Source organism: Dendrobates tinctorius, unplaced genomic scaffold (genome assembly GCF_039654945.1).
Source record: "Dendrobates tinctorius isolate UK_male_01 unplaced genomic scaffold, ASM3965494v1 ptg000019l, whole genome shotgun sequence".
In the NCBI taxonomy this organism is placed as follows: Eukaryota; Metazoa; Chordata; class Amphibia; order Anura; family Dendrobatidae; genus Dendrobates; species Dendrobates tinctorius.
Genome location: NW_027361687.1, coordinates 21741482 through 21813570, shown reverse-complemented (window position 1 = coordinate 21813570; position 72089 = coordinate 21741482).

Below are 72089 nucleotides of genomic sequence, written 5' to 3'. Positions count from 1 at the left end.
ATGACATCATCTAATGATTATGACATCATCAAATGATTATGACATCAACAAAATGATTATGACATCATCCAATGATTATGACATCAAATGATTATGACATCATCTAATGATTATGACATCATCAAATGATTATGACATCAACAAAATGATTATGACATCATCTAATGATTATGACATCATCAAATGATTATGACATCAACAAAATGATTATGACATCATCTAATGATTATGACATCATCAAATGATTATGACATCAACAAAATGATTATGACATCATCCAATGATTATGACATCATCCAATGATTATGACATCATCAAATCATTATGACATCAACAAAATGATTATGACATCAACAAAATGATTATGACATCATCAAATGATTATGACATCAACAAAATGATTATGACATCATCAAATGATTATGACATCAACAAAATGATTATGACATCTTCAAATGATTATGACATCATCCAATGATTATGACATCAAATGATTATGACATCATCAAATGATTATGACATCAACAAAATGATTATGACATCATCCAATGATTATGACATCAAATGATTATGACATCATCAAATGATTATGACATCAACAAAATGATTATGGCATCATCAAATGATTATGACATCAACAAAATGATTATGACATCATCCAATGATTATGACATCAACAAAATGATTATGACATCATCAAATGATTATGACATCAACAAAATGATTATAACATCATCTAATGATTATGACATCATCTAATGATTATGACATCAACAAAATGATTATGACATCATCCAATGATTATGACATCATCAAATGATTATGACATCAACAAAATGATTATGACATCATCCAATGATTATGACATCAAATGATTATGACATCATCAAATGATTATGACATCAACAAAATGATTATGACATCATCTAATGATTATGACATTATCAAATGATTATGACATCATCTAATGATTATGACATCATCCAATGATTATGACATCAACAAAATGATTATGACATCAACAAAATGATTATGACATCATCAAATGATTATGACATCAACAAAATGATTATGACATCATCAAATGATTATGACATCAACAAAATGATTATGACATCATCAAATGATTATGACATCAACAAAATGATTATGCCATCATCAAATGATTATGACATCATCCAATGATTATGACATCAAATGATTATTGCATCATCAAATGATTATGACATCATCCAATGATTATGACATCATCAAATCATTATGACATCAACAAAATGATTATGACATCATCAAATGATTATGACATCAACAAAATGTTTATTACATCATCCAATGATTATGACATCATATGATTTTGACATCATCAAATGATTATGACATCAACAAAATGATTATGACATCATCAAATGATTATGACATCAACAAAATGATTATGACATCATCAAATGATTATGAAATCAACAAAATGATTATGACATCAAATGATTATTGCATCATCAAATGATTATGACATCAACAAAATGATTATGACATCATCCAATGATTATGACATCATCCAATGATTATGACATCATCAAATCATTTTGACATCAACAAAATGATTATGACATCAACAAAATGATTATGACATCAATAAAATGATTATGACATCATCCAATGATTATAACATCATCAAATCATTACGACATCAACAAAATGATTATGACATCATCAAATGATTATGACATCAACAAAATGATTATTACATCATCCAATTATTATGACAGCAAATGATTATGACATCATCAAATGATTATGACATCAACAAAATGATTATGACATCATGCAATGATTATGACATCATCCAATGTTTATGACATCATCAAATCATTATGACATCAACAAAATGATTATGACATCATCAAATGATTATGACATAAACAAAATGATTATTACATCATCCAATGATTATGACATCAAATGATTTTGACATCATCAAATGATTATGACATCAACAAAATGATTATGACATCATCCAATGATTATGACATCATCCAATGATTATGACATCAACAAAATGATTATGACATCGACAAAATGATTATGACATCATCAAATGATTATGACATCAACAAAATGATTATGACATCATCAAATGATTATGACATCAATAAAATGATTATGACATCATCAAATGATTATGACATCAACAAAATGATTATGACATCATCAAATGATTATGACATCAAATGATTTTGACAACATCAAATGATTATGACATCAACAAAATGATTATGACATCATCCAATGATTATGACATCATCCAATGATTATGACATCAACAAAATGATTATGACATCAACAAAATGAGTATGACATCATCAAATGATTATGACATCAACAAAATGATTATGACATCATCAAATGATTATGACATCAACAAAATGATTATGACATCATCAAATGATTAAGACATCAACAAAATGATTATGACATCATCCAATGATTATGACATCATATGATTTTGACATCATCAAATGATTATGACATCAACAAAATGATTATGACATCATCCAATGATTATGACATCATCCAATGATTATGACATCATCAAATCATTATGACATCAACAAAATGATTATGACATCAACAAAATGATTATGACATCATCAAATGATTATGACATCAACAAAATGATTATGACATCATCCAATGATTATGACATCATCCAATGATTATGACATCAACAAAATGATTATGACATCATCCAATGATTGTGACATCAAATGATTATGACATCATCAAATGATTATGACATCATCAAATGATTATGACATCAACAAAATGATTATGACATCATCAAATGATTATGACATCAACAAAATGATTATTACATCATCCAATGATTATGACATCAAATGATTTTGACATCATCAAATGATTATGACATCAACAAAATGATTATGACATCATCCAATGATTATGACATCATCCAATGATTATGACATCATCAAATCATTATGAAATCAACAAAATGATTATGACATCATCAAATGATTATGACATCAACAAAATGATTATTACATCATCCAATGATTATGACATCAAATGATTTTGACATCATCAAATGATTATGACATCAACAAAATGATTATGACATCATCCAATGATTATGACATCAACAAAATGATTATGACATCAACAAAATGATTATGACATCATCAAATGATTATGACATCAACAAAATGATTATGAAATCATCAAATGATTATGACATCAACAAAATGATTATGACATCATCAAATGATTATGACATCAACAAAATGATTATGACATCATCAAATGATTATGACATCATCCAATGATTATGACATCAAATGATTATTGCATCATCAAATGATTATGACATCAACAAAATGATTATGACATCATCCAATGATTATGACATCATCCAATGATTATGACATCATCAAATCATTATGACATCAACAAAATGATTATGACATCATCAAATGATTATGGCATCAACAAAATGATTATTACATCATCCAATGATTATAACATCAAATGATTTTGACATCATCAAATGATTATGACATCAACAAAATGATTATGACATCATCCAATGATTATGACATCATCCAATGATTATTACTTCATCAAATCATTATGACATCAACAAAATGATTATGACATCATCAAATGATTATGACATCAACAAAATGATTATTACATCATCCAATGATTATGACATCAAATGATTTTGACATCATCAAATGATTATGACATCAACAAAATGATTATGACATCATCCAATGATTATGACATCATCCAATGATTATGACATCAACAAAATGATTATGACAACATCTAATGATTATGACATCATCAAATGATTATGACATCAACAAAATGATTATGACATCATCCAATGATTATGACATCATCAAATGATTATGACATCAACAAAATGATTATGACATCATCCAATGATTATGACATCAACAAAATGATTATGGCATCATCAAATGATTATGACATCAACAAAATGATTATCACATCATCAAATGATTATGATATCAACAAAATGATTATGACATCATCCAATGATTATGACATCAAATGATTATGACATCATCAAATGATTATGACATCAACAAAATGATTATGACATCATCAAATGATAATGACATCAACAAAATGATTATGACATCATCCAATGATTATGACATCAAATGATTATGACATCAACAAAATGATTATGACATCATCCAATGATTATGACATCATCAAATCATTGTGACACCAACAAAATGATTATGACATCAGCAAAATGATTATGACATCATCAAATGATTATGACATCAACAAAATGATTATGACATCATCCAATGATTATGACATCAAATAATTTTGACATCATCAAATGATTATGACATCAACAAAATGATTATGACATCATCCAATGATTATGACATCAACAAAATGATTGTGACATCAACAAAATGATTATGACATCATCCAATGATTATGACATCATCCAATGATTATGACATCAAATGATTTTGACATCATCAAATGAATATGACATCAACAAAATGATTATGACATCATCCAATGATTATGACATCAACAAAATGATTATGACATCAACAAAATGATTATGACATCATCAAATGATTATGACATCAACAAAATGATTATGAAATCATCAAATGATTATGACATCAACAAAATGATTATGACATCATCAAATGATTATGACATCAACAAAATGATTATGACATCATCAAATGATTATGACATCATCCAATGATTATGACATCAAATGATTATTGCATCATCAAATGATTATGACATCAACAAAATGATTTTGACATCATCAAATGATTATGACATCAACAAAATGATTATGACATCATCCAATGATTATGACATCAACAAAATGATTATGACATCAACAAAATGATTATGACATCATCAAATGATTATGACATCAACAAAATGATTATGAAATCATCAAATGATTATGACATCAACAAAATGATTATGACATCATCAAATGATTATGACATCAACAAAATGATTATGACATCATCAAATGATTATGACATCATCCAATGATTATGACATCAAATGATTATTGCATCATCAAATGATTATGACATCAACAAAATGATTATGACATCATCCAATGATTATGACATCATCCAATGATTATGACATCATCAAATCATTATGACATCAACAAAATGATTATGACATCATCAAATGATTATGGCATCAACAAAATGATTATTACATCATCCAATGATTATAACATCAAATGATTTTGACATCATCAAATGATTATGACATCAACAAAATGATTATGACATCATCCAATGATTATGACATCATCCAATGATTATTACTTCATCAAATCATTATGACATCAACAAAATGATTATGACATCATCAAATGATTATGACATCAACAAAATGATTATTACATCATCCAATGATTATGACATCAAATGATTTTGACATCATCAAATGATTATGACATCAACAAAATGATTATGACATCATCCAATGATTATGACATCATCCAATGATTATGACATCAACAAAATGATTATGACAACATCTAATGATTATGACATCATCAAATGATTATGACATCAACAAAATGATTATGACATCATCCAATGATTATGACATCATCAAATGATTATGACATCAACAAAATGATTATGACATCATCCAATGATTATGACATCAACAAAATGATTATGGCATCATCAAATGATTATGACATCAACAAAATGATTATGACATCATCAAATGATTATGATATCAACAAAATGATTATGACATCATCCAATGATTATGACATCAAATGATTATGACATCATCAAATGATTATGACATCAACAAAATGATTATGACATCATCAAATGATAATGACATCAACAAAATGATTATGACATCATCCAATGATTATGACATCAAATGATTATGACATCAACAAAATGATTATGACATCATCCAATGATTATGACATCATCAAATCATTGTGACACCAACAAAATGATTATGACATCAGCAAAATGATTATGACATCATCAAATGATTATGACATCAACAAAATGATTATGACATCATCCAATGATTATGACATCAAATAATTTTGACATCATCAAATGATTATGACATCAACAAAATGATTATGACATCATCCAATGATTATGACATCAACAAAATGATTGTGACATCAACAAAATGATTATGACATCATCCAATGATTATGACATCATCCAATGATTATGACATCATCAAATCATTATGACATCAACAAAATGATTATGACATCAACAAAATAATTATGACATCATCAAATGATTATGACATCAACAAATTGATTATGACATCATCAAATGATTATGACATCAACAAAATGATTATGACATCATCAAATGATTATGACATCAACAAAATGATTATTACATCATCCAATGATTATGACATCAAATGATTTTGACATCATCAAATGATTATGACATCAACAAAATGATTATGACATCATCAAATGATTATGACATCAACAAAATGATTATGACATCATCAAATGATTATGACATCAACAAAATGATTATGACATCATGAAATGATTATGACATCAAAAAAATGATTATTACATCATCCAATGATTATGACATCAAATGATTTTGACATCATCAAATGATTATGACATCAACAAAATGATTATGACATCATCCAATGATTATGACATCATGCAATGATTATGACATCAAATGATTATGACATCATCAAATGATTATGACATCAACAAAATGATGATGACATCATCCAATGATTATGACATCATCCAATGATTATGACATCATCAAATCATTATGACATAAACAAAATGATTATGACATCATCTAATGATTATGACATCATCAAATGATTATGACATCAACTAAATGATTATGACATCATCCCATGATTATGACATCAAATGATTATGACATCATCAAATGAATATGAAATCAACAAAATGATTATGACATCATCAAATGATTATGACATCAACAAAATGATTATGACATCATCTAATGATTATGACATCATCAAATGATTATGACATCAACAAAATGATTATGACATCATCTAATGATTATGACATCATCAAATGATTATGACATCAACAAAATGATTATGACATCATCCAATGATTATGACATCAAATGATTATGACATCATCTAATGATTATGACATCATCAAATGATTATGACATCAACAAAATGATTATGACATCATCTAATGATTATGACATCATCAAATGATTATGACATCAACAAAATGATTATGACATCATCTAATGATTATGACATCATCAAATGATTATGACATCAACAAAATGATTATGACATCATCCAATGATTATGACATCATCCAATGATTATGACATCATCAAATCATTATGACATCAACAAAATGATTATGACATCAACAAAATGATTATGACATCATCAAATGATTATGACATCAACAAAATGATTATGACATCATCAAATGATTATGACATCAACAAAATGATTATGACATCTTCAAATGATTATGACATCATCCAATGATTATGACATCAAATGATTATGACATCATCAAATGATTATGACATCAACAAAATGATTATGACATCATCCAATGATTATGACATCAAATGATTATGACATCATCAAATGATTATGACATCAACAAAATGATTATGGCATCATCAAATGATTATGACATCAACAAAATGATTATGACATCATCCAATGATTATGACATCAACAAAATGATTATGACATCATCAAATGATTATGACATCAACAAAATGATTATAACATCATCTAATGATTATGACATCATCTAATGATTATGACATCAACAAAATGATTATGACATCATCCAATGATTATGACATCATCAAATGATTATGACATCAACAAAATGATTATGACATCATCCAATGATTATGACATCAAATGATTATGACATCATCAAATGATTATGACATCAACAAAATGATTATGACATCATCTAATGATTATGACATTATCAAATGATTATGACATCATCTAATGATTATGACATCATCCAATGATTATGACATCAACAAAATGATTATGACATCAACAAAATGATTATGACATCATCAAATGATTATGACATCAACAAAATGATTATGACATCATCAAATGATTATGACATCAACAAAATGATTATGACATCATCAAATGATTATGACATCAACAAAATGATTATGCCATCATCAAATGATTATGACATCATCCAATGATTATGACATCAAATGATTATTGCATCATCAAATGATTATGACATCATCCAATGATTATGACATCATCAAATCATTATGACATCAACAAAATGATTATGACATCATCAAATGATTATGACATCAACAAAATGTTTATTACATCATCCAATGATTATGACATCATATGATTTTGACATCATCAAATGATTATGACATCAACAAAATGATTATGACATCATCAAATGATTATGACATCAACAAAATGATTATGACATCATCAAATGATTATGAAATCAACAAAATGATTATGACATCAAATGATTATTGCATCATCAAATGATTATGACATCAACAAAATGATTATGACATCATCCAATGATTATGACATCATCCAATGATTATGACATCATCAAATCATTTTGACATCAACAAAATGATTATGACATCAACAAAATGATTATGACATCAATAAAATGATTATGACATCATCCAATGATTATAACATCATCAAATCATTACGACATCAACAAAATGATTATGACATCATCAAATGATTATGACATCAACAAAATGATTATTACATCATCCAATTATTATGACAGCAAATGATTATGACATCATCAAATGATTATGACATCAACAAAATGATTATGACATCATGCAATGATTATGACATCATCCAATGTTTATGACATCATCAAATCATTATGACATCAACAAAATGATTATGACATCATCAAATGATTATGACATAAACAAAATGATTATTACATCATCCAATGATTATGACATCAAATGATTTTGACATCATCAAATGATTATGACATCAACAAAATGATTATGACATCATCCAATGATTATGACATCATCCAATGATTATGACATCAACAAAATGATTATGACATCGACAAAATGATTATGACATCATCAAATGATTATGACATCAACAAAATGATTATGACATCATCAAATGATTATGACATCAATAAAATGATTATGACATCATCAAATGATTATGACATCAACAAAATGATTATGACATCATCAAATGATTATGACATCAAATGATTTTGACAACATCAAATGATTATGACATCAACAAAATGATTATGACATCATCCAATGATTATGACATCATCCAATGATTATGACATCAACAAAATGATTATGACATCAACAAAATGAGTATGACATCATCAAATGATTATGACATCAACAAAATGATTATGACATCATCAAATGATTATGACATCAACAAAATGATTATGACATCATCAAATGATTAAGACATCAACAAAATGATTATGACATCATCCAATGATTATGACATCATATGATTTTGACATCATCAAATGATTATGACATCAACAAAATGATTATGACATCATCCAATGATTATGACATCATCCAATGATTATGACATCATCAAATCATTATGACATCAACAAAATGATTATGACATCAACAAAATGATTATGACATCATCAAATGATTATGACATCAACAAAATGATTATGACATCATCCAATGATTATGACATCATCCAATGATTATGACATCAACAAAATGATTATGACATCATCCAATGATTGTGACATCAAATGATTATGACATCATCAAATGATTATGACATCATCAAATGATTATGACATCAACAAAATGATTATGACATCATCAAATGATTATGACATCAACAAAATGATTATTACATCATCCAATGATTATGACATCAAATGATTTTGACATCATCAAATGATTATGACATCAACAAAATGATTATGACATCATCCAATGATTATGACATCATCCAATGATTATGACATCATCAAATCATTATGAAATCAACAAAATGATTATGACATCATCAAATGATTATGACATCAACAAAATGATTATTACATCATCCAATGATTATGACATCAAATGATTTTGACATCATCAAATGATTATGACATCAACAAAATGATTATGACATCATCCAATGATTATGACATCAACAAAATGATTATGACATCAACAAAATGATTATGACATCATCAAATGATTATGACATCAACAAAATGATTATGAAATCATCAAATGATTATGACATCAACAAAATGATTATGACATCATCAAATGATTATGACATCAACAAAATGATTATGACATCATCAAATGATTATGACATCATCCAATGATTATGACATCAAATGATTATTGCATCATCAAATGATTATGACATCAACAAAATGATTATGACATCATCCAATGATTATGACATCATCCAATGATTATGACATCATCAAATCATTATGACATCAACAAAATGATTATGACATCATCAAATGATTATGGCATCAACAAAATGATTATTACATCATCCAATGATTATAACATCAAATGATTTTGACATCATCAAATGATTATGACATCAACAAAATGATTATGACATCATCCAATGATTATGACATCATCCAATGATTATTACTTCATCAAATCATTATGACATCAACAAAATGATTATGACATCATCAAATGATTATGACATCAACAAAATGATTATTACATCATCCAATGATTATGACATCAAATGATTTTGACATCATCAAATGATTATGACATCAACAAAATGATTATGACATCATCCAATGATTATGACATCATCCAATGATTATGACATCAACAAAATGATTATGACAACATCTAATGATTATGACATCATCAAATGATTATGACATCAACAAAATGATTATGACATCATCCAATGATTATGACATCATCAAATGATTATGACATCAACAAAATGATTATGACATCATCCAATGATTATGACATCAACAAAATGATTATGGCATCATCAAATGATTATGACATCAACAAAATGATTATGACATCATCAAATGATTATGATATCAACAAAATGATTATGACATCATCCAATGATTATGACATCAAATGATTATGACATCATCAAATGATTATGACATCAACAAAATGATTATGACATCATCAAATGATAATGACATCAACAAAATGATTATGACATCATCCAATGATTATGACATCAAATGATTATGACATCAACAAAATGATTATGACATCATCCAATGATTATGACATCATCAAATCATTGTGACACCAACAAAATGATTATGACATCAGCAAAATGATTATGACATCATCAAATGATTATGACATCAACAAAATGATTATGACATCATCCAATGATTATGACATCAAATAATTTTGACATCATCAAATGATTATGACATCAACAAAATGATTATGACATCATCCAATGATTATGACATCAACAAAATGATTGTGACATCAACAAAATGATTATGACATCATCCAATGATTATGACATCATCCAATGATTATGACATCATCAAATCATTATGACATCAACAAAATGATTATGACATCAACAAAATAATTATGACATCATCAAATGATTATGACATCAACAAATTGATTATGACATCATCAAATGATTATGACATCAACAAAATGATTATGACATCATCAAATGATTATGACATCAACAAAATGATTATTACATCATCCAATGATTATGACATCAAATGATTTTGACATCATCAAATGATTATGACATCAACAAAATGATTATGACATCATCCAATGATTATGACATCATCCAATGATTATGACATCATAAGATTATGACATCATCAAATGATTATGACATCAACAAAATGATGATGACATCATCCAATGATTATGACATCATCCAATGATTATGACATCATCAAATCATTATGACATCAACAAAATGATTATGACATCATCCAATGATTATGACATCATCCAATGATTATGACATCATATGATTATGACATCATCAAATGATTATGACATCAACAAAATGATGATGACATCATCCAATGATTATGACATCATCAAATCATTATGACATAAACAAAATGATTATGACATCATCTAATGATTATGACATCATCAAATGATTATGACATCAACAAAATGATTATGACATCATCCCATGATTATGACATCAAATGATTATGACATCATCAAATGATTATGAAATCAACAAAATGATTATGACATCATCAAATGATTATGACATCAACAAAATGATTATGACATCATCTAATGATTATGACATCATCAAATGATTATGACATCAACAAAATGATTATGACATCATCTAATGATTATGACATCATCAAATGATTATGACATCAACAAAATGATTATGACATCATCCAATGATTATGACATCAAATGATTATGACATCATCAAATGATTATGACATCATCTAATGATTATGACATCATCAAATGATTATGACATCAACAAAATGATTATGACATCATCTAATGATTATGACATCATCAAATGATTATGACATCAACAAAATGATTATGACATCATCTAATGATTATGACATCATCAAATGATTATGACATCAACAAAATGATTATGACATCATCCAATGATTATGACATCATCCAATGATTATGACATCATCAAATGATTATGACATCAACAAAATGATTATGACATCAACAAAATGATTATGACATCATCCAATGATTATGACGTCATCCAATGATTATGACTTCATCAAATCATTATGACATCAACAAAATGATTATGACATCATCTAATGATTATGACATCATCAAATGATTATGACATCAACAAAATGATTATGACAACATCTAATGATTATGACATCATCAAATGATTATGACATCAACAAAATGATTATGACATCATCCAATGATTAAGACATCATCAAATGATTATGACATCAACAAAATGATTATGACATCATCCAATGATTATGACATCAACAAAATGATTATGGCATAATCAAATGATTATGACATCAATAAAATGATTATGGCATCATCAAATGATTATGACATCAACAAAATGATTATGACATCATCCAATGATTATGACATCAAATGATTATGACATCATCAAATGATTATGACATCAACAAAATGATTATGACATCATCCAATGATTATGACATCAAATGATTATGACATCATCAAATGATTATGACATCAACAAAATGATTATGACATCATCCAATGATTATGACATTATCCAATGATTATGATATCATCAAATGATTATGACATCAACAAAATGATTATGACATCATCAAATGATTATGACATCAACAAAATGATTATTACATCATCCAATGATTATGACATCAAATGATTTTGACATCATCAAATGATTATGACATCATCCAATGATTATGACATCATCCAATGATTATGACATCAACAAAATGATTATGACATGAACAAAATGATTATGACATCAACAAAATGATTATGACATCAAATGATTATGACATCATCTAATGATTATGACATCATCAAATGATTATGACATCAACAAAATGATTATGACATCATCCAATGATTATGACATCATCAAATCATTATGACAGCAACAAAATGATTATGACATCATCTAATGATTATGACATCATCCAATGATTATGACATCATCAAATCATTATGACATCAACAAAATGATTATGACATCATCTAATGATTATGACATCATCCAATGATTATGACATCATCAAATGATTATGACATCAACAAAATGATTATGACATCAACAAAATGATTATGACATCATCAAATCATTATGACATCATCAAATGATTATGACATCAACAAAATGATTATTACATCATCCAATGATTATGACATCAAATGATTATGACATCATCAAATGATTATGACATCAACAAAATGATTATGACATCATCCAATTATTATGACATCATCCAATGATTATGACATCAACAAAATGATTGTGACATCAACAAAATGATTATGACATCATCCAATGATTATGACATCATCCAATGATTATGACATCATCAAATCATTATGACATCAACAAAATGATTATGACATCAACAAAATAATTATGACATCATCAAATGATTATGACATCAACAAAATGATTATGACATCATCCAATGATTATGACATCAAATGATTTTGACATCATCAAATGATTATGACATCAACAAAATGATTATGACATCATCCAATGATTATGACATCATCCAATGATTATGACATCATCAAATCATTATGACATCAACAAAATGATTATGACATCATCAAATGATTATGACATCAACAAAATGATTATTACATCATCCAATGATTATGACATCAAATGATTTTGACATCATCAAATGATTATGACATCAACAAAATGATTATGACATCATCTAATGATTATGACATCATCAAATGATTATGACATCAACAAAATGATTATGACATCATCTAATGATTATGACATCATCAAATGATTATGACATCAACAAAATGATTATGACATCATCTAATGATTATGACATCATCAAATGATTATGACATCAACAAAATGATTATGACATCATCCAATGATTATGACATCATCCAATGATTATGACATCATCAAATGATTATGACATCAACAAAATGATTATGACATCAACAAAATGATTATGACATCATCCAATGATTATGACGTCATCCAATGATTATGACTTCATCAAATCATTATGACATCAACAAAATGATTATGACATCATCTAATGATTATGACATCATCAAATGATTATGACATCAACAAAATGATTATGACAACATCTAATGATTATGACATCATCAAATGATTATGACATCAACAAAATGATTATGACTTCATCCAATGATTAAGACATCATCAAATGATTATGACATCAACAAAATGATTATGACATCATCCAATGATTATGACATCAACAAAATGATTATGGCATAATCAAATGATTATGACATCAATAAAATGATTATGGCATCATCAAATGATTATGACATCAACAAAATGATTATGACATCATCCAATGATTATGACATCAAATGATTATGACATCATCAAATGATTATGACATCAACAAAATGATTATGACATCATCCAATGATTATGACATCAAATGATTATGACATCATCAAATGATTATGACATCAACAAAATGATTATGACATCATCCAATGATTATGACATTATCCAATGATTATGATATCATCAAATGATTATGACATCAACAAAATGATTATGACATCATCAAATGATTATGACATCAAGAAAATGATTATTACATCATCCAATGATTATGACATCAAATGATTTTGACATCATCAAATGATTATGACATCATCCAATGATTATGACATCATCCAATGATTATGACATCAACAAAATGATTATGACATGAACAAAATGATTATGACATCAACAAAATGATTATGACATCAAATGATTATGACATCATCTAATGATTATGACATCATCAAATGATTATGACATCAACAAAATGATTATGACATCATCCAATGATTATGACATCATCAAATGATTATGACAGCAACAAAATGATTATGACATCATCTAATGATTATGACATCATCCAATGATTATGACATCATCAAATCATTATGACATCAACAAAATGATTATGACATCATCTAATGATTATGACATCATCCAATGATTATGACATAATCAAATGATTATGACATCAACAAAATGATTATGACATCAACAAAATGATTATGACATCATCAAATCATTATGACATCATCAAATGATTATGACATCAACAAAATGATTATTACATCATCCAATGATTATGACATCAAATGATTATGACATCATCAAATGATTATGACATCAACAAAATGATTATGACATCATCCAATTATTATGACATCATCCAATGATTATGACATCAACAAAATGATTGTGACATCAACAAAATGATTATGACATCATCCAATGATTATGACATCATCCAATGATTATGACATCATCAAATCATTATGACATCAACAAAATGATTATGACATCAACAAAATAATTATGACATCATCAAATGATTATGACATCAACAAAATGATTATGACATCATCCAATGATTATGACATCAAATGATTTTGACATCATCAAATGATTATGACATCAACAAAATGATTATGACATCATCCAATGATTATGACATCATCCAATGATTATGACATCATCAAATCATTATGACATCAACAAAATTATTATGACATCATCAAATGATTATGACATCAACAAAATGATTATTACATCATCCAATGATTATGACATCAAATGATTTTGACATCATCAAATGATTATGACATCAACAAAATGATTATGACATCATCCAATGATTATGACATCATCCAATGATTATGACATCATCAAATCATTTTGACATCAACAAAATGATTATGACATCAACAAAATGATTATGACATCAATAAAATGATTATGACATCATCCAATGATTATAACATCATCAAATCATTATGACATCAACAAAATGATTATGACATCATCAAATGATTATGACATCAACAAAATGATTATTACATCATCCAATTATTATGACAGCAAATGATTATGACATCATCAAATGATTATGACATCAACAAAATGATTATGACATCATGCAATGATTATGACATCATCCAATGTTTATGACATCATCAAATCATTATGACATCAACAAAATGATTATGACATCATCAAATGATTATGACATAAACAAAATGATTATTACATCATCCAATGATTATGACATCAAATGATTTTGACATCATCAAATGATTATGACATCAACAAAATGATTATGACATCATCCAATGATTATGACATCATCCAATGATTATGACATCAACAAAATGATTATGACATCGACAAAATGATTATGACATCATCAAATGATTATGACATCAACAAAATGATTATGACATCATCAAATGATTATGACATCAATAAAATGATTATGACATCATCAAATGATTATGACATCAACAAAATGATTATGACATCATCAAATGATTATGACATCAAATGATTTTGACAACATCAAATGATTATGACATCAACAAAATGATTATGACATCATCCAATGATTATGACATCATCCAATGATTATGACATCAACAAAATGATTATGACATCAACAAAATGAGTATGACATCATCAAATGATTATGACATCAACAAAATGATTATGACATCATCAAATGATTATGACATCAACAAAATGATTATGACATCATCAAATGATTAAGACATCAACAAAATGATTATGACATCATCCAATGATTATGACATCATATGATTTTGACATCATCAAATGATTATGACATCAACAAAATGATTATGACATCATCCAATGATTATGACATCATCCAATGATTATGACATCATCAAATCATTATGACATCAACAAAATGATTATGACATCAACAAAATGATTATGACATCATCAAATGATTATGACATCAACAAAATGATTGTGACATCATCCAATGATTATAATATCATCAAATCATTATGACATCAACAAAATGATTATGACATCATCAAATGATTATGACATCAACAAAATGATTATTACATCATCCAATGATTATGACATCAAATGATTTTGACATCATCAAATGATTATGACATCAACAAAATGATTATGACATCATCCAATGATTATGACATCATCCAATGATTATGACATCATCAAATCATTATGAAATCAACAAAATGATTATGACATCATCAAATGATTATGACATCAACAAAATGATTATTACATCATCCAATGATTATGACATCAAATGATTTTGACATCATCAAATGATTATGACATCAACAAAATGATTATGACATCATCCAATGATTATGACATCAACAAAATGATTATGACATCAACAAAATGATTATGACATCATCAAATGATTATGACATCAACAAAATGATTATGAAATCATCAAATGATTATGACATCAACAAAATGATTATGACATCATCAAATGATTATGACATCAACAAAATGATTATGACATCATCAAATGATTATGACATCATCCAATGATTATGACATCAAATGATTATTGCATCATCAAATGATTATGACATCAACAAAATGATTATGACATCATCCAATGATTATGACATCATCCAATGATTATGACATCATCAAATCATTATGACATCAACAAAATGATTATGACATCATCAAATGATTATGGCATCAACAAAATGATTATTACATCATCCAATGATTATAACATCAAATGATTTTGACATCATCAAATGATTATGACATCAACAAAATGATTATGACATCATCCAATGATTATGACATCATCCAATGATTATTACTTCATCAAATCATTATGACATCAACAAAATGATTATGACATCATCAAATGATTATGACATCAACAAAATGATTATTACATCATCCAATGATTATGACATCAAATGATTTTGACATCATCAAATGATTATGACATCAACAAAATGATTATGACATCATCCAATGATTATGACATCATCCAATGATTATGACATCAACAAAATGATTATGACAACATCTAATGATTATGACATCATCAAATGATTATGACATCAACAAAATGATTATGACATCATCCAATGATTATGACATCATCAAATGATTATGACATCAACAAAATGATTATGACATCATCCAATGATTATGACATCAACAAAATGATTATGGCATCATCAAATGATTATGACATCAACAAAATGATTATGACATCATCAAATGATTATGATATCAACAAAATGATTATGACATCATCCAATGATTATGACATCAAATGATTATGACATCATCAAATGATTATGACATCAACAAAATGATTATGACATCATCAAATGATAATGACATCAACAAAATGATTATGACATCATCCAATGATTATGACATCAAATGATTATGACATCATCCAATGATTATGACATCATCCAATGATTATGACATCATCAAATCATTGTGACACCAACAAAATGATTATGACATCAGCAAAATGATTATGACATCATCAAATGATTATGACATCAACAAAATGATTATGACATCATCCAATGATTATGACATCAAATAATTTTGACATCATCAAATGATTATGACATCAACAAAATGATTATGACATCATCCAATGATTATGACATCAACAAAATGATTGTGACATCAACAAAATGATTATGACATCATCCAATGATTATGACATCATCCAATGATTATGACATCATCAAATCATTATGACATCAACAAAATGATTATGACATCAACAAAATAATTATGACATCATCAAATGATTATGACATCAACAAATTGATTATGACATCATCAAATGATTATGACATCAACAAAATGATTATGACATCATCAAATGATTATGACATCAACAAAATGATTATTACATCATCCAATGATTATGACATCAAATGATTTTGACATCATCAAATGATTATGACATCAACAAAATGATTATGACATCATCCAATGATTATGACATCATCCAATGATTATGACATCATATGATTATGACATCATCAAATGATTATGACATCAACAAAATGATGATGACATCATCCAATGATTATGACATCATCCAATGATTATGACATCATCAAATCATTATGACATCAACAAAATGATTATGACATCATCCAATGATTATGACATCATCCAATGATTATGACATCATATGATTATGACATCATCAAATGATTATGACATCAACAAAATGATGATGACATCATCCAATGATTATGACATCATCCAATGATTATGACATCATCAAATCATTATGACATAAACAAAATGATTATGACATCATCTAATGATTATGACATCATCAAATGATTATGACATCAACAAAATGATTATGACATCATCCCATGATTATGACATCAAATGATTATGACATCATCAAATGATTATGAAATCAACAAAATGATTATGACATCATCAAATGATTATGACATCAACAAAATGATTATGACATCATCTAATGATTATGACATCATCAAATGATTATGACATCAACAAAATGATTATGACATCATCTAATGATTATGACATCATCAAATGATTATGACATCAACAAAATGATTATGACATCATCCAATGATTATGACATCAAATGATTATGACATCATCAAATGATTATGACATCAACAAAATGATTATGACATCATCTAATGATTATGACATCATCAAATGATTATGACATCAACAAAATGATTATGACATCATCTAATGATTATGACATCATCAAATGATTATGACATCAACAAAATGATTATGACATCATCCAATGATTATGACATCATCCAATGATTATGACGTCATCCAATGATTATGACTTCATCAAATCATTATGACATCAACAAAATGATTATGACATCATCTAATGATTATGACATCATCAAATGATTATGACATCAACAAAATGATTATGACAACATCTAATGATTATGACATCATCAAATGATTATGACATCAACAAAATGATTATGACATCATCCAATGATTAAGACATCATCAAATGATTATGACATCAACAAAATGATTATGACATCATCCAATGATTATGACATCAACAAAATGATTATGGCATAATCAAATGATTATGACATCAATAAAATGATTATGGCATCATCAAATGATTATGACATCAACAAAATGATTATGACATCATCCAATGATTATGACATCAAATGATTATGACATCATCAAATGATTATGACATCAACAAAATGATTATGACATCATCCAATGATTATGACATCAAATGATTATGACATCATCAAATGATTATGACATCAACAAAATGATTATGACATCATCCAATGATTATGACATTATCCAATGATTATGATATCATCAAATGATTATGACATCAACAAAATGATTATGACATCATCAAATGATTATGACATCAACAAAATGATTATTACATCATCCAATGATTATGACATCAAATGATTTTGACATCATCAAATGATTATGACATCATCCAATGATTATGACATCATCCAATGATTATGACATCAACAAAATGATTATGACATGAACAAAATGATTATGACATCAACAAAATGATTATGACATCAAATGATTATGACATCATCTAATGATTATGACATCATCAAATGATTATGACATCAACAAAATGATTATGACATCATCCAATGATTATGACATCATCAAATCATTATGACAGCAACAAAATGATTATGACATCATCTAATGATTATGACATCATCCAATGATTATGACATCATCAAATCATTATGACATCAACAAAATGATTATGACATCATCTAATGATTATGACATCATCCAATGATTATGACATCATCAAATGATTATGACATCAACAAAATGATTATGACATCAACAAAATGATTATGACATCATCAAATCATTATGACATCATCAAATGATTATGACATCAACAAAATGATTATTACATCATCCAATGATTATGACATCAAATGATTATGACATCATCAAATGATTATGACATCAACAAAATGATTATGACATCATCCAATTATTATGACATCATCCAATGATTATGACATCAACAAAATGATTGTGACATCAACAAAATGATTATGACATCATCCAATGATTATGACATCATCCAATGATTATGACATCATCAAATCATTATGACATCAACAAAATGATTATGACATCAACAAAATAATTATGACATCATCAAATGATTATGACATCAACAAAATGATTATGACATCATCCAATGATTATGACATCAAATGATTTTGACATCATCAAATGATTATGACATCAACAAAATGATTATGACATCATCCAATGATTATGACATCATCCAATGATTATGACATCATCAAATCATTATGACATCAACAAAATGATTATGACATCATCAAATGATTATGACATCAACAAAATGATTATTACATCATCCAATGATTATGACATCAAATGATTTTGACATCATCAAATGATTATGACATCAACAAAATGATTATGACATCATCCAATGATTATGACATCAAATGATTATGACATCATCAAATGATTATGACATCAACAAAATGATTATGACATCATCTAATGATTATGACATCATCAAATGATTATGACATCAACAAAATGATTATGACATCATCTAATGATTATGACATCATCAAATGATTATGACATCAACAAAATGATTATGACATCATCTAATGATTATGACATCATCAAATGATTATGACATCAACAAAATGATTATGACATCATCCAATGATTATGACATCATCCAATGATTATGACATCATCAAATGATTATGACATCAACAAAATGATTATGACATCAACAAAATGATTATGACATCATCCAATGATTATGACGTCATCCAATGATTATGACTTCATCAAATCATTATGACATCAACAAAATGATTATGACATCATCTAATGATTATGACATCATCAAATGATTATGACATCAACAAAATGATTATGACAACATCTAATGATTATGACATCATCAAATGATTATGACATCAACAAAATGATTATGACATCATCCAATGATTAAGACATCATCAAATGATTATGACATCAACAAAATGATTATGACATCATCCAATGATTATGACATCAACAAAATGATTATGGCATAATCAAATGATTATGACATCAATAAAATGATTATGGCATCATCAAATGATTATGACATCAACAAAATGATCATGACATCATCCAATGATTATGACATCAAATGATTATGACATCATCAAATGATTATGACATCAACAAAATGATTATGACATCATCCAATGATTATGACATCAAATGATTATGACATCATCAAATGATTATGACATCAACAAAATGATTATGACATCATCCAATGATTATGACATTATCCAATGATTATGATATCATCAAATGATTATGACATCAACAAAATGATTATGACATCATCAAATGATTATGACATCAACAAAATGATTATTACATCATCCAATGATTATGACATCAAATGATTTTGACATCATCAAATGATTATGACATCATCCAATGATTATGACATCAACAAAATGATTATGACATGAACAAAATGATTATGACATCAACAAAATGATTATGACATCAAATGATTATGACATCATCTAATGATTATGACATCATCAAATGATTATGACATCAACAAAATGATTATGACATCATCCAATGATTATGACATCATCAAATGATTATGACAGCAACAAAATGATTATGACATCATCCAATGATTATGACATCATCAAATCATTATGACATCAACAAAATGATTATGACATCATCTAATGATTATGACATCATCCAATGATTATGACATCATCAAATGATTATGACATCAACAAAATGATTATGACATCAACAAAATGATTATGACATCATCAAATCATTATGACATCATCAAATGATTATGACATCAACAAAATGATTATTACATCATCCAATGATTATGACATCAAATGATTATGACATCATCAAATGATTATGACATCAACAAAATGATTATGACATCATCCAATTATTATGACATCATCCAATGATTATGACATCAACAAAATGATTGTGACATCAACAAAATGATTATGACATCATCCAATGATTATGACATCATCCAATGATTATGACATCATCAAATCATTATGACATCAACAAAATGATTATGACATCAACAAAATAATTATGACATCATCAAATGATTATGACATCAACAAAATGATTATGACATCATCCAATGATTATGACATCAAATGATTTTGACATCATCAAATGATTATGACATCAACAAAATGATTATGACATCATCCAATGATTATGACATCATCCAATGATTATGACATCATCAAATCATTATGACATCAACAAAATGATTATGACATCATCAAATGATTATGACATCAACAAAATGATTATTACATCATCCAATGATTATGACATCAAATGATTTTGACATCATCAAATGATTATGACATCAACAAAATGATTATGACATCATCCAATGATTATGACATCATCCAATGATTATGACATCATATGATTATGACATCATCAAATGATTATGACATCAACAAAATGATGATGACATCATCCAATGATTATGACATCATCCAATGATTATGACATCATCAAATCATTATGACATCAACAAAATGATTATGACATCATCCAATGATTATGACATCATCCAATGATTATGACATCATATGATTATGACATCATCAAATGATTATGACATCAACAAAATGATGATGACATCATCCAATGATTATGACATCATCCAATGATTATGACATCATCAAATCATTATGACATAAACAAAATGATTATGACATCATCTAATGATTATGACATCATCAAATGATTATGACATCAACAAAATGATTATGACATCATCCCATGATTATGACATCAAATGATTATGACATCATCAAATGATTATGAAATCAACAAAATGATTATGACATCATCAAATGATTATGACATCAACAAAATGATTATGACATCATCTAATGATTATGACATCATCAAATGATTATGACATCAACAAAATGATTATGACATCATCTAATGATTATGACATCATCAAATGATTATGACATCAACAAAATGATTATGACATCATCCAATGATTATGACATCAAATGATTATGACATCATCAAATGATTATGACATCAACAAAATGATTATGACATCATCTAATGATTATGACATCATCAAATGATTATGACATCAACAAAATGATTATGACATCATCTAATGATTATGACATCATCAAATGATTATGACATCAACAAAATGATTATGACATCATCTAATGATTATGACATCATCAAATGATTATGACATCAACAAAATGATTATGACATCATCCAATGATTATGACATCATCCAATGATTATGACATCATCAAATGATTATGACATCAACAAAATGATTATGACATCAACAAAATGATTATGACATCATCAAATGATTATGACATCAACAAAATGATTATGGCATCATCTAATGATTATGACATCATCAAATGATTATGACATCAAGAAAATGATTATGACATCATCAAATGATTATGACATCAACAAAATGATTATTACATCATCCAATGATTATGACATCATCAAATGATTATGACATCAACAAAATGATTATGACATCATCCAATGATTATGACATCATCCAATGATTATGACATGATCAAATCATTATGACATGAACAAAATGATTATGACATCAACAAAATGATTATGACATCATCAAATGATTATGACATTAACAAAATGATTATGACATCATCCAATGATTATGACATCAAATAATTTTGACATCATCAAATGATTATGACATCAGCAAAATGATTATGACATCATCCAATGATTATGACATCATCCAATGATTATGACATCATCAAATCAATATGACATCAACAAAATGATTATGACATCACCAAATGATTATGACATCAACAAAATGATTATTACATCATCCAATGTTTATGACATCAAATGATTTTGACATCATCAAATGATTATGACATCAACAAAATGATTATGACATCATCCAATGATTATGACATCATCCAATGATTATGACATCAAATGATTATGACATCAAATGATTATGACATCATCAAATGATTATGACATCAACAAAATGATGATGACATCATCCAATGATTATGACATCATCAAATCATTATGACATCAACAAAATGAATATGACATCAACAAAATGATTATGACATCATCAAATGATTATGACATCAACAAAATGATTATGACATCATCCAATGATTATGACATCAAATAATTTTGACATCACCAAATGATTATGACATCAACAAAATGATTATGACATCATCCAATGATTATGACATCATCAAATGATTATGACATCAACAAAATGATTATGACATCATCAAATGATTATGACATCAAAAAAATGATTATGACATCATCAAATGATTATGACATCAACAAAATGATTATGACATCATCAAATGATTATGACATCAACAAAATGATTATGACATCATCAAATGATTATGACATCATCCAATGATTATGACATCAAATGATTATTGCATCATCAAATGATTATGACATCAACAAAATGATTATGATATCATCCAATGATTATGACATCATCCAATGATTATGACATCATCAAATCATTAAGACATCAACAAAATGATTATGACATCATCAAATGATTATGACATCAACAAAATGATTATTACATCATCCAATGATTATGACATCAAATGATTTTGACATCATCAAATGATTATGACATCAACAAAATGATTATGACATCATCCAATGATTATGACATCATCCAATGATTATGACATCAAATGATTATGACATCAAATGATTATGACATCATCAAATGATTATGACATCAACAAAATGATGATGACATCATCCAATGATTATGACATCATCAAATCATTATGACATCAACAAAATGATTATGACATCATCAAATGATTATGACATCAACAAAATGATTATGACATCATCCAATGATTATGACATCATCAAATGATTATGACATCAACAAAATGATTATGACATCAACAAAATGATTATGACATCATCAAATGATTATGACATCAACAAAATGATTATGGCATCATCTAATGATTATGACATCATCAAATGATTATGACATCAAGAAAATGATTATGACATCATCAAATGATTATGACATCAACAAAATGATTATGACATCATCCAATGATTATGACATCAAATGATTATGACATCAACAAAATGATTATGACATCATCCAATGATTATGACATCATCCAATGATTATGACATGATCAAATCATTATGACATGAACAAAATGATTATGACATCAACAAAATGATTATGACATCATCAAATGATTATGACATTAACAAAATGATTATGACATCATCCAATGATTATGACATCAAATAATTTTGACATCATCAAATGATTATGACATCAACAAAATGATTATGACATCATCCAATGATTATGACATCATCCAATGATTATGACATCATCAAATCAATATGACATCAACAAAATGATTATGACATCACCAAATGATTATGACATCAACAAAATGATTATTACATCATCCAATGTTTATGACATCAAATGATTTTGACATCATCAAATGATTATGACATCAACAAAATGATTATGACATCATCCAATGATTATGACATCATCCAATGATTATGACATCAAATGATTATGACATCAAATGATTATGACATCATCAAATGATTATGACATCAACAAAATGATGATGACATCATCCAATGATTATGACATCATCAAATCATTATGACATCAACAAAATGATTATGACATCAACAAAATGATTATGACATCATCAAATGATTATGACATCAACAAAATGATTATGACATCATCCAATGATTATGACATCAAATAATTTTGACATCACCAAATGATTATGACATCAACAAAATGATTATGACATCATCCAATGATTATGACATCATCAAATGATTATGACATCAACAAAATGATTATGACATCATCAAATGATTATGACATCAACAAAATGATTATGACATCATCAAATGATTATGACATCAACAAAATGATTATGACATCATCAAATGATTATGACATCAACAAAATGATTATGACATCATCAAATGATTATGACATCATCCAATGATTATGACATCAAATGATTATTGCATCATCAAATGATTATGACATCAACAAAATGATTATGACATCATCCAATGATTATGACATCATCCAATGATTATGACATCATCAAATCATTAAGACATCAACAAAATGATTATGACATCATCAAATGATTATGACATCAACAAAATGATTATTACATCATCCAATGATTATGACATCAAATGATTTTGACATCATCAAATGATTATGACATCAACAAAATGATTATGACATCATCCAATGATTATGACATCATCCAATGATTATGACTTCATCAAATCATTATGACATCACCAAAATGATTATGACATCATCTAATGATTATGACATCATCAAATGATTCTGACATCAACAAAATGATTATGACATCATCTAATGATTATGACATCATCAAATGATTATGACATCAACAAAATGTTTATGACATCATCCAATGATTATGACATCAAATGATTATGACATCATCTAATGATTATGACATCATCCAATGATTATGACATCAACAAAATGATTATGACATCAACAAAATGATTATGTCATCATCCAATGATTATGACATCATCCAATGATTATGACATCAACAAAATGATTATGACATCAACAAAATGATTATGACAACATCTAATGATTATGACATCATCAAATGATTATGACATCATCTAATGATTATGACATCATCCAATGATTATGACATCAACAAAATGATTATGACATCAACAAAATGATTATGTCATCATCCAATGATTATGACATCATCCAATGATTAAGACATCATCAAATGATTATGACATCAACAAAATGATTATGACATCATCCAATGATTATGACATCAACAAAATGATTATGGCATCATCAAATGATTATGACATCAATAAAATGATTATGGCATCATCAAATGATTATGACATCAACAAAATGATTATGACATCATCAAATGATTATGATATCAACAAAATGATTATGACATCATCCAATGATTATGACATCAAATGATTATGACATCATCAAATGATTATGACATCAAGAAAATGATTATGACATCATCAAATGATTATGACATCAACAAAATGATTATGACATCATCCAATGATTATGACATCAACAAAATGATTATGACATCATCTAATGATTATGACATCATCAAATGATTATGACATCAACAAAATGATTATGACATCATCCAATGATTATGACATCAAATGATTATGACATCATCAAATGATTATGACATCAACAAAATGATTATGACATCATCTAATGATTATGACATCATCAAATGATTATGACATCAACAAAATGATTATGACATCATCTAATGATTATGACATCATCAAATGATTATGACATCAACAAAATGATTATGACATCATCTAATGATTATGACATCATCAAATGATTATGACATCAACAAAATGATTATGACATCATCCAATGATTATGACATCATCCAATGATTATGACATCATCAAATGATTATGACATCAACAAAATGATTATGACATCAACAAAATGATTATGACATCATCAAATGATTATGACATCAACAAAATGATTATGGCATCATCTAATGATTATGACATCATCAAATGATTATGACATCAAGAAAATGATTATGACATCATCAAATGATTATGACATCAACAAAATGATTATGACATCATCCAATGATTATGACATCAAATGATTATGACATCAACAAAATGATTATGACATCATCCAATGATTATGACATCATCCAATGATTATAACATGATCAAATCATTATGACATGAACAAAATGATTATGACATCAACAAAATGATTATGACATCATCAAATGATTATGACATTAACAAAATGATTATGACATCATCCAATGATTATGACATCAAATAATTTTGACATCATCAAATGATTATGACATCAACAAAATGATTATGACATCATCCAATGATTATGACATCATCCAATGATTATGACATCATCAAATCAATATGACATCAACAAAATGATTATGACATCACCAAATGATTATGACATCAACAAAATGATTATTACATCATCCAATGTTTATGACATCAAATGATTTTGACATCATCAAATGATTATGACATCAACAAAATGATTATGACATCATCCAATGATTATGACATCATCCAATGATTATGACATCAAATGATTATGACATCAAATGATTATGACATCATCAAATGATTATGACATCAACAAAATGATGATGACATCATCCAATGATTATGACATCATCAAATCATTATGACATCAACAAAATGATTATGACATCAACAAAATGATTATGACATCATCAAATGATTATGACATCAACAAAATGATTATGACATCATCCAATGATTATGACATCAACAAAATGATTATGACATCAACAAAATGATTATGTCATCATCCAATGATTATGACATCATCCAATGATTATGACATCAACAAAATGATTATGACATCAACAAAATGATTATGACAACATCTAATGATTATGACATCATCAAATGATTATGACATCAACAAAATGATTATGACATCATCCAATGATTAAGACATCATCAAATGATTATGACATCAACAAAATGATTATGACATCATCCAATGATTATGACATCAACAAAATGATTATGGCATCATCAAATGATTATGACATCAATAAAATGATTATGGCATCATCAAATGATTCTGACATCAACAAAATGATTATGACATCATCAAATGATTATGATATCAACAAAATGATTATGACATCATCCAATGATTATGACATCAAATGATTATGACATCATCAAATGATTATGACATCAAGAAAATGATTATGACATCATCAAATGATTATGACATCAGCAAAATGATTATGACATCATCCAATGATTATGACATCAAATGATTATGACATCAACAAAATGATTATGACATCATCCAATGATTATGACATCATCCAATGATTATGACATCATCAAATCATTATGACATCAACAAAATGATTATGACATCAACAAAATGATTATGACATCATCAAATGATTATGACATTAACAAAATGATTATGACATCATCCAATGATTATGACATCAAATAATTTTGACATCACCAAATGAATATGACATCAACATATTGATTATGACATCATCCAATGATTATGACATCATCAAATGATTATGACATCAACAAAATGATTATGACATCATCAAATGATTATGACATCAACAAAATGATTATGACATCATCAAATGATTATGACATCAACAAAATGATTATGACATCATCAAATGATTATGACATCAACAAAATGATTATGACATCAAATGATTATTGCATCATCAAATGATTATGACATCAACAAAATGATTATGACATCATCCAATGATTATGACATCATCCAATTATTATGACATCATCAAATCATTATGACATCAACAAAATGATTATGACATCATCAAATGATTATGACATCAACAAAATGATTATTACATCATCCAATGATTATGACATCAAATGATTTTGACATCATCAAATGATAATGACATTAACAAAATGATTATGACATCATCCAATGATTATGACGTCATCCAATGTTTATGACTTCATCAAATCATTATGACATCAACAAAATGATTATGACATCATCTAATGATTATGACATCATCAAATGATTATGACATCAACAAAATGATTATGACAACATCTAATGATTATGACATCATCAAATGATTATGACATCAACAAAATGATTATGACATCATCCAATGATTAAGACATCATCAAATGATTATGACATCAACAAAATGATTATGACATCATCCAATGATTATGACATCAACAAAATGATTATGGCATAATCAAATGATTATGACATCAATAAAATGATTATGGCATCATCAAATGATTATGACATCAACAAAATGATTATGACATCATCCAATGATTATGACATCAAATGATTATGACATCATCAAATGATTATGACATCAACAAAATGATTATGACATCATCCAATGATTATGACATCAAATGATTATGACATCATCAAATGATTATGACATCAACAAAATGATTATGACATCATCCAATGATTATGACATTATCCAATGATTATGATATCATCAAATGATTATGACATCAACAAAATGATTATGACATCATCAAATGATTATGACATCAACAAAATGATTATTACATCATCCAATGATTATGACATCAAATGATTTTGACATCATCAAATGATTATGACATCATCCAATGATTATGACATCATCCAATGATTATGACATCAACAAAATGATTATGACATGAACAAAATGATTATGACATCAACAAAATGATTATGACATCAAATGATTATGACATCATCTAATGATTATGACATCATCAAATGATTATGACATCAACAAAATGATTATGACATCATCCAATGATTATGACATCATCAAATGATTATGACAGCAACAAAATGATTATGACATCATCTAATGATTATGACATCATCCAATGATTATGACATCATCAAATCATTATGACATCAACAAAATGATTATGACATCATCTAATGATTATGACATCATCCAATGATTATGACATCATCAAATGATTATGACATCAACAAAATGATTATGACATCAACAAAATGATTATGACATCATCAAATCATTATGACATCATCAAATCATTATGACATCAACAAAATGATTATTACATCATCCAATGATTATGACATCAAATGATTATGACATCATCAAATGATTATGACATCAACAAAATGATTATGACATCATCCAATTATTATGACATCATCCAATGATTATGACATCAACAAAATGATTGTGACATCAACAAAATGATTATGACATCATCCAATGATTATGACATCATCCAATGATTATGACATCATCAAATCATTATGACATCAACAAAATGATTATGACATCAACAAAATAATTATGACATCATCAAATGATTATGACATCAACAAAATGATTATGACATCATCCAATGATTATGACATCAAATGATTTTGACATCATCAAATGATTATGACATCAACAAAATGATTATGACATCATCCAATGATTATGACATCATCCAATGATTATGACATCATCAAATCATTATGACATCAACAAAATGATTATGACATCATCAAATGATTATGACATCAACAAAATGATTATTACATCATCCAATGATTATGACATCAAATGATTTTGACATGATCAAATGATTATGACATCAACAAAATGATTATGACATCATCCAATGATTATGACATCATCCAATGATTATGACATCATATGATTATGACATCATCAAATGATTATGACATCAACAAAATGATGATGACATCATCCAATGATTATGACATCATCCAATGATTATGACATCATCAAATCATTATGACATCAACAAAATGATTATGACATCATCCAATGATTATGACATCATCCAATGATTATGACATCATATGATTATGACATCATCAAATGATTATGACATCAACAAAATGATGATGACATCATCCAATGATTATGACATCATCCAATGATTATGACATCATCAAATCATTATGACATAAACAAAATGATTATGACATCATCTAATGATTATGACATCATCAAATGATTATGACATCAACAAAATGATTATGACATCATCCCATGATTATGACATCAAATGATTATGAAATCAACAAAATGATTATGACATCATCAAATGATTATGACATCAACAAAATGATTATGACATCATCTAATGATTATGACATCATCAAATGATTATGACATCAACAAAATGATTATGACATCATCTAATGATTATGACATCATCAAATGATTATGACATCAACAAAATGATTATGACATCATCCAATGATTATGACATCAAATGATTATGACATCATCAAATGATTATGACATCAACAAAATGATTATGACATCATCTAATGATTATGACATCATCAAATGATTATGACATCAACAAAATGATTATGACATCATCTAATGATTATGACATCATCAAATGATTATGACATCAACAAAATGATTATGACATCATCTAATGATTATGACATCATCAAATGATTATGACATCAACAAAATGATTATGACATCATCCAATGATTATGACATCATCAAATGATTATGACATCAACAAAATGATTATGACATCAACAAAATGATTATGACATCATCAAATGATTATGACATCAACAAAATGATTATGGCATCATCTAATGATTATGACATCATCAAATGATTATGACATCAAGAAAATGATTATGACATCATCAAATGATTATGACATCAACAAAATGATTATGACATCATCCAATGATTATGACATCATCCAATGATTATGACATGATCAAATCATTATGACATGAACAAAATGATTATGACATCAACAAAATGATTATGACATCATCAAATGATTATGACATTAACAAAATGATTATGACATCATCCAATGATTATGACATCAAATAATTTTGACATCATCAAATGATTATGACATCAACAAAATGATTATGACATCATCCAATGATTATGACATCATCCAATGATTATGACATGATCAAATCATTATGACATGAACAAAATGATTATGACATCAACAAAATGATTATGACATCATCAAATGATTATGACATTAACAAAATGATTATGACATCATCCAATGATTATGACATCATCCAATGATTATGACATCATCAAATCAATATGACATCAACAAAATGATTATGACATCACCAAATGATTATGACATCAACAAAGTGATTATTACATCATCCAATGTTTATGACATCAAATGATTTTGACATCATCAAATGATTATGACATCAACAAAATGATTATGACATCATCCAATGATTATGACATCATCCAATGATTATGACATCAAATGATTATGACATCAAATGATTATGACATCATCAAATGATTATGACATCAACAAAATGATGATGACATCATCCAATGATTATGACATCATCAAATCATTATGACATCAACAAAATGATTATGACATCAACAAAATGATTATGACATCATCAAATGATTATGACATCAACAAAATGATTATGACATCATCCAATGATTATGACATCAAATAATTTTGACATCACCAAATGATTATGACATCAACAAAATGATTATGACATCATCCAATGATTATGACATCATCAAATGATTATGACATCAACAAAATGATTATGACATCATCAAATGATTATGACATCAACAAAATGATTATGACATCATCAAATGATTATGACATCAACAAAATGATTATGACATCATCAAATGATTATGACATCAACAAAATGATTATGACATCATCAAATGATTATGACATCATCCAATGATTATGACATCAAATGATTATTGCATCATCAAATGATTATGACATCAACAAAATGATTATGACATCATCCAATGATTATGACATCATCCAATGATTATGACATCATCAAATCATTAAGACATCAACAAAATGATTATGACATCATCAAATGATTATGACATCAACAAAATGATTATTACATCATCCAATGATTATGACATCAAATGATTTTGACATCATCAAATGATTATGACATCAACAAAATGATTATGACATCATCCAATGATTATGACATCATCCAATGATTATGACATCAAATGATTATGACATCAAATGATTATGACATCATCAAATGATTATGACATCAACAAAATGATGATGACATCATCCAATGATTATGACATCATCAAATCATTATGACATCAACAAAATGATTATGACATCATCAAATGATTATGACATCAACAAAATGATTATGACATCATCCAATGATTATGACATCATCAAATGATTATGACATCAACAAAATGATTATGACATCAACAAAATGATTATGACATCATCAAATGATTATGACATCAACAAAATGATTATGGCATCATCTAATGATTATGACATCATCAAATGATTATGACATCAAGAAAATGATTATGACATCATCAAATGATTATGACATCAACAAAATGATTATGACATCATCCAATGATTATGACATCAAATGATTATGACATCAACAAAATGATTATGACATCATCCAATGATTATGACATCATCCAATGATTATGACATGATCAAATCATTATGACATGAACAAAATGATTATGACATCAACAAAATGATTATGACATCATCAAATGATTATGACATTAACAAAATGATTATGACATCATCCAATGATTATGACATCAAATAATTTTGACATCATCAAATGATTATGACATCAACAAAATGATTATGACATCATCCAATGATTATGACATCATCCAATGATTATGACATCATCAAATCAATATGACATCAACAAAATGATTATGACATCACCAAATGATTATGACATCAACAAAATGATTATTACATCATCCAATGTTTATGACATCAAATGATTTTGACATCATCAAATGATTATGACATCAACAAAATGATTATGACATCATCCAATGATTATGACATCATCCAATGATTATGACATCAAATGATTATGACATCAAATGATTATGACATCATCAAATGATTATGACATCAACAAAATGATGATGACATCATCAAATCATTATGACATCAACAAAATGATTATGACATCAACAAAATGATTATGACATCATCAAATGATTATGACATCAACAAAATGATTATGACATCATCCAATGATTATGACATCAAATAATTTTGACATCACCAAATGATTATGACATCAACAAAATGATTATGACATCATCCAATGATTATGACATCAAATGATTATGACATCATCAAATGATTATGACATCAACAAAATGATTATGACATCATCCAATGATTATGACATCAAATGATTATGACATCATCAAATGATTATGACATCAACAAAATGATTATGACATCATCCAATGATTATGACATTATCCAATGATTATGATATCATCAAATGATTATGACATCAACAAAATGATTATGACATCATCAAATGATTATGACATCAACAAAATGATTATTACATCATCCAATGATTATGACATCAAATGATTTTGACATCATCAAATGATTATGACATCATCCAATGATTATGACATCATCCAATGATTATGACATCAACAAAATGATTATGACATGAACAAAATGATTATGACATCAACAAAATGATTATGACATCAAATGATTATGACATCATCTAATGATTATGACATCATCAAATGATTATGACATCAACAAAATGATTATGACATCATCCAATGATTATGACATCATCAAATGATTATGACAGCAACAAAATGATTATGACATCAACAAAATGATTATGTCATCATCCAATGATTATGACATCATCCAATGATTATGACATCAACAAAATGATTATGACATCAACAAAATGATTATGACAACATCTAATGATTATGACATCATCAAATGATTATGACATCATCTAATGATTATGACATCATCCAATGATTATGACATCAACAAAATGATTATGACATCAACAAAATGATTATGTCATCATCCAATGATTATGACATCATCCAATGATTAAGACATCATCAAATGATTATGACATCAACAAAATGATTATGACATCATCCAATGATTATGACATCAACAAAATGATTATGGCATCATCAAATGATTATGACATCAATAAAATGATTATGGCATCATCAAATGATTATGACATCAACAAAATGATTATGACATCATCAAATGATTATGATATCAACAAAATGATTATGACATCATCCAATGATTATGACATCAAATGATTATGACATCATCAAATGATTATGACATCAAGAAAATGATTATGACATCATCAAATGATTATGACATCAACAAAATGATTATGACATCATCCAATGATTATGACATCAACAAAATGATTATGACATCATCTAATGATTATGACATCATCAAATGATTATGACATCAACAAAATGATTATGACATCATCCAATGATTATGACATCAAATGATTATGACATCATCAAATGATTATGACATCAACAAAATGATTATGACATCATCTAATGATTATGACATCATCAAATGATTATGACATCAACAAAATGATTATGACATCATCTAATGATTATGACATCATCAAATGATTATGACATCAACAAAATGATTATGACATCATCTAATGATTATGACATCATCAAATGATTATGACATCAACAAAATGATTATGACATCATCCAATGATTATGACATCATCCAATGATTATGACATCATCAAATGATTATGACATCAACAAAATGATTATGACATCAACAAAATGATTATGACATCATCAAATGATTATGACATCAACAAAATGATTATGGCATCATCTAATGATTATGACATCATCAAATGATTATGACATCAAGAAAATGATTATGACATCATCAAATGATTATGACATCAACAAAATGATTATGACATCATCCAATGATTATGACATCAAATGATTATGACATCAACAAAATGATTATGACATCATCCAATGATTATGACATCATCCAATGATTATAACATGATCAAATCATTATGACATGAACAAAATGATTATGACATCAACAAAATGATTATGACATCATCAAATGATTATGACATTAACAAAATGATTATGACATCATCCAATGATTATGGCATCAAATAATTTTGACATCATCAAATGATTATGACATCAACAAAATGATTATGACATCATCCAATGATTATGACATCATCCAATGATTATGACATCATCAAATCAATATGACATCAACAAAATGATTATGACATCACCAAATGATTATGACATCAACAAAATGATTATTACATCATCCAATGTTTATGACATCAAATGATTTTGACATCATCAAATGATTATGACATCAACAAAATGATTATGACATCATCCAATGATTATGACATCATCCAATGATTATGACATCAAATGATTATGACATCAAATGATTATGACATCATCAAATGATTATGACATCAACAAAATGATGATGACATCATCCAATGATTATGACATCATCAAATCATTATGACATCAACAAAATGATTATGACATCAACAAAATGATTATGACATCATCAAATGATTATGACATCAACAAAATGATTATGACATCATCCAATGATTATGACATCAACAAAATGATTATGACATCAACAAAATGATTATGTCATCATCCAATGATTATGACATCATCCAATGATTATGACATCAACAAAATGATTATGACATCAACAAAATGATTATGACAACATCTAATGATTATGACATCATCAAATGATTATGACATCAACAAAATGATTATGACATCATCCAATGATTAAGACATCATCAAATGATTATGACATCAACAAAATGATTATGACATCATCCAATGATTATGACATCAACAAAATGATTATGGCATCATCAAATGATTATGACATCAATAAAATGATTATGGCATCATCAAATGATTATGACATCAACAAAATGATTATGACATCATCAAATGATTATGATATCAACAAAATGATTATGACATCATCCAATGATTATGACATCAAATGATTATGACATCATCAAATGATTATGACATCAAGAAAATGATTATGACATCATCAAATGATTATGACATCAACAAAATGATTATGACATCATCCAATGATTATGACATCAAATGATTATGACATCAACAAAATGATTATGACATCATCCAATGATTATGACATCATCCAATGATTATGACATCATCAAATCATTATGACATCAACAAAATGATTATGACATCAACAAAATGATTATGACATCATCAAATGATTATGACATTAACAAAATGATTATGACATCATCCAATGATTATGACATCAAATAATTTTGACATCACCAAATGATTATGACATCAACATATTGATTATGACATCATCCAATGATTATGACATCATCAAATGATTATGACATCAACAAAATGATTATGACATCATCAAATGATTATGACATCAACAAAATGATTATGACATCATCAAATGATTATGACATCAACAAAATGATTATGACATCATCAAATGATTATGACATCAACAAAATGATTATGACATCATCAAATGATTATGACATCATCCAATGATTATGACATCAAATGATTATTGCATCATCAAATGATTATGACATCAACAAAATGATTATGACATCATCCAATGATTATGACATCATCCAATTATTATGACATCATCAAATCATTATGACATCAACAAAATGATTATGACATCATCAAATGATTATGACATCAACAAAATGATTATTACATCATCCAATGATTATGACATCAAATGATTTTGACATCATCAAATGATAATGACATTAACAAAATGATTATGACATCATCCAATGATTATGACGTCATCCAATGTTTATGACTTCATCAAATCATTATGACATCAACAAAATGATTATGACATCATCTAATGATTATGACATCATCAAATGATTATGACATCAACAAAATGATTATGACAACATCTAATGATTATGACATCATCAAATGATTATGACATCAACAAAATGATTATGACATCATCCAATGATTAAGACATCATCAAATGATTATGACATCAACAAAATGATTATGACATCATCCAATGATTATGACATCAACAAAATGATTATGGCATAATCAAATGATTATGACATCAATAAAATGATTATGGCATCATCAAATGATTATGACATCAACAAAATGATTATGACATCATCCAATGATTATGACATCAAATGATTATGACATCATCAAATGATTATGACATCAACAAAATGATTATGACATCATCCAATGATTATGACATCAAATGATTATGACATCATCAAATGATTATGACATCAACAAAATGATTATGACATCATCCAATGATTATGACATTATCCAATGATTATGATATCATCAAATGATTATGACATCAACAAAATGATTATGACATCATCAAATGATTATGACATCAACAAAATGATTATTACATCATCCAATGATTATGACATCAAATGATTTTGACATCATCAAATGATTATGACATCATCCAATGATTATGACATCATCCAATGATTATGACATCAACAAAATGATTATGACATGAACAAAATGATTATGACATCAACAAAATGATTATGACATCAAATGATTATGACATCATCTAATGATTATGACATCATCAAATGATTATGACATCAACAAAATGATTATGACATCATCCAATGATTATGACATCATCAAATGATTATGACAGCAACAAAATGATTATGACATCATCTAATGATTATGACATCATCCAATGATTATGACATCATCAAATCATTATGACATCAACAAAATGATTATGACATCATCTAATGATTATGACATCATCCAATGATTATGACATCATCAAATGATTATGACATCAACAAAATGATTATGACATCAACAAAATGATTATGACATCATCAAATCATTATGACATCATCAAATGATTATGACATCAACAAAATGATTATTACATCATCCAATGATTATGACATCAAATGATTATGACATCATCAAATGATTATGACATCAACAAAATGATTATGACATCATCCAATTATTATGACATCATCCAATGATTATGACATCAACAAAATGATTGTGACATCAACAAAATGATTATGACATCATCCAATGATTATGACATCATCCAATGATTATGACATCATCAAATCATTATGACATCAACAAAATGATTATGACATCAACAAAATAATTATGACATCATCAAATGATTATGACATCAACAAAATGATTATGACATCATCCAATGATTATGACATCAAATGATTTTGACATCATCAAATGATTATGACATCAGCAAAATGATTATGACATCATCCAATGATTATGACATCATCCAATGATTATGACATCATCCAATGATTATGACATCATCAAATCATTATGACATCAACAAAATGATTATGACATCATCAAATGATTATGACATCAACAAAATGATTATTACATCATCCAATGATTATGACATCAAATGATTTTGACATCATCAAATGATTATGACATCAACAAAATGATTATGACATCATCCAATGATTATGACATCATCCAATGATTATGACATCATATGATTATGACATCATCAAATGATTATGACATCAACAAAATGATGATGACATCATCCAATGATTATGACATCATCCAATGATTATGACATCATCAAATCATTATGACATCAACAAAATGATTATGACATCATCCAATGATTATGACATCATCCAATGATTATGACATCATATGATTATGACATCATCAAATGATTATGACATCAACAAAATGATGATGACATCATCCAATGATTATGACATCATCCAATGATTATGACATCATCAAATCATTATGACATAAACAAAATGATTATGACATCATCTAATGATTATGACATCATCAAATGATTATGACATCAACAAAATGATTATGACATCATCCCATGATTATGACATCAAATGATTATGACATCATCAAATGATTATGAAATCAACAAAATGATTATGACATCATCAAATGATTATGACATCAACAAAATGATTATGACATCATCTAATGATTATGACATCATCAAATGATTATGACATCAACAAAATGATTATGACATCATCTAATGATTATGACATCATCAAATGATTATGACATCAACAAAATGATTATGACATCATCCAATGATTATGACATCAAATGATTATGACATCATCAAATGATTATGACATCAACAAAATGATTATGACATCATCTAATGATTATGACATCATCAAATGATTATGACATCAACAAAATGATTATGACATCATCTAATGATTATGACATCATCAAATGATTATGACATCAACAAAATGATTATGACATCATCTAATGATTATGACATCATCAAATGATTATGACATCAACAAAATGATTATGACATCATCCAATGATTATGACATCATCCAATGATTATGACATCATCAAATGATTATGACATCAACAAAATGATTATGACATCAACAAAATGATTATGACATCATCAAATGATTATGACATCAACAAAATGATTATGGCATCATCTAATGATTATGACATCATCAAATGATTATGACATCAAGAAAATGATTATGACATCATCAAATGATTATGACATCAACAAAATGATTATGACATCATTCAATGATTATGACATCATCCAATGATTATGACATGATCAAATCATTATGACATGAACAAAATGATTATGACATCAACAAAATGATTATGACATCATCAAATGATTATGACATTAACAAAATGATTATGACATCATCCAATGATTATGACATCAAATAATTTTGACATCATCAAATGATTATGACATCAACAAAATGATTATGACATCATCCAATGATTATGACATCATCCAATGATTATGACATGATCAAATCATTATGACATGAACAAAATGATTATGACATCAACAAAATGATTATGACATCATCAAATGATTATGACATTAACAAAATGATTATGACATCATCCAATGATTATGACATCATCCAATGGTTATGACATCATCAAATCAATATGACATCAACAAAATGATTATGACATCACCAAATGATTATGACATCAACAAAATGATTATTACATCATCCAATGTTTATGACATCAAATGATTTTGACATCATCAAATGATTATGACATCAACAAAATGATTATGACATCATCCAATGATTATGACATCATCCAATGATTATGACATCAAATGATTATGACATCAAATGATTATGACATCATCAAATGATTATGACATCAACAAAATGATGATGACATCATCCAATGATTATGACATCATCAAATCATTATGACATCAACAAAATGATTATGACATCAACAAAATGATTATGACATCATCAAATGATTATGACATCAACAAAATGATTATGACATCATCCAATGATTATGACATCAAATAATTTTGACATCACCAAATGATTATGACATCAACAAAATGATTATGACATCATCCAATGATTATGACATCATCAAATGATTATGACATCAACAAAATGATTATGACATCATCAAATGATTATGACATCAACAAAATGATTATGACATCATCAAATGATTATGACATCAACAAAATGATTATGACATCATCAAATGATTATGACATCAACAAAATGATTATGACATCATCAAATGATTATGACATCATCCAATGATTATGACATCAAATGATTATTGCATCATCAAATGATTATGACATCAACAAAATGATTATGACATCATCCAATGATTATGACATCATCCAATGATTATGACATCATCAAATCATTAAGACATCAACAAAATGATTATGACATCATCAAATGATTATGACATCAACAAAATGATTATTACATCATCCAATGATTATGACATCAAATGATTTTGACATCATCAAATGATTATGACATCAACAAAATGATTATGACATCATCCAATGATTATGACATCATCCAATGATTATGACATCAAATGATTATGACATCAAATGATTATGACATCATCAAATGATTATGACATCAACAAAATGATGATGACATCATCCAATGATTATGACATCATCAAATCATTATGACATCAACAAAATGATTATGACATCATCAAATGATTATGACATCAACAAAATGATTATGACATCATCCAATGATTATGACATCATCAAATGATTATGACATCAACAAAATGATTATGACATCAACAAAATGATTATGACATCATCAAATGATTATGACATCAACAAAATGATTATGGCATCATCTAATGATTATGACATCATCAAATGATTATGACATCAAAAAAATGATTATGACATCATCAAATGATTATGACATCAACAAAATGATTATGACATCATCCAATGATTATGACATCAAATGATTATGACATCAACAAAATGATTATGACATCATCCAATGATTATGACATCATCCAATGATTATGACATGATCAAATCATTATGACATGAACAAAATGATTATGACATCAACAAAATGATTATGACATCATCAAATGATTATGACATTAACAAAATGATTATGACATCATCCAATGATTATGACATCAAATAATTTTGACATCATCAAATGATTATGACATCAACAAAATGATTATGACATCATCCAATGATTATGACATCATCCAATGATTATGACATCATCAAATCAATATGACATCAACAAAATGATTATGACATCACCAAATGATTATGACATCAACAAAATGATTATTACATCATCCAATGTTTATGACATCAAATGATTTTGACATCATCAAATGATTATGACATCAACAAAATGATTATGACATCATCCAATGATTATGACATCATCCAATGATTATGACATCAAATGATTATGACATCAAATGATTATGACATCATCAAATGATTATGACATCAACAAAATGATGATGACATCATCAAATCATTATGACATCAACAAAATGATTATGACATCAACAAAATGATTATGACATCATCAAATGATTATGACATCAACAAAATGATTATGACATCATCCAATGATTATGACATCAAATAATTTTGACATCACCAAATGATTATGACATCAACAAAATGATTATGACATCATCCAATGATTATGACATCAAATGATTATGACATCATCAAATGATTATGACATCAACAAAATGATTATGACATCATCCAATGATTATGACATCAAATGATTATGACATCATCAAATGATTATGACATCAACAAAATGATTATGACATCATCCAATGATTATGACATTATCCAATGATTATGATATCATCAAATGATTATGACATCAACAAAATGATTATGACATCATCTAATGATTATGACATCATCAAATGATTATGACATCAACAAAATGATTATGACATCATCTAATGATTATGACATCATCAAATGATTATGACATCAACAAAATGATTATGACATCATCCAATGATTATGACATCATCCAATGATTATGACATCATCAAATGATTATGACATCAACAAAATGATTATGACATCAACAAAATGATTATGACATCATCCAATGATTATGACGTCATCCAATGATTATGACTTCATCAAATCATTATGACATCAACAAAATGATTATGACATCATCTAATGATTATGACATCATCAAATGATTATGACATCAACAAAATGATTATGACAACATCTAATGATTATGACATCATCAAATGATTATGACATCAACAAAATGATTATGACATCATCCAATGATTAAGACATCATCAAATGATTATGACATCAACAAAATGATTATGACATCATCCAATGATTATGACATCAACAAAATGATTATGGCATAATCAAATGATTATGACATCAATAAAATGATTATGGCATCATCAAATGATTATGACATCAACAAAATGATTATGACATCATCCAATGATTATGACATCAAATGATTATGACATCATCAAATGATTATGACATCATCCAATGATTATGACATCAAATGATTATGACATCATCAAATGATTATGACATCAACAAAATGATTATGACATCATCCAATGATTATGACATTATCCAATGATTATGATATCATCAAATGATTATGACATCAACAAAATGATTATGACATCATCAAATGATTATGACATCAACAAAATGATTATTACATCATCCAATGATTATGACATCAAATGATTTTGACATCATCAAATGATTATGACATCATCCAATGATTATGACATCAACAAAATGATTATGACATGAACAAAATGATTATGACATCAACAAAATGATTATGACATCAAATGATTATGACATCATCTAATGATTATGACATCATCAAATGATTATGACATCAACAAAATGATTATGACATCATCCAATGATTATGACATCATCAAATGATTATGACAGCAACAAAATGATTATGACATCATCTAATGATTATGACATCATCCAATGATTATGACATCATCAAATCATTATGACATCAACAAAATGATTATGACATCATCTAATGATTATGACATCATCCAATGATTATGACAACATCAAATGATTATGACATCAACAAAATGATTATGACATCAACAAAATGATTATGACATCATCAAATCATTATGACATCATCAAATGATTATGACATCAACAAAATGATTGTGACATCAACAAAATGATTATGACATCATCCAATGATTATGACATCATCCAATGATTATGACATCATCAAATCATTATGACATCAACAAAATGATTATGACATCAACAAAATAATTATGACATCATCAAATGATTATGACATCAACAAAATGATTATGACATCATCCAATGATTATGACATCAAATGATTTTGACATCATCAAATGATTATGACATCAACAAAATGATTATGACATCATCCAATGATTATGACATCATCCAATGATTATGACATCATCAAATCATTATGACATCAACAAAATGATTATGACATCATCAAATGATTATGACATCAACAAAATGATTATTACATCATCCAATGATTATGACATCAAATGATTTTGACATCATCAAATGATTATGACATCAACAAAATGATTATGACATCATCCAATGATTATGACATCATCCAATGATTATGACATCATATGATTATGACATCATCAAATGATTATGACATCAACAAAATGATGATGACATCATCCAATGATTATGACATCATCCAATGATTATGACATCATCAAATCATTATGACATCAAAAAAATGATTATGACATCATCCAATGATTATGACATCATCCAATGATTATGACATCATATGATTATGACATCATCAAATGATTATGACATCAACAAAATGATGATGACATCATCCAATGATTATGACATCATCCAATGATTATGACATCATCAAATCATTATGACATAAACAAAATGATTATGACATCATCTAATGATTATGACATCATCAAATGATTATGACATCAACAAAATGATTATGACATCATCCCATGATTATGACATCAAATGATTATGACATCATCAAATGATTATGAAATCAACAAAATGATTATGACATCATCAAATGATTATGACATCAACAAAATGATTATGACATCATCTAATGATTATGACATCATCAAATGATTATGACATCAACAAAATGATTATGACATCATCTAATGATTATGACATCATCAAATGATTATGACATCAACAAAATGATTATGACATCATCCAATGATTATGCCATCAAATGATTATGACATCATCAAATGATTATGACATCAACAAAATGATTATGACATCATCTAATGATTATGACATCATCAAATGATTATGACATCAACAAAATGATTATGACATCATCTAATGATTATGACATCATCAAATGATTATGACATCAACAAAATGATTATGACATCATCTAATGATTATGACATCATCAAATGATTATGACATCAACAAAATGATTATGACATCATCCAATGATTATGACATCATCCAATGATTATGACATCATCAAATGATTATGACATCAACAAAATGATTATGACATCAACAAAATGATTATGACATCATCAAATGATTATGACATCAACAAAATGATTATGGCATCATCTAATGATTATGACATCATCAAATGATTATGACATCAAGAAAATGATTATGACATCATCAAATGATTATGACATCAACAAAATGATTATTACATCATCCAATGATTATGACATCAAATGATTATGACATCAACAAAATGATTATGACATCATCCAATGATTATGACATCATCCAATGATTATGACATGATCAAATCATTATGACATGAACAAAATGATTATGACATCAACAAAATGATTATGACATCATCAAATGATTATGACATTAACAAAATGATTATGACATCATCCAATGATTATGACATCAAATAATTTTGACATCATCAAATGATTATGACATCAGCAAAATGATTATGACATCATCCAATGATTATGACATCATCCAATGATTATGACATCATCAAATCAATATGACATCAACAAAATGATTATGACATCACCAAATGATTATGACATCAACAAAATGATTATTACATCATCCAATGTTTATGACATCAAATGATTTTGACATCATCAAATGATTATGACATCAACAAAATGATTATGACATCATCCAATGATTATGACATCATCCAATGATTATGACATCAAATGATTATGACATCAAATGATTATGACATCATCAAATGATTATGACATCAACAAAATGATGATGACATCATCCAATGATTATGACATCATCAAATCATTATGACATCAACAAAATGATTATGACATCAACAAAATGATTATGACATCATCAAATGATTATGACATCAACAAAATGATTATGACATCATCCAATGATTATGACATCAAATAATTTTGACATCACCAAATGATTATGACATCAACAAAATGATTATGACATCATCCAATGATTATGACATCATCAAATGATTATGACATCAACAAAATGATTATGACATCATCAAATGATTATGACATCAACAAAATGATTATGACATCATCAAATGATTATGACATCAACAAAATGATTATGACATCATCAAATGATTATGACATCAACAAAATGATTATGACATCATCAAATGATTATGACATCATCCAATGATTATGACATCAAATGATTATTGCATCATCAAATGATTATGACATCAACAAAATGATTATGACATCATCCAATGATTATGACATCATCCAATGATTATGACATCATCAAATCATTAAGACATCAACAAAATGATTATGACATCATCAAATGATTATGACATCAACAAAATGATTATTACATCATCCAATGATTATGACATCAAATGATTTTGACATCATCAAATGATTATGACATCAACAAAATGATTATGACATCATCCAATGATTATGACATCATCCAATGATTATGACTTCATCAAATCATTATGACATCACCAAAATGATTATGACATCATCTAATGATTATGACATCATCAAATGATTATGACATCAACAAAATGATTATGACATCATCTAATGATTATGACATCATCAAATGATTATGACATCAACAAAATGTTTATGACATCATCCAATGATTATGACATCAAATGATTATGACATCATCTAATGATTATGACATCATCCAATGATTATGACATCAACAAAATGATTATGACATCAACAAAATGATTATGTCATCATCCAATGATTATGACATCATCCAATGATTATGACATCAACAAAATGATTATGACATCAACAAAATGATTATGACAACATCTAATGATTATGACATCATCAAATGATTATGACATCATCTAATGATTATGACATCATCCAATGATTATGACATCAACAAAATGATTATGACATCAACAAAATGATTATGTCATCATCCAATGATTATGACATCATCCAATGATTAAGACATCATCAAATGATTATGACATCAACAAAATGATTATGACATCATCCAATGATTATGACATCAACAAAATGATTATGGCATCATCAAATGATTATGACATCAATAAAATGATTATGGCATCATCAAATGATTATGACATCAACAAAATGATTATGACATCATCAAATGATTATGATATCAACAAAATGATTATGACATCATCCAATGATTATGACATCAAATGATTATGACATCATCAAATGATTATGACATCAAGAAAATGATTATGACATCATCAAATGATTATGACATCAAATGATTATGACATCATCCAATGATTATGACATCAACAAAATGATTATGACATCATCTAATGATTATGACATCATCAAATGATTATGACATCAACAAAATGATTATGACATCATCCAATGATTATGACATCAAATGATTATGACATCATCAAATGATTATGACATCAACAAAATGATTATGACATCATCTAATGATTATGACATCATCAAATGATTATGACATCAACAAAATGATTATGACATCATCTAATGATTATGACATCATCAAATGATTATGACATCAACAAAATGATTATGACATCATCTAATGATTATGACATCATCAAATGATTATGACATCAACAAAATGATTATGACATCATCCAATGATTATGACATCATCCAATGATTATGACATCATCAAATGATTATGACATCAACAAAATGATTATGACATCAACAAAATGATTATGACATCATCAAATGATTATGACATCAACAAAATGATTATGGCATCATCTAATGATTATGACATCATCAAATGATTATGACATCAAGAAAATGATTATGACATCATCAAATGATTATGACATCAACAAAATGATTATGACATCATCCAATGATTATGACATCAAATGATTATGACATCAACAAAATGATTATGACATCATCCAATGATTATGACATCATCCAATGATTATAACATGATCAAATCATTATGACATGAACAAAATGATTATGACATCAACAAAATGATTATGACATCATCAAATGATTATGACATTAACAAAATGATTATGACATCATCCAATGATTATGACATCAAATAATTTTGACATCATCAAATGATTATGACATCAACAAAATGATTATGACATCATCCAATGATTATGACATCATCCAATGATTATGACATCATCAAATCAATATGACATCAACAAAATGATTATGACATCACCAAATGATTATGACATCAACAAAATGATTATTACATCATCCAATGTTTATGACATCAAATGATTTTGACATCATCAAATGATTATGACATCAACAAAATGATTATGACATCATCCAATGATTATGACATCATCCAATGATTATGACATCAAATGATTATGACATCAAATGATTATGACATCATCAAATGATTATGACATCAACAAAATGATGATGACATCATCCAATGATTATGACATCATCAAATCATTATGACATCAACAAAATGATTATGACATCAACAAAATGATTATGACATCATCAAATGATTATGACATCAACAAAATGATTATGACATCATCCAATGATTATGACATCAACAAAATGATTATGACATCAACAAAATGATTATGTCATCATCCAATGATTATGACATCATCCAATGATTATGACATCAACAAAATGATTATGACATCAACAAAATGATTATGACAACATCTAATGATTATGACATCATCAAATGATTATGACATCAACAAAATGATTATGACATCATCCAATGATTAAGACATCATCAAATGATTATGACATCAACAAAATGATTATGACATCATCCAATGATTATGACATCAACAAAATGATTATGGCATCATCAAATGATTATGACATCAATAAAATGATTATGGCATCATCAAATGATTATGACATCAACAAAATGATTATGACATCATCAAATGATTATGATATCAACAAAATGATTATGACATCATCCAATGATTATGACATCAAATGATTATGACATCATCAAATGATTATGACATCAAGAAAATGATTATGACATCATCAAATGATTATGACATCAACAAAATGATTATGACATCATCCAATGATTATGACATCAAATGATTATGACATCAACAAAATGATTATGACATCATCCAATGATTATGACATCATCCAATGATTATGACATCATCAAATCATTATGACATCAACAAAATGATTATGACATCAACAAAATGATTATGACATCATCAAATGATTATGACATTAACAAAATGATTATGACATCATCCAATGATTATGACATCAAATAATTTTGACATCACCAAATGATTATGACATCAACATATTGATTATGACATCATCCAATGATTATGACATCATCAAATGATTATGACATCAACAAAATGATTATGACATCATCAAATGATTATGACATCAACAAAATGATTATGACATCATCAAATGATTATGACATCAACAAAATGATTATGACATCATCAAATGATTATGACATCAACAAAATGATTATGACATCATCAAATGATTATGACATCATCCAATGATTATGACATCAAATGATTATTGCATCATCAAATGATTATGACATCAACAAAATGATTATGACATCATCCAATGATTATGACATCATCCAATTATTATGACATCATCAAATCATTATGACATCAACAAAATGATTATGACATCATCAAATGATTATGACATCAACAAAATGATTATTACATCATCCAATGATTATGACATCAAATGATTTTGACATCATCAAATGATAATGACATTAACAAAATGATTATGACATCATCCAATGATTATGACGTCATCCAATGTTTATGACTTCATCAAATCATTATGACATCAACAAAATGATTATGACATCATCTAATGATTATGACATCATCAAATGATTATGACATCAACAAAATGATTATGACAACATCTAATGATTATGACATCATCAAATGATTATGACATCAACAAAATGATTATGACATCATCCAATGATTAAGACATCATCAAATGATTATGACATCAACAAAATGATTATGACATCATCCAATGATTATGACATCAACAAAATGATTATGGCATAATCAAATGATTATGACATCAATAAAATGATTATGGCATCATCAAATGATTATGACATCAACAAAATGATTATGACATCATCCAATGATTATGACATCAAATGATTATGACATCATCAAATGATTATGACATCAACAAAATGATTATGACATCATCCAATGATTATGACATCAAATGATTATGACATCATCAAATGATTATGACATCAACAAAATGATTATGACATCATCCAATAATTATGACATTATCCAATGATTATGATATCATCAAATGATTATGACATCAACAAAATGATTATGATATCATCCAATGATTATGACATTATCCAATGATTATGATATCATCAAATCATTATGACATAAACAAAATGATTATGACATCATCTAATGATTATGGCATCATCAAATGATTATGACATCAACAAAATGATTATGACATCATCCCGTGATTATGACATCAAATGATTATGACATCATCAAATGATTATGAAATCAACAAAATGATTATGACATCATCAAATGATTATGACATCAACAAAATGATTATGACATCATCTAATGATTATGACATCATCAAATGATTATGACATCAACAAAATGATTATGACATCATCTAATGATTATGACATCATCAAATGATTATGACATCAACAAAATGATTATGACATCATCCAATGATTATGACATCAAATGATTATGACATCATCAAATGATTATGACATCAACAAAATGATTATGACATCATCTAATGATTATGACATCATCAAATGATTATGACATCAACAAAATGATTATGACATCATCTAATGATTATGACATCATCAAATGATTATGACATCAACAAAATGATTATGACATCATCAAATGATTATGACATCAACAAAATGATTATGACATCATCTAATGATTATGACATCATCAAATGATTATGACATCAACAAAATGATTATGACATCATCTAATGATTATGACATCATCAAATGATTATGACATCAACAAAATGATTATGACATCATCCAATGATTATGACATCAAATGATTATGACATCATCAAATGATTATGACATCAACAAAATGATTATGACATCATCAAATGATTATGACATCAACAAAATGATTATGACATCATCCAATGATTATGACATCCAATGATTATGACATCAACAAAATGATTATGACATCATCCAACGATTATGACATCATCCAATGATTATGACATCATCAAATCATTATGACATCAACAAAATGATTATGACATCAACAAAATGATTATGACATCATCAAATGATTATGACATTAACAAAATGATTATGACATCATCCAATGATTATGACATCAAATAATTTTGACATCATCAAATGATTATGACATCAACAAAATGATTATGACATCATCCAATGATTATGACATCATCCAATGATTATGACATCATCAAATCAATATGACATCAACAAAATGATTATGACATCATCAAATGATTATGACATCAACAAAATGATTATTACATCATCCAATGATTATGACATCATCCAATGATTATGACATCATCAAATGATTATGACATCAACAAATGATTATGACATCAACAAAATGATGATGACATCATCCAATGATTATGACATCATCCAATGATTATGACATCATCAAATCATCATGACATCAACAAAATGATTATGACATCATCTAATGATTATGACATCATCAAATGATTATGACATCAACAAAATGATTATGACATCATCCCATGATAATGACATCAAATGATTATGACATCATCAAATGATTATGACATCAACAAAATGATTATGACATCATCAAATGATTATGACATCAACAAAATGATTATGACATCATCTAATGATTATGACATCATCAAATGATTATGACATCAACAAAATGATTATGACATCATCTAATGATTATGACATCATCAAATGATTATGACATCAACAAAATGATTATGACATCATCCAATGATTATGACATCAAATGATTATGACATCATCAAATGATTATGACATCAACAAAATGATTATGACATCATCTAATGATTATGACATCATCAAATGATTATGACATCAACAAAATGATTATGACATCATCTAATGATTATGACATCATCAAATGATTATGACATCAACAAAATGATTATGACATCATCCAATGATTATGACATCATCCAATGATTATGACATCATCAAATCATTATGACATCAACAAAATGATTATGACATCATCAAATGATTATGACATCAACAAAATGATTATGACATCATCTAATGATTATGACTTTATCAAATGATTATGACATCATCTAATGATTATGACATCATCCAAAGATTATGACATCAACAAAATGATTATGACATCAACAAAATGATTATGACATCATCAAATGATTATGACATCAACAAAATGATTATGACATCATCAAATGATTATGACATCAACAAAATGATTATGACATCATCAAATGATTATGACATCAACAAAATGATTATGACATCATCAAATGATTATGACATCATCCAATGATTATGACATCAAATGATTATTGCATCATCAAATGATTATGACATCATCCAATGATTATGACATCATCCAATGATTATGACATCATCAAATCATTATGACATCAACAAAATGATTATGACATCAACAAATGATTATGACATCAACAAAATGTTTATTACATCATCCAATGATTATGACATCAAATGATTTTGACATCATCAAATGATTATGACATCAACAAAATGATTATGACATCATCCAATGATTATGACATCATCCAATGATTATGACTTCATCAAATCATTATGACATCAACAAAATGATTATGACATCATCAAATGATTATGACATCAACAAAATGATTATTACATCATCCAATGATTATGACATCAAATGATTTTGACATCATCAAATGATTATGACATCAACAAAATGATTATGTCATCATCCAATGATTATGACATCATCCAATGATTATGACATCAACAAAATGATTATGACATCAACAAAATGATTATGACAACATCTAATGATTATGACATCATCAAATGATTATGACATCAACAAAATGATTATGACATCATCCAATGATTAAGACATCATCAAATGATTATGACATCAACAAAATGATTATGACATAATCCAATGATTATGACATCAACAAAATGATTATGGCATCATCAAATGATTATGACATCAATAAAATGATTATGGCATCATCAAATGATTATGACATCAACAAAATGATTATGACATCATCAAATGATTATGATATCAACAAAATGATTATGACATCATCCAATGATTATGACATCAAATGATTATGACATCATCAAATGATTATGACATCAACAAAATGATTATGACATCATCAAATGATTATGACATCAACAAAATGATTATGACATCATCTAATGATTATGACATCAAATGATTATGACATCAACAAAATGATTATGACATCATCCAATGATTATGACATCATCCAATGATTATGACATGATCAAATCATTATGACATGAACAAAATGATTATGACATCAACAAAATGATTATGACATCATCAAATGATTATGACATTAACAAAATGATTATGACATCATCCAATGATTATGACATCAAATAATTTTGACATCATCAAATGATTATGACATCAACAAAATGATTATGACATCATCCAATGATTATGACATCATCCAATGATTATGACATCATCAAATCAATATGACATCAACAAAATGATTATGACATCACCAAATGATTATGACATCAACAAAATGATTATTACATCATCCAATGTTTATGACATCAAATGATTTTGACATCATCAAATGATTATGACATCAACAAAATGATTATGACATCATCCAATGATTATGACATCATCCAATGATTATGACATCAAATGATTATGACATCAAATGATTATGACATCATCAAATGATTATGACATCAACAAAATGATGATGACATCATCCAATGACTATGACATCATCCAATGATTATGACATCATCAAATCATTATGACATCAACAAAATGATTATGACATCAACAAAATGATTATGACATCATCAAATGATTATGACATCAACAAAATGATTATGACATCATCCAATGATTATGACATCAAATAATTTTGACATCACCAAATGATTATGACATCAACAAAATGATTATGACATCATCCAATGATTATGACATCATCAAATGATTATGACATCAACAAAATGATTATGACATCATCAAATGATTATGACATCAACAAAATGATTATGACATCATCAAATGATTATGACATCAACAAAATGATTATGACATCATCAAATGATTATGACATCAAATGATTATGACATCAACAAAATGATTATGACATCATCCAATGATTATGACATCATCCAATGATTATGACATCATCAAATCATTATGACATCAACAAAATGATTATGACATCAACAAAATAATTATGACATCATCAAATGATTATGACATCAACAAAATGATTATGACATCATCCAATGATTATGACATCAAATGATTTTGACATCATCAAATGATTATGACATCAACAAAATGATTATGACATCATCCAATGATTATGACATCATCCAATGATTATGACATCATCAAATCATTATGACATCAACAAAATGATTATGACATCATCCAATGATTATGACATCAAATGATTTTGACATCATCCAATGATTATGACATCAAATGATTTTGACATCATCAAATGATTATGACATCAACAAAATGATTATGACATCATCCAATGATTATGACATCATCCAATGATTATGACATCATATGATTATGACATCATCAAATGATTATGACATCAACAAAATGATGATGACATCATCCAATGATTATGACATCATCCAATGATTATGACATCATCAAATCATTATGACATCAACAAAATGATTATGACATCATCCAATGATTATGACATCATCCAATGATTATGACATCATATGATTATGACATCATCAAATGATTATGACATCAACAAAATGATGATGACATCATCCAATGATTATGACATCATCCAATGATTATGACATCATCAAATCATTATGACATAAACAAAATGATTATGACATCATCTAATGATTATGACATCATCAAATGATTATGACATCAACAAAATGATTATGACATCATCCCATGATTATGACATCAAATGATTATGACATCATCAAATGATTATGAAATCAACAAAATGATTATGACATCATCAAATGATTATGACATCAACAAAATGATTATGACATCATCTAATGATTATGACATCATCAAATGATTATGACATCAACAAAATGATTATGACATCATCTAATGATTATGACATCATCAAATGATTATGACATCAACAAAATGATTATGACATCATCCAATGATTATGACATCAAATGATTATGACATCATCAAATGATTATGACATCAACAAAATGATTATGACATCATCTAATGATTATGACATCATCAAATGATTATGACATCAACAAAATGATTATGACATCATCTAATGATTATGACATCATCAAATGATTATGACATCAACAAAATGATTATGACATCATCTAATGATTATGACATCATCAAATGATTATGACATCAACAAAATGATTATGACATCATCCAATGATTATGACATCATCCAATGATTATGACATCATCAAATGATTATGACATCAACAAAATGATTATGACATCAACAAAATGATTATGACATCATCAAATGATTATGACATCATCAAATGATTATGACATCAACAAAATGATTATGGCATCATCTAATGATTATGACATCATCAAATGATTATGACATCAAGAAAATGATTATGACATCATCAAATGATTATGACATCAACAAAATGATTATGACATCATCCAATGATTATGACATCAAATGATTATGACATCAACAAAATGATTATGACATCATCCAATGATTATGACATCATCCAATGATTATGACATGATCAAATCATTATGACATGAACAAAATGATTATGACATCAACAAAATGATTATGACATCATCAAATGATTATGACATTAACAAAATGATTATGACATCATCCAATGATTATGACATCAAATAATTTTGACATCATCAAATGATTATGACATCAGCAAAATGATTATGACATCATCCAATGATTATGACATCATCCAATGATTATGACATCATCAAATCAATATGACATCAACAAAATGATTATGACATCACCAAATGATTATGACATCAACAAAATGATTATTACATCATCCAATGTTTATGACATCAAATGATTTTGACATCATCAAATGATTATGACATCAACAAAATGATTATGACATCATCCAATGATTATGACATCATCCAATGATTATGACATCAAATGATTATGACATCAAATGATTATGACATCATCAAATGATTATGACATCAACAAAATGATGATGACATCATCCAATGATTATGACATCATCAAATCATTATGACATTAACAAAATGATTATGACATCAACAAAATGATTATGACATCATCAAATGATTATGACATCAACAAAATGATTATGACATCATCCAATGATTATGACATCAAATAATTTTGACATCACCAAATGATTATGACATCAACAAAATGATTATGACATCATCCAATGATTATGACATCATCAAATGATTATGACATCAACAAAATGATTATGACATCATCAAATGATTATGACATCAACAAAATGATTATGACATCATCAAATGATTATGACATCAACAAAATGATTATGACATCATCAAATGATTATGACATCAACAAAATGATTATGACATCATCAAATGATTATGACATCATCCAATGATTATGACATCAAATGATTATTGCATCATCAAATGATTATGACATCAACAAAATGATTATGACATCATCCAATGATTATGACATCATCCAATGATTATGACATCATCAAATCATTAAGACATCAACAAAATGATTATGACATCATCAAATGATTATGACATCAACAAAATGATTATTACATCATCCAATGATTATGACATCAAATGATTTTGACATCATCAAATGATTATGACATCAACAAAATGATTATGACATCATCCAATGATTATGACATCATCCAATGATTATGACATCAAATGATTATGACATCAAATGATTATGACATCATCAAATGATTATGACATCAACAAAATGATGATGACATCATCCAATGATTATGACATCATCAAATCATTATGACATCAACAAAATGATTATGACATCATCAAATGATTATGACATCAACAAAATGATTATGACATCATCCAATGATTATGACATCATCAAATGATTATGACATCAACAAAATGATTATGACATCAACAAAATGATTATGACATCATCAAATGATTATGACATCAACAAAATGATTATGGCATCATCTAATGATTATGACATCATCAAATGATTATGACATCAAGAAAATGATTATGACATCATCAAATGATTATGACATCAACAAAATGATTATGACATCATCCAATGATTATGACATCAAATGATTATGACATCAACAAAATGATTATGACATCATCCAATGATTATGACATCATCCAATGATTATGACATGATCAAATCATTATGACATGAACAAAATGATTATGACATCAACAAAATGATTATGACATCATCAAATGATTATGACATTAACAAAATGATTATGACATCATCCAATGATTATGACATCAAATAATTTTGACATCATCAAATGATTATGACATCAACAAAATGATTATGACATCATCCAATGATTATGACATCATCCAATGATTATGACATCATCAAATCAATATGACATCAACAAAATGATTATGACATCACCAAATGATTATGACATCAACAAAATGATTATTACATCATCCAATGTTTATGACATCAAATGATTTTGACATCATCAAATGATTATGACATCAACAAAATGATTATGACATCATCCAATGATTATGACATCATCCAATGATTATGACATCAAATGATTATGACATCAAATGATTATGACATCATCAAATGATTATGACATCAACAAAATGATGATGACATCATCCAATGATTATGACATCATCAAATCATTATGACATCAACAAAATGATTATGACATCAACAAAATGATTATGACATCATCAAATGATTATGACATCAACAAAATGATTATGACATCATCCAATGATTATGACATCAAATAATTTTGACATCACCAAATGATTATGACATCAACAAAATGATTATGACATCATCCAATGATTATGACATCATCAAATGATTATGACATCAACAAAATGATTATGACATCATCAAATGATTATGACATCAACAAAATGATTATGACATCATCAAATGATTATGACATCAACAAAATGATTATGACATCATCAAATGATTATGACATCAACAAAATGATTATGACATCATCAAATGATTATGACATCATCCAATGATTATGACATCAAATGATTATTGCATCATCAAATGATTATGACATCAACAAAATGATTATGACATCATCCAATGATTATAACATCATCCAATGATTATGACATCATCAAATCATTAAGACATCAACAAAATGATTATGACATCATCAAATGATTATGACATCAACAAAATGATTATTACATCATCCAATGATTATGACATCAAATGATTTTGACATCATCAAATGATTATGACATCAACAAAATGATTATGACATCATCCAATGATTATGACATCATCCAATGATTATGACTTCATCAAATCATTATGACATCACCAAAATGATTATGACATCATCTAATGATTATGACATCATCAAATGATTATGACATCAACAAAATGTTTATGACATCATCCAATGATTATGACATCAAATGATTATGACATCATCTAATGATTATGACATCATCCAATGATTATGACATCAACAAAATGATTATGACATCAACAAAATGATTATGTCATCATCCAATGATTATGACATCATCCAATGATTATGACATCAACAAAATGATTATGACATCAACAAAATGATTATGACAACATCTAATGATTATGACATCATCAAATGATTATGACATCATCTAATGATTATGACATCATCCAATGATTATGACATCAACAAAATGATTATGACATCAACAAAATGATTATGTCATCATCCAATGATTATGACATCATCCAATGATTAAGACATCATCAAATGATTATGACATCAACAAAATGATTATGACATCATCCAATGATTATGACATCAACAAAATGATTATGGCATCATCAAATGATTATGACATCAATAAAATGATTATGGCATCATCAAATGATTATGACATCAACAAAATGATTATGACATCATCAAATGATTATGATATCAACAAAATGATTATGACATCATCCAATGATTATGACATCAAATGATTATGACATCATCAAATGATTATGACATCAAGAAAATGATTATGACATCATCAAATGATTATGACATCAACAAAATGATTATGACATCATCCAATGATTATGACATCAAATGATTATGACATCAACAAAATGATTATGACATCATCCAATGATTATGACATCATCCAATGATTATGACATCATCAAATCATTATGACATCAACAAAATGATTATGACATCAACAAAATGATTATGACATCATCAAATGATTATGACATCAAATAATTTTGACATCAACAAAATGATTATGACATCATCAAATGATAATGACATCATCCAATGATTATGACATCAAATGATTATGACATCAACAAAATGATTATGACATCATCCAATGATTATGACATCATCAAATCATTGTGACATCAACAAAATGATTATGACATCAGCAAAATGATTATGACATCATCAAATGATTATGACATCAACAAAATGATTATGACATCATCCAATGATTATGACATCAAATAATTTTGACATCATCAAATGATTATGACATCAACAAAATGATTATGACATCATCCAATGATTATGACATCATCCAATGATTATGACATCATCAAATCATTATGACATCAACAAAATGATTATGACATCATGAAATGATTATGACATCAAAAAAATGATTATTACATCATCCAATGATTATGACATCAAATGATTTTGACATCATCAAATGATTATGACATCAACAAAATGATTATGACATCATCCAATGATTATGACATCATCCAATGATTATGACATCAAATGATTATGACATCATCAAATGATTATGACATCAACAAAATGATGATGACATCATCCAATGATTATGACATCATCAAATCATTATGACATAAACAAAATGATTATGACATCATCTAATGATTATGACATCATCAAATGATTATGACATCAACAAAATGATTATGACATCATCCCGTGATTATGACATCAAATGATTATGACATCATCAAATGATTATGAAATCAACAAAATGATTATGACATCATCAAATGATTATGACATCAACAAAATGATTATGACATCATCTAATGATTATGACATCATCAAATGATTATGACATCAACAAAATGATTATGACATCATCTAATGATTATGACATCATCAAATGATTATGACATCAACAAAATGATTATGACATCATCCAATGATTATGACATCAAATGATTATGACATCATCAAATGATTATGACATCAACAAAATGATTATGACATCATCTAATGATTATGACATCATCAAATGATTATGACATCAACAAAATGATTATGACATCATCTAATGATTATGACATCATCAAATGATTATGACATCAACAAAATGATTATGACATCATCCAATGATTATGAAATCAAATGATTATGACATCATCAAATGATTATGACATCAACAAAATGATTATGACATCATCAAATGATTATGACATCAACAAAATGATTATGACATCATCCAATGATTATGACATCCAATGATTATGACATCAACAAAATGATTATGACATCATCCAACGATTATGACATCATCCAATGATTATGACATCATCAAATCATTATGACATCAACAAAATGATTATGACATCAACAAAATGATTATGACATCATCAAATGATTATGACATTAACAAAATGATTATGACATCATCCAATGATTATGACATCAAATAATTTTGACATCATCAAATGATTATGACATCAACAAAATGATTATGACATCATCCAATGATTATGACATCATCCAATGATTATGACATCATCAAATCAATATGACATCAACAAAATGATTATGACATCATCAAATGATTATGACATCAACAAAATGATTATTACATCATCCAATGATTATGACATCATCCAATGATTATGACATCATCAAATGATTATGACATCAACAAATGATTATGACATCAACAAAATGATGATGACATCATCCAATGATTATGACATCATCCAATGATTATGACATCATCAAATCATCATGACATCAACAAAATGATTATGACATCATCTAATGATTATGACATCATCAAATGATTATGACATCAACAAAATGATTATGACATCATCCCATGATAATGACATCAAATGATTATGACATCATCAAATGATTATGACATCAACAAAATGATTATGACATCATCAAATGATTATGACATCAACAAAATGATTATGACATCATCTAATGATTATGACATCATCAAATGATTATGACATCAACAAAATGATTATGACATCATCTAATGATTATGACATCATCAAATGATTATGACATCAACAAAATGATTATGACATCATCCAATGATTATGACATCAAATGATTATGACATCATCAAATGATTATGACATCAACAAAATGATTATGACATCATCTAATGATTATGACATCATCAAATGATTATGACATCAACAAAATGATTATGACATCATCTAATGATTATGACATCATCAAATGATTATGACATCAACAAAATGATTATGACATCATCCAATGATTATGACATCATCCAATGATTATGACATCATCAAATCATTATGACATCAACAAAATGATTATGACATCAACAAAATGATTATGACATCATCAAATGATTATGACATCAACAAAATGATTATGACATCATCTAATGATTATGACTTTATCAAATGATTATGACATCATCTAATGATTATGACATCATCCAATGATTATGACATCAACAAAATGATTATGACATCAACAAAATGATTATGACATCATCAAATGATTATGACATCAACAAAATGATTATGACATCATCAAATGATTATGACATCAACAAAATGATTATGACATCATCAAATGATTATGACATCAACAAAATGATTATGACATCATCAAATGATTATGACATCATCCAATGATTATGACATCAAATGATTATTGCATCATCAAATGATTATGACATCATCCAATGATTATGACATCATCCAATGATTATGACATCATCAAATCATTATGACATCAACAAAATGATTATGACATCAACAAATGATTATGACATCAACAAAATGATTATTACATCATCCAATGATTATGACATCAAATGATTTTGACATCATCAAATGATTATGACATCAACAAAATGATTATGTCATCATCCAATGATTATGACATCATCCAATGATTAAGACATCAACAAAATGATTATGACATCAACAAAATGATTATGACAACATCTAATGATTATGACATCATCAAATGATTATGACATCAACAAAATGATTATGACATCATCCAATGATTAAGACATCATCAAATGATTATGACATCAACAAAATGATTATGACATAATCCAATGATTATGACATCAACAAAATGATTATGGCATCATCAAATGATTATGACATCAATAAAATGATTATGGCATCATCAAATGATTATGACATCAACAAAATGATTATGACATCATCAAATGATTATGATATCAACAAAATGATTATGACATCATCCAATGATTATGACATCAAATGATTATGACATCATCAAATGATTATGACATCAACAAAATGATTATGACATCATCAAATGATTATGACATCAACAAAATGATTATGACATCATCTAATGATTATGACATCAAATGATTATGACATCAACAAAATGATTATGACATCATCCAATGATTATGACATCATCCAATGATTATGACATGATCAAATCATTATGACATGAACAAAATGATTATGACATCAACAAAATGATTATGACATCATCAAATGATTATGACATTAACAAAATGATTATGACATCATCCAATGATTATGACATCAAATAATTTTGACATCATCAAATGATTATGACATCAACAAAATGATTATGACATCATCCAATGATTATGACATCATCCAATGATTATGACATCATCAAATCAATATGACATCAACAAAATGATTATGACATCACCAAATGATTATGACATCAACAAAATGATTATTACATCATCCAATGTTTATGACATCAAATGATTTTGACATCATCAAATGATTATGACATCAACAAAATGATTATGACATCATCCAATGATTATGACATCATCCAATGATTATGACATCAAATGATTATGACATCAAATGATTATGACATCATCAAATGATTATGACATCAACAAAATGATGATGACATCATCCAATGACTATGACATCATCCAATGATTATGACATCATCAAATCATTATGACATCAACAAAATGATTATGACATCAACAAAATGATTATGACATCATCAAATGATTATGACATCAACAAAATGATTATGACATCATCCAATGATTATGACATCAAATAATTTTGACATCACCAAATGATTATGACATCAACAAAATGATTATGACATCATCCAATGATTATGACATCATCAAATGATTATGACATCAACAAAATGATTATGACATCATCAAATGATTATGACATCAACAAAATGATTATGACATCATCAAATGATTATGACATCAACAAAATGATTATGACATCATCAAATGATTATGACATCAACAAAATGATTATGACATCATCAAATGATTATGACATCATCCAATGATTATGACATCAAATGATTATTGCATCATCAAATGATTATGACATCAACAAAATGATTATGACATCATCCAATGATTATGACATCATCCAATGATTATGACATCATCAAATCATTAAGACATCAACAAAATGATTATGACATCATCAAATGATTATGACATCAACAAAATGATTATTACATCATCCAATGATTATGACATCAAATGATTTTGACATCATCAAATGATTATGACATCAACAAAATGATTATGACATCATCCAATGATTATGACATCATCCAATGATTATGACTTCATCAAATCATTATGACATCAACAAAATGATTATGACATCATCTAATGATTATGACATCATCAAATGATTATGACATCAACAAAATGATTATGACATCATCTAATGATTATGACATCATCAAATGATTATGACATCAACAAAATGATTATGACATCATCCAATGATTATGACATCAAATGATTATGACATCATCTAATGATTATGACATCATCCAATGATTATGACATCAACAAAATGATTATGACATCAACAAAATGATTATGTCATCATCCAATGATTATGACATCATCCAATGATTATGACATCAACAAAATGATTATGACATCAACAAAATGATTATGACAACATCTAATGATTATGACATCATCAAATGATTATGACATCAACAAAATGATTATGACATCATCCAATGATTAAGACATCATCAAATGATTATGACATCAACAAAATGATTATGACATCATCCAATGATTATGACATCAACAAAATGATTATGGCATCATCAAATGATTATGACATCAATAAAATGATTATGGCATCATCAAATGATTATGACATCAACAAAATGATTATGACATCATCAAATGATTATGATATCAACAAAATGATTATGACATCATCCAATGATTATGACATCAAATGATTATGACATCATCAAATGATTATGACATCAAGAAAATGATTATGACATCATCAAATGATTATGACATCAACAAAATGATTATGACATCATCCAATGATTATGACATCAAATGATTATGACATCAACAAAATGATTATGACATCATCCAATGATTATGACATCATCCAATGATTATGACATCATCAAATCATTATGACATCAACAAAATGATTATGACATCAACAAAATGATTATGACATCATCAAATGATTATGACATTAACAAAATGAATATGACATCATCCAATGATTATGACATCAAATAATTTTGACATCACCAAATGATTATGACATCAACAAATTGATTATGACATCATCCAATGATTATGACATCATCAAATGATTATGACATCAACAAAATGATTATGACATCATCAAATGATTATGACATCAACAAAATGATTATGACATCATCAAATGATTATGACATCAACAAAATGATTATGACATCATCAAATGATTATGACATCAACAAAATGATTATGACATCATCAAATGATTATGACATCATCCAATGATTATGACATCAAATGATTATTGCATCATCAAATGATTATGACATCAACAAAATGATTATGACATCATCCAATGATTATGACATCATCCAATGATTATGACATCATCAAATCATTATGACATCAACAAAATGATTATGACATCATCAAATGATTATGACATCAACAAAATGATTATTACATCATCCAATGATTATGACATCAAATGATTTTGACATCATCAAATGATTATGACATTAACAAAATGATTATGACATCATCCAATGATTATGATGTCATCCAATGATTATGACTTCATCAAATCATTATGACATCAACAAAATGATTATGACATCATCTAATGATTATGACATCATCAAATGATTATGACATCAACAAAATGATTATGACAACATCTAATGATTATGACATCATCAAATGATTATGACATCAACAAAATGATTATGACATCATCCAATGATTAAGACATCATCAAATGATTATGACATCAACAAAATGATTATGACATCATCCAATGATTATGACATCAACAAAATGATTATGGCATAATCAAATGATTATGACATCAATAAAATGATTATGGCATCATCAAATGATTATGACATCAACAAAATGATTATGACATCATCCAATGATTATGACATCAAATGATTATGACATCATCAAATGATTATGACATCAACAAAATGATTATGACATCATCCAATGATTATGACATCAAATGATTATGACATCATCAAATGATTATGACATCAACAAAATGATTATGACATCATCCAATGATTATGACATTATCCAATGATTATGATATCATCAAATGATTATGACATCAACAAAATGATTATGACATCATCAAATGATTATGACATCAACAAAATGATTATTACATAATCCAATGATTATGACATCAAATGATTTTGACATCATCAAATGATTATGACATCATCCAATGATTATGACATCATCCAATGATTATGACATCAACAAAATGATTATGACATGAACAAAATGATTATGACATCAACAAAATGATTATGACATCAAATGATTATGACATCATCTAATGATTATGACATCATCAAATGATTATGACATCAACAAAATGATTATGACATCATCCAATGATTATGACATCATCAAATGATTATGACAGCAACAAAATGATTATGACATCATCTAATGATTATGACATCATCCAATGATTATGACATCATCAAATGATTATGACATCAACAAAATGATTATGACATCATCCAATTATTATGACATCATCCAATGATTATGACATCAAATGATTATGACATCATCAAATGATTATGACATCAACAAAATGATTATGACATCATCTAATGATTATGACATCATCAAATGATTATGACATCAACAAAATGATTATGACATCATCTAATGATTATGACATCATCAAATGATTATGACATCAACAAAATGATTATGACATCATCCAATGATTATGAAATCAAATGATTATGACATCATCAAATGATTATGACATCAACAAAATGATTATGACATCATCAAATGATTATGACATCAACAAAATGATTATGACATCATCCAATGATTATGACATCCAATGATTATGACATCAACAAAATGATTATGACATCATCCAACGATTATGACATCATCCAATGATTATGACATCATCAAATCATTATGACATCAACAAAATGATTATGACATCAACAAAATGATTATGACATCATCAAATGATTATGACATTAACAAAATGATTATGACATCATCCAATGATTATGACATCAAATAATTTTGACATCATCAAATGATTATGACATCAACAAAATGATTATGACATCATCCAATGATTATGACATCATCCAATGATTATGACATCATCAAATCAATATGACATCAACAAAATGATTATGACATCATCAAATGATTATGACATCAACAAAATGATTATTACATCATCCAATGATTATGACATCATCCAATGATTATGACATCATCAAATGATTATGACATCAACAAATGATTATGACATCAACAAAATGATGATGACATCATCCAATGATTATGACATCATCCAATGATTATGACATCATCAAATCATCATGACATCAACAAAATGATTATGACATCATCTAATGATTATGACATCATCTAATGATTATGACATCATCAAATGATTATGACATCATCCCATGATAATGACATCAAATGATTATGACATCATCAAATGATTATGACATCAACAAAATGATTATGACATCATCAAATGATTATGACATCAACAAAATGATTATGACATCATCTAATGATTATGACATCATCAAATGATTATGACATCAACAAAATGATTATGACATCATCAAATGATTATGACATCATCAAATGATTATGACATCAACAAAATGATTATGACATCATCCAATGATTATGACATCAAATGATTATGACATCATCAAATGATTATGACATCAACAAAATGATTATGACATCATCTAATGATTATGACATCATCAAATGATTATGACATCAACAAAATGATTATGACATCATCTAATGATTATGACATCATCAAATGATTATGACATCAACAAAATGATTATGACATCATCCAATGATTATGACATCATCCAATGATTATGACATCATCAAATCATTATGACATCAACAAAATGATTATGACATCAACAAAATGATTATGACATCATCAAATGATTATGACATCAACAAAATGATTATGACATCATCTAATGATTATGACTTTATCAAATGATTATGACATCATCTAATGATTATGACATCATCCAATGATTATGACATCAACAAAATGATTATGACATCAACAAAATGATTATGACATCATCAAATGATTATGACATCAACAAAATGATTATGACATCATCAAATGATTATGACATCAACAAAATGATTATGACATCATCAAATGATTATGACATCAACAAAATGATTATGACATCATCAAATGATTATGACATCATCCAATGATTATGACATCAAATGATTATTGCATCATCAA